We start from the raw sequence: 66,778 nt of genomic DNA, 5'->3' as shown, positions 1-66,778 counted from the left end.
AAACGTGGTTTTAATGTAGGTATGTAAAATATGATCTTGACACCTCATGAAGCCTTAATCACCGTCAATTATTCTCTTTGCTTAACTTTTCATTTCATTCACTAAGTCTAAGGGAAAAAAAAGAAAAGAGAGAGACCGAAGCTTTATGAGAGAACCGTAAAAATCCTCTAATTTTTCGGCTTCGATTTTTTTGCGATTCGTAACTCTAATAAAAAATTTAATTCGGTAAAAGTGTTCATATCTTTCTCTTTTACGTATTGGCGTTATTTTTGATTGGTGAAAGTTGACGGTGATGTAGTTCTCCTACTCCTTGAGTTCGGCCAACTGGAATTCTAAGAGGCACGGACGATTCCGGACATTTTTTTCTTTGGCAGTTCGGTCACGGTTAAATTGGTATTTGATAAGTGAATTGATGTCGTGATTGCTTGTCGATTGAATTTATATTGATATTTGTGATAAGTTTGAGGTTAGGAGGGTTTAAGTGCAGCCAGGAACTGAGTTATTCTAATGAATTTGATTTCTGGATTAGTTGGGATAATTTGAAAATGTTGAAATTTGTCTGGTTTGGAAAATTCAATCGATTGTGTATCAATTCCAATCGATTGAAGTTTGGAAAACTTAAATTTCAATCGATTGAATTTCTAACAAACACAATTTTTCCAATCTAATACGTATGTAACGGATCAATGATAAAATTATGATTGATTAAAATTGCAAAATATTTATTACGATTAATAGAAGATCTAATTTGTTATTATTTTAATTTTTTATTATTAATAAATATGATAGATGAATGATAAAAAAATAATTTATAAAATAAAAAATAAATTTTATAATTAAATAATATATAAAGGATTAAAACTATTTAGCAGGTTATTAAAAAACTTAAAAAATATGTTCTGTTATGGGACCATTGAATGGTCCAAACGTTTTGGACTATCGAATCTTTTGCCAAGTTAGTTCACAATCAAAATTTATTTTTACTTTCTCAAAATAGTTTAAACCAAAAACACAACTACAATCAGGTCTAATATCATTTTTAATAATTAATCATAACAAACACAATTAACCAACTTATTCTATATATCACCATCACGTGATATTGATGTAACATATGAAATATGTCGGTTTACTATGAACAAAGATTATCTTTAACCAGCCAAAAAGGAATAGCTCAAATAGCATAGTCTCTCCATACTCAATTAAGAGGTTGCGAGTTTGAGTCTCCATATCTTCGGTAAAAAAAAATTATCTTTAACCACATTCTCTCTATACGCGTGTCTCACAACCCTTTTGACAACACAAATATATAAGTATAGAAGAATTTTTCTTTCTACACTATAGAACTCACCTATATAAATACAAGAACACTTTTCTATCTCTTTTTTTCTTATACTGCAATATATATAATATTATTATATAAATTATCTCTATTATATTGAGATAATAATATTAATAAATATTGATAATAAAATTTTTTATTTAGATTTTTTATTTTATATTTATTTATTCTACAACAGCCACGGGTATTCGTTGCTTGTTTCAATAAGGTTAGTTTTTTCTCTTTTTGGCTGTGAATATTCCAATCCTTCCTACTTCTCATTGGTCAATGTCATCGCCCGCGTAAGAGAAATGAAGATTCTTCCCTCTCTTTGAAGTATTCAATTCTCAGATTGGGAAGACTGATTACTCTCTAGTTAGTTTAGGGATTTTATTTTTATTTTTCTGATTCCACCATCAACCATGGATATCCAGAAGAAGAGGGTACAGTTACTCGTCTTCGTCGTTGGCATCATCGCTCTAAGCATAACAGGTACTTAGTAATTCGATTTCTGTTGTTCTCATTGCTGATTTAGCTTTTACTATTTAGAGCAACTCTTATTAATCTTGAATTCATGCTAATCATGAAAGGGAATAATAGTAGGTGATTGAGATTCAAACTTTTACACTCATTGAACCCCGACTTTAATTAGTTTTCTTTTTATGTCTAATTTAGAAATCTAAATTCGTTGGCGAATTGGACCCATTTTGCCAGATTTGTGTTTGCACTACATGTGGGAATTGGAATTCTCAAGAGAATTGAAATCCATGCTTGTATTTTGTTCCGGAAAAAAATAGAAGAAGGAGAACAGTTCACTTCTTGCTTGTTACTAATTACAATCACACTATAAGGGTGAGACTTAGAGATCCTAGGTTCAAATCCACCATTGGGGGTAGAGACTAGACACTATGGTGCCAGTTTTAATAGGATTAACAAGGAAGGAGCAGCTTAGGCTTCCCCAAAGAAGATAAATCCAATTGAGAGGAAAATTTTTTATTTCTAGATTCTAGTGTTAGTTATAACTTATAATTATGTCTTTCTTAATTTCTTTCTTATCGAAACTGGCTTGATCTGCCATGAGGGTAAAAGCTTTTCCAATTTTGAATGCTAGTTAGTGAGTTTGTTTGTTTATTTTGTTTTGTTGTGCCTTTTTTCCCCCACTTGAAAGACTTGAATATCTGATCTTATTATGGGAAACAAATGCCAGCTACCTGAGTCAATTAAGCATTGTTTCGAATACTGGACCAAATATCTGGTTCTTCTAAAAGCTTAAGGTTATATTTTTTTTTAATTCAAAAATGTTTTTAGTCCCAAAAAATTGGTCATTCTTATTTTCATCCTCCAAAAATTTTTCTTTGATAGTCTTGCATTGTCATTTATTTTTGATTGAATACCTCTAATTAGTAAGTTCCCTCTCTGTTTATAGAGGCGTGGTATCTGGCATACACTATCTTCTTATGCTCATACAAGTGTGTTTCTTTCAGCTGAAAAATGCAGGCAGCTTGTTGGTGAGGAGGGGTCATCCCAAAGTGGGAAGTTCACAATCTTAAATTGCTTCGACATGGGCTCCGGAACTTTAGCATGTGCTGTTAAGGAAGGCGTGAAGCTCTATTTTTACAATCTTAGATCTGCTCATGTTGAAAGAGCAAGGCAACTTGCAATTGAGTCTTCCCTTGCTGATGCGGTGTCTCAGGGGATGTCACCGGCAGACTCTGCAAAACATGCACAAAAAGAGGGTAAGAAGGCAGCAAAACTGGTCTCTCGTCAAGCCAAACGCATTATAGGCCCTGTCATCTCTTCTGGATGGGACTTCTTTGAAGCTGTGTATTATGGTGGTACAGTCACGGAGGGTTTCCTTAGGGGCACTGGTACATTGTTTGGTGCCTACGGGGGAGGGTTCCTTGGCGAGGAAAGGCTTGGTAGATTCGGCTATCTTGTTGGAAGTCACTTGGGGAGTTGGATTGGTGGTAGGATAGGACTCATGGTATATGATGTGATCAATGGAGTGCAGTTCTTGTTGAATTTTGTTCAAACGGGAGAAATTGACGTTTCTGAAAAATCTGGAAAAGTCGATTCATTCTTCGAGGAAACTCCCGCTTATGATGACAGCTCTGAAAGTTCAAGTGTTTATGAATCATCTCCCAGCGAACAATCTAACCCATATGAATCTGAGTACCAGAGCTATGAAAAATATGAAGATTCTGAACTCTGATGATTTTTTGGGAGCTCTTTTATATATTTATAATGGCTCAAACCATGGTTTGATGATATCGATTTTTTTCTTCTTCAATGTATCTCATTCAGTATAGTGTACAAATATTGCTAGAACTAGAAGTATCTTTCCACATATCATATATACTCATTTCATTGTTGTCACGTGGAGTTAGAATCATGTCATAAACCATAACAGAATAAGAGAGATGTGGATGTAATTCTCTGTAATGGGATTTCTAGTTATACCACTTGCTTCTATGGTGAACATTCCTCCTTTGAAAACTTTCATCATAACTTGTATAGCAGTGCAACATTTCTTAAGAACTGTGCCCAGGTGAGGTATAAAGGTTTAAAACCGTTAGCAAGGCAAGGCTAGGCTACTTCCCACTACTGTTCTTGTTTGAGAACAATGGAAATCTCGTATTATGTATGGTCATTTCTGGGGTAACTTAACACCGAAACCCTCACATTTTCTAGGAGCTTGCACTATCTTCCATTTGACCAGTGGGGAGATTCGCGTGATTACTTAATGTAATCCTCAACATCCCGATTTTTTCATTGTAGTCCTCCAGATAGAGTTTCGAGTATTCATAGTGGTCCCTGTACATATTTTTGGTGATGAGTCATCACCGGAGCGCTTACGTGGCATCGTTTTGCCACGCTGTAGCTGAGCTGGCTCATTTCCCACTATACCCACATTGGTTTAATTGAACGATCTTTTCTTTCTCTTTTGATGTAGAATCTTCAGCAGCACCAGCAATTGGTGTAGTTTTTGGGTCAATTATATATGTAAGATTGAGAACCGAAAGAAGAAACATCATCTTGTCCTTCCAATGGTTGAAGTTTGTTCCATCAAAGCGATCCAACTTGACAAAACTTTTGATTCATGACCTTGAACGCGGTGTTTTGATTTTGTGCCATCTTCAAGAAATATCTCTCTAAAATTGTTGGGTATATGAAGATGGGTTCAAGGCACGATTAGATCATTTTTTAGAGAGATATTTGTCCCCACACTTAGTTGTTATAGGGTTGATGACATACTCTCCCAAGATATAATGAAACCTAAGAATTTTTTAATTAGCAATAGTAAGAATTATGGATAAGGACTTATTTATACATATTGCACGTAATAATTATAATTTGTTATGTACACAAATGGTTGTGTCTTTTTTATTACCAATAGATGTAATATTTTAAACATACACAATTATTAAAAGGTTGTGTCCCTTTAGCCAAATGGTACTAAACGGTTAGTAACCATTTATTAATATTAATAAATCAAATTTGTAAATACCTTTCAAAGATTATTCCAAACTTGCTGATATTTCTACGAAAATAAGAAACACCACTTAAAAGGGACATGAAATTAAGAATTAATTAATTACATGTAGTAGAGAGGAAAAATGGAAATTCAAGATATCTCAAACTCTGAAGATAAATCCCTCACCAGGAATAAACTGTCCAGCCAGAATTTATATACATATATTGACTTTAGTTAATTTTTAAAGTTGTTCTAAATCATTCACATTCATGCTGTCCGGATCGAGCAGAAATGCTTAAATAACACTGGGAGCTAAGCATGTTTGTGCATCGTACCATTGAAAATAATGAGGAAGCCAGAATTAGACCGAATAAAACATATCAGTCATTTGTAGCAGCAATGGGTGGTCATCGTAAACTATATTTTATTGAAAAAGATATGAAGAATTACATTACAAGGGAATTCGAAATGTTTCTAAACAAGATGATGCCAAAGAATTTGAGAAGTACTTATTAAGAACGAAAGAGAAGAATCAAAATTTCTTTTATGAGCTTAATCTTGAAGTTGATCACTCTATCAAAAATGCATTTTGGGCTAATGCAAGAAGTATGGCTGCGTATGAGTATTTTGAAGATGTTATTTCATTTGATACGACTTACAAAACAAACAGGTAATTTTTTCTATTCTGGTTTCGGTTCTTTGTAATATAGTATTCGGTTCATACGCGCAACTAGTTTCGGTTCATGACGAATTTTTTTTCTGGTGTCTATTACAAGTACAATTTGGTTTTTGGTTCTTTTGTTGGTGTGAATCACCATGGTCAGTCAAACACTTCTTGGATGTGTTTTGATAAAAAAATGAAGATATTCAGTCATTCAAATATTTATTTGAATGTTGGTTTCGTAGCATGGGAAAAAAGGCACCAAAAGGGATTCTTACCAATCAATGTATAACGATGCAAAGGGCTACTGAGACTTATATGCCAACAACAATTCACAGATGGTATATTTGGCATATTATAAAGAAAATTCCACATAAATTAAATGGTTACAAGAGACATAAAGAAATTGAACAAGAGATGAGTCATGTTGTTTGGAACTCGTTTACAAAAGATGTATTTGACATAAATTGAAATGATTTTGTCATGAAGTATGGTGTTGGAGGCAATAAGTTACTTTCAGTTAACCGTGGTTTCATTCTAATTAATTGATGTTATTTTTTTTTTGTGAAAACGGGTATAAATTTTAGTTCATTTTGTGTCTGATTTTTTAATTTTGTCCCATTTTGCAGAGCTCTTTGAAGATTGTCATTTATGAATTTCAGTTTATCTTGATCACCACTTTTAGGCTTGGATGAGAAGCACACAAAGGAGCGAGAGCATGCATGCTTTTTTTAATAAGTTTATTATACGCAATAGCTCCTTGATTCAATTTGTGAAGCAATATGATAATTGCCTAGGAAGCAGAGAGTAAAGAGAGAGAGAATTTGATGCTACAAATTTTTATACTGTCATACAGTGTGCAACAAAATCATCAATAGAAGCTCAATTTCAGCATGTTTATACTCATGAGAAGTTCAGGGAAGTTCAAGCACAATTTAAAGGAAAGGTGAATTGCATTACAAGATCAATGCAGTCTGCTCTAGGTTTTACAGCATATGAAGTTGTAGAACAGGTTTCTAACTCAATATTCAACAAGTTTGTTGTTATATACGATGTGATATCATGTAAAGTAAAATGTCAGTGCTTATTGTTTAAGTCAAGGGTATATTGTGCCATCATTCTTTGAGTGTCTTAAGTTTTGAGCGAGTAGATAAAGTGGTATCGAAATATATATTGCAACACTGGAGTAAGAACGTAAAGAGGAGGCGCATACATATCAAGAGCAACCAAGACGAGCATTTATTGGAGCCAAGAAGTAAGAAATTTGTTGATTTGGTATTTTGCTAGCATAATATTTGTGAATTTCTGTCAGAATATGAGGAGTTGACTGGAATTCTGCCCCGCGCTTTGGATAATGTCATGGCTAAGATAGAAGAATATCAAGCAAAAAGTAAAGGTAAATGTTCGTTATGATCTCATGAAGATGCTACATTGAATGATGTTAACGACCTTCAAAATCCCCCACGTGTTAGAACAAGAGGATGTCCCAAGAATAGATTAGGATCGAATATGGAAAAAAAAGATCGCAAATGCATCAAAGAAAAAGAAAAAAGCAACTCTAAGTGAGGTAACATTGATTTGCCTTTGATTAGGCAAAAATATGTTTGTGCATGTTAGTACATTTGCTAATATATAATTTACTTCTTTTGCAGTTGAACCTTTTAGATGGTGGATCAATGATCCAGTCAAGCTCTAGCCTTTATCATGCACAGGATATGAATTATCCTGGAGAGGATATGTCACACTATGATAGAAGTTTCGATGTTTAGTAAAATAAATTCCAGTTCATTTATGATTTACTCATATAATGTTTTTTTCTTTGATGAAAATGAGGGTTAATTTCTGATTTGTGTTATGTTTTATTGAATAGTCACTTTTTGATTTTTCAAAATAGTTTCTGCAATTGTGTTGTGGTAAGCAGTTTAGGTATTTATTAGAATATTTTTGGTTTATTTGTGTCTAAATTTCGGTTCGTTTGTGTTTTTGCCGCTGATGAGGTTTGATAAATACATTCAATCTATTTAGTATGAACCTAGATTCATTCAAATTAATCTGATCTCAATACAGCCCAAATATTTTCAACAAATAAATCAAAAGAAATTTAAGAAAAGATTTTCAAACATATATATTAACATTTACAAAGAGTCAAAGTGTTTGCCTCTTTACAATTCCTTACAAAATAGTGTTCAAGAATGTCAATAGAAATTCATTACAATTTAGAAGATTGAACCTATTTACTTTTTATATCCCAGATGATAATCTACAAAAAAAACTTGAGAGGGCAGCAAAAGGCTTTGAGATTCTTATGACTTCAGATCCCTCAATGACTTTGTCTGTCAATTTATTTATCTTATCCAAAAGAATGGTTGGACCATATTCATGCCTAAAACTATCAATTTGCTCTTACAATTGAAAGAAATTTATTAATATGTATTAATTTACAAGTAGATGATCAACTATGTTTAATGATACTTACCTGTTTTCAATTTTTACATGTGTATTTTTCCTTTTTGATTCTTTTGGAATTCATTGTTTGCAGTCATTTCATGACGTATATTTCGCAATCCCAACTAATAAAGAAATAAGAAAGTAAAATATGATTAATAGGACAGACACATAAAAACATAGTAAACATATTAAATAACACAACTATAGCAAAAAATACTAAGAAGATTGATACTGTGTTTGTTGACCACTGATCGAAATATATGGTGCATTAACACCCTCTTCGTTGTCTACCAAAGATTTTGTCCCAGCATAGACCCTCATTTGGGATACTATCAAGCTCTGAAAAGGATAGAAATTCAAATATAGAAAGCACAACAAAACCAGCAAAAAAACAAAAAGTGCACTCTAATTCAGTAATAATTGCACCAAAACAAGCACACAAACAATGCTCAATTAGGCACAAAAAGTGATTGATATGATTTAATTAGAGCAGAAGCACTAGAAACAAGAGATTTCATAAGAAAAAAATATGTATTATGTAAATAACTTACAACAAATTTATTCAAAGCTCTTCTTTCAACAGACACATCTTTTTTGATAGGGTCAAGTACATGAAAAATCTTCTTTTGAACATCAGCAATCCACAACCACCAATGGCCTCTATGACAAATTGGTGCAAACAACTGAAGTTTAGGCAAATAATAGAATATTTTAGTTTAAATGATACCAAATGACAGACTTATTTAAGAAGTTTTAGAAATCATAACTTACAAATGGATAGGATGCAAGTTTTTTTTTTATTATCCAGAAAAGGTAGGTAGTCCTTAAATTCATTTATCTAGAAGGCCTTCTTAGTGTTTAGATCAATGTACTCGTACTTATGCTTTGACAACATGGAATTTTGAAAAATGAACCGAAATAAGTTTCTTGTATCATACCATACATAATCAAAATGAACTGAAACTAATGATAGCTTACCACAATATCTGTTGGGAGCAATATATTTATTCATCAAATCTATGACAATTTTTGTTGTTTAGAAGCATACACAGTGCGGAGACCACCTATAGGACCAAAATTTATTAGATATGGGAATATAACTTTTTAGGAAAATCATTAATGTTAATGTAATAACAGAAGAATTTATCGTATTTTTTATGTGTTCTATGGGTCTTAGAGACAAGAAGTGGCATCTACTCCCCTCTAAATGAGCTTTATGGTCCAAGAGGAATATGGTATCGAACTCATTGCTTGACCCATTTTAGTTAGTCGTGATATGCGTCATTCACTGATAACATTTTTTTCTCAACTCCTCTGTTATTTTTTTCTTTTACTGGAGTTTTGTACTTTTCAAGGGTGCTCAAACTCGACTCCAGATTTGTTTCTTTTGTATATTGCAATGTTGCTGCCACTCTAGCATCCATCACTATCTCTACCAAACTTTTAATTTGTGTTATTATTTGTGCAGAGTTCAGTGGACTTATGCCAAGGTCAAATGAAGGTGCACCAAAGTCATCTTCCAAATGCTGAGGATGGGGAGGATTACAAGATGACAGAGAAAAATTTTCAAAAATAATAAAAAAGTATTATGATATAACATCAAAACTAATAAAAAGATTTTCAATAGAACTTATTTATTACCAGGAGCTTCTTGCTTTGATTTTCTTGCTGAAGTTTCTGTGGAGGCTTGCTGTTGAGGTTGTGGAGGACAGCTGGATTACATAGTAAAGTGTTTTAAAATAAACCAAAATTATTATGATATAGCATCAAAACTAGTAAAAAGAATTTTAAGTAGAACTTACTCATTAACAAAAGCTTCTTGCTCTGATTTTCTTGCCAAAATTTCTGCAGGAGCTTGCTGTTGAGTTTGTGGAGGACAACTGGATTACACAGTAAAGTGTTTCAAAAATGAACCAAAATTATTATGATATAGCAACAGAAATAATAAAAAGGATTTTAAGTAGAACTTACTCATTAACAGAAACTTCTTGCTCTAATTTCCTTGCCAAAATTTCTGCGGGAGCTTGCTGTTGAGGTTGTGGAGGGCAGTTGGATTACACAATAAAGTGTTTCAAAATGAACTGAAATTATTATGATATATCATTAAAACTAATAAAAAGAATTTTAAGTAGAACTTATTCATTAACAGAAGCTTCTTCTGTTTGAGTTTCTGAAGGGACAAAGGTAAAGGTTGTAACACCCTACCACACAGAGCTTTACGCTTAAGTCGTATAACAGAGGTAGTGAGGTATTACAACCTCTAGTATAAAATATGCATGCATATAGTAGCAGAAAGAGAACAATAAACTAGGAGCCTTGAAGAACAGGTGAAATAAAAGTCGCGAAATAAAAGCGCATCGCTTTGAAAACGAGTTAACTTGCGTGCTAAGAAAGCTATAGCTATCATGCATAAGATAACAAAGTAGGAATAGAGGGCCAAAGATACAAAATAAAATAGCTCCTAACTCAGCCTGCAAAGTCAAAGTTGGTCGGAGAATATTTACACATATATACATATCCAAAACCCAAATTTACACAAACAAAACCCTGTCTCTCCACAAGCCTCTAAGAGGATCAAAAGGAACAAGTCATGCGGAGAGAAAGCTAAGTACATATATATACATAACTATACTACAAAAAGTAACCTGATAACCACTTCGCTTCAGAAGCCCAAACACCTAACGAGGTGCCTCTCGACCTGCATCTGAAAAATAACAACATAGTATGGGGTGAAAGGGGTTCTTAGCATGGTAAAGATGCCACGGATATAAGATATAAGGTCCTAGGAATGCCAGAGGCAATCCTAGAATGCCGACACTCAGATTACAAAGCTTAAAGTATTAAACAGAAACTATAAAAGGTGGTTTTCATAGAGTATCTAAGCCTAACTTAACTTAATCTTGAATCTAAGTCTTACCGCCTTTCCTCCATACCTCCATCTTTGACAACATATCACAGACAAATAAGCAGATAAAGGCAAGCACAAGAAGGTTACAAGTACTGAAGGTAACAAATATACATTTAACCTAGCAAGTATATTTAGGCACACCCAGTTAATGCACAAACAAATAATTCAAGTAATATGCACATGATGCATGCCTGACCTACGGCTGATGAGTATCATCTATTGGTTATCAAGCCAACCCGACAAGTCTGGTTTTCAAAACCCTTGGACTGTCCCTCATCGCGCATCCCCAAGAGTCTATGCATAGCTTTTTCTCATATATAAATATCAATTGCTCAATGGGGGTACCATTCCCAGGAATTTATACGTGCCCGGTCACCCTTTCAACTTGGTACACGTGGTAGCAAGCCACGGTATTTTACCTAGGGAATCTCGTATCTCAGATCATTTGAATACTTAAGCCAAATATTACACATAATCTTTTATAGCATTAGACATTCAGTTTGTTACCTTATTAGCTTTACTTCACCTCCAAGTTATCCTGTTTTTCTAACTTCATCTAATTACCAGGCTTATACTATTATTTATGACTGGAAGAGTTAAAATAGAGGTTTAGAAGTTTAAAATTAGGTTTAAAACTCAAAAAATTATATTTGCTGGAATACGTGTATGCGTGGCTCACGCGTACGCGTGTGATAAACCCATATTTTATGATATATATTGTGCTCAATTTAAGTGATTTATTCAACCCTGCACCCACTTATTCATGTAAATTGCATGGTTTTACTTTCCCTTCCTTATTATGTGATATGTGTGAAATACATGTTTCCTATGCTTTGAAATTATTTATTTTAATTATCCTTTATTACCATTCGATGCCGTAATTTGTGTGTTGAGTAGTTTCAGATCTTCTAAGGCAGGAATGACTTAAAGGATGGAAAAGAAAACATACAAAAATGGAAGGAAAGCACAAAATGGAGTTTTTGAAGAAACTGGCAGCGACGCGAACGCATGGACGACGCTGTCGCATGCCCAGCGCGAAAAGGCAGCGACGCGAACGCGTGACTGACGCGGACGCGCGCCATGAGTAGAACACAGATGACGCGTACGCGTGACCGAAGCAAACGCGTGACAAGGAAAACTCCAGATGACCCGACCGCGTGACCCACGCGGATGCGTGACAGACGCCACGCACCAGAAATTATAGAAAATGCTCCCAGCGATTTCTGAAACCCTTTTTGGCCCAGATCCAAGTCCAGAAAGCACAGATTAGAGGTTATAAAGTGGGAGGAATGCATCCATTCAAAAAGATGTATCCAATTATTCAATTTTTCATGATTTAAATGTAGTTTTTAGAGAGAGGTTCTCTCCTCTCTCTCTTAGGACTAGAAATTAGGATTTTTCTCGCCTTCATGATTGTCTCTTTTTATCAGGTTCAATGTTCCTTTTTAATTATTTTCTCAATTTAATTCATGAACTCTTCCATGTTACATATGATTCTCTTAATTAATGTTATTTGAGGTATTTCAGTTTATGATTGCTTTCTTTTATTTATGTTACTGTTACTTCCAATCTGAAGACATTTTTATTCGAGTAAGTTTACTTTTTCCCTTTTGGCCTTGGTTAAGTAATTGGTAACTCATGAGTTATCAAACTTAACGTGATTGATAATTGTTGTCTTTGTTAATTGAATTGAACTTCAATAACTCCAGTCCTTTCTTAGGAATTGACTAGGACCTGAGGATCAAACTAATTGGTCCACTTGACCTTCCTTTGCTTTAGTAAAGGCTAACTAAGTGGGATTAAAACTCAATTCTCATCACTATTGATAAGGATAACTAGGATAGGACTTCCAAATTCTCATACTTTGCCAAGAGTTTATTTTATAGTTATTTATTTATTTTTCTTGTTGTTTAATTTACCTGTCCTTTACTTTCAAAACCCCCAATTTACAAGACTCACAACCAATAATAAGTCATACCTCCCTGCAATTCCTTGAGAAGACGACCCGAGGTTTGAATACTTCGGTTTATAAATTTTATTGGGCTTGTTACTTGTGACAACCAAAATGTTTGTAAGAAAGGTTGATTGCTTGGTTTAGAAACTATACTTGCAACGAGAATTTATTCTGAATTCTAAACCGTCAATCTTCCGCTCTTCAGCATGGGAGTATAAAAAGTAGCTCGCGCGCGTATCCCCTTATCATGCGTCCGCGTGGACATGCATGCTGGCCCATTACGCGTACGCATAGGACTATTCGCGTACGCATATAAGGAGGTCAGTCAAAAATTCCATGCCACGCATACGCGTGGGTGTATATTTTCCCAAAAATCTGATTAAGTTAGAAAGTTGCATAATTTTCCTATTCCAAACCAAAACATCCGACATGCATAACTTAATCATTTTAAATCGTTTTTCACCGTTCTTCGAATGGTATAAACTTCACGAACCCAACTTTTTATCAAAATAAGTTTGAAACCATTCGGGAGTCCGGAGGCTAAGTTATAGCTCGCCGAAATCCAGGCAAAAACCAATTTTCATTAAACTTCAAAAACCTCAATTTTCATTAAACCAATTTCAATATCCACTTCCATTGCATATATTCAGCACAAACACAATTATAACATCTCCAAATAACTCTACTATCCACTTATCACGTCACAAATTCATCAAACTCCAATTTTTACCAATCCTCACCCTAAATTCCATATTTCCATCAACAAAATCACCACTATTTTGCCACAGATACATATACAATTATTACCACCAACTTACCAACAATATTACCAACACATACATGATTTATACTACCAATCAATGTTATTAATGCTAAGAATCCAACATACATAATCATTCCAACCTATTCTATGGTCCTCTAACCTAAGTTTTCACAGAACATTATATATTAAATACGTAAAACCTAAACCATACCTTAGCCGATTTTCACGTATTGATCAAAGCAAAACACAAAAGACACACATACAACTTACTTATCCAAAATCACGCCTTGGCACCAATCCAAAGCCTCCAATGTCCACAATTTCAAGTTCCAATTACATACACACCACCTAATACAAATATACAACACATATACACCCAAACTCAATATCCAATGCACAAATTCAGAAATTAGATAGAGTTATAGTATCCTCACCTTTCTCAAGTTTCGTATAAGCAAGAGTGAACGTTTTTCTCAAGCTAATTGGATCCTAATACATCAAAAAGCAAAGAAATTCAACACCACTACATAATTTTCGAAAATTGGGGGAAGGAGAAGCTGAGAGTAATAAAGTCGCTTACCTATAAAATTATTCTGATAGAATCGTAGAGCTCGACGCAGTGGTCGTATGGCCGCAAACGGTGCGGCGATCAGAGCTCGGATGGAAGAGATACGATAATTTGAAGTAACGTAAGGGTTAGGGAATTTGGTTTTCTTCTCTCCCCTGTTTGTACTTTTAGCAAGCTCTTTGCTGAAGTGGGGAGAAAGAAGAGCCTCGGTTCATTTAAGTGTTGGGCTGGTTGGGCCCACGGGCCCAGTTTAGGCCCGATTCAATCGGTCCGACCCATTCGATCCAATCTTGGGTTGAATTCTTTGAAATTAGTGTCTAAATTCTCGTTTTGATGAGCTCTATCCTAATTTAATATAATATTCACATTTCTAATTTTCTTTATTAAAATTTAATTTATTGATTAATTATTTACTAATTTAACGGGGTTTACATCCTACCCACCTAACAAAGAATTTTGCCCTCAAAATTCAAATTTAGTTACCTGAAAAGAGGTGTGGGTAGTCATTCCGCATATCTGATTCGAGTTCCCAAGTATGTTCCTCAATACCAGCTCGACTCCAAGCTAATTTTATCAGTGATACTTTCTTCCCGCGTAATCATTTAACGCTAGTGTCATCAATCCTAACCGAGATTACTGTAAGTGTCAGATCTTCTCTCACTTAAACCAATTCCGGTTCCAGAACATGACTTGCGACCGGAGTATACTTCTGAAGCTGTGATACATGAAACACGTCGTGCAGGTTCAAAAGATGCGACGGTAACGCAATCCTATAAGCAACCGGCCCAATTCTTTTCAGGATCTCAAACGGTCCAATATAACAGGGATTCAGTTTCGTTGTTTTAATGGCTCTTCCCACTCCGGTGGTTGGAGTAACCTTTAGAAACACATGCTCTCCTTCTTCAAATTCCAAAGGCTTTCGTCTTTGATCCGCATAACTCTTCTTACAGCTTTGGGCTATAAGCATTCGGTTTCGGATTTTCTTTATCTGTTCAGTAGTTTCAGCTATCATCTCAGGCCCTAACAAACTTCTTTCTCCAGCTCCATACCAACATAGTGGATATTGACATTTTCTGCCATATAGAGCCTCATACAGAGCCATTCCGAAGCTCGCATGGTAGCTATTGTTATAAGCAAACTCCACTAGTGGCATATACCAATCCCTGCTCACCGGCTGGTCCAAAACACAAGCCCTTAGCATATCCTCCAAGGTCTGGATAGTTCTCTCTGATTGACCATCTATTTGAGGGTGATATGCAATACTCAAACTCGACTAAGTCCTAAATGCACGATGAAAGGCTCTCCAGAACCTTGATGTGAAATGAGGATCTCTGTCGGATATAATGGTGGAAGGCACACCGTGAAATCTTACGATCTCTTTGATGTACATTCGATCCAATTCTTCCATTGTGCAACTTATCCGGATGGGGAGAAAGTGAGCTGATTTTGTTAGTCGGTCCACAATCACCCAAATAGCGTCATAACCAATCCGAGTCCTAGGTAAACCCATCACAAAATCCATTGCGATACTTTCCCATTTCCATTGTGGAATCTCTAAAGGCAGAAGGGTTCCTGACGGTCTCTGATGCTCAATTTTAACTTTCTGACATGTTAAACATTTGGATACATGCAACGCCACATCATTCTTTATTCCTGGCCACCAGAACTTCATTTTTAGATCTTGATACATTTTGGTGCTTCCCGGTGGATTGAAAACCCACTCTTATGAGCTTCTTTTAAGATACTCTATCATAAATCTCCGACATCTGGCACAATAATTCAATCATTGAACCTCCATAAGCTGTTCTTATCTTCTGACACTCTCAACCGCTTTCCTTGCTCAATTGCCAGCAATACTTTGCGTAACGCTTCATCATCTTGATGAGCCTTCAGAAGTTCTGATTTAAAATCACTTGAAATTTGAAACTGACTCAAACACAGAACACCAGATTCCTCTCTAGCCCCAACTTCAGACCTTCGAACGCCTTTAACAATTCTTCCTCTCGTAACATCATCCATGCAGCACATAGAGACTTCCGACTTAAAGTGTCCGCCACAACATTTGCTTTTCCAGGGTGATAGTTTAAGTCAAAGTCATAGTCCTTCAGAAGTTCCATCCACCTCCTCTGACGCATATTCAACTCTTTCTGCTCAAAGAGATACTTCAAACTCTTATGGTATGAGAAAATGTGAAACTTAACACCATAGAGATAATGTCTCCAGATTTTCAGAGCAAACACAATGACAGTAAGTTCTAAGTCGTGAGTCGGATAGTTCATCTCATGCGGCCTTAATTGCCGTGAGGCATATGCTACGACATTTTGGTGCTGCATCAGAACGCACCCCAAACCCTTTAATGATGCATCGTAGTACACTTCAAACGGTTCATTTGGCTCAGGCAATACCAGTATGGGAGCAGTGGTCAACCTTTGCTTTAGTGCCAGAAAACTCTCCTCACATTTCGGAGTCAAGACAAAAGGCACATCCTTCCTAGTTAGCTTGGTTAAAGGTAAGGCGAGTTGTGAAAATCTCTTAATAAACCTCTGATAGTAACTTGCCAAACCTAAGAAACTCCTGATCTCAGTCACAGAGTTGGTCGCTCCCAATTCATCACTGCTTCTACCTTAGAAGGATCCACAACTATTCCTTGCTTGCTCACTACGTGATCAAAAAACTTCACCTTACTCTTCCAGAACTCGCATTTAGATAACTTAGCAAATAACTTCTTGTCTTTCAAAATTTGCAGCACAGTTCACAAGTGATCAGCATGCTCTTCTTCAGTCTTAGAGTAAACAAGGATATCATCAATAAAGACAATAACAAACTTGTCCAGGTACGGCCGGAAAATCCTCTTCATATAATCCATGAATACTGCCCGGAGCATTGGTTAACCCGAAAGACATCACCGTATACTCATAATGACTATCATGTGTTTTAAAAGTAGTTTTCGGAATATCTTCACCTTTAACCCTTATCTGATGATACCCGGATCATAAATCAATCTTAGAGAACACACCGGCACCTTGTAACTGATCCATTAGGTAATCGATTCTAGGTAAAGAATATTTATTCTTCATAGTAACCTTATTCAGTTGCCAATAGTCAACACATAAGTGCATACCTCAGTCCTTCTTCTTTACCAGTAACACTAGCGCTCCCCACGGAGAAACACTTGGGCGGATAAAGCATTTTCCCAATAGATCCTCCAACTGAGTCTTTAATTTGACCATTTTAAAGGTGACATTCTATAAGGAGTACTCGAAATCGAACCGGCTCCAGGCACCAACTCAATTGTGAATTCAACCTCTCGGTTAGGTGGGAATTCCTCAATATCGTCCAGGAACACCTCAGGAAATTCACTAACAACTGGAATATGTTCTAAGTTTTGAGCATCACCCGAAACACCCGCAGTTAATAACATGATACCCTGGCATTCAGTCCCAGAACAATTTACTATCATAGAGTTCAAATTGTAACTATTCACCACAACTGACGCTTCCAACCCTTCTGGCATAAAATGTACTGACTTTTCAGAACAATCAAGCAAAACATGATTCTTGGATAACCAATCCAGTCGCAAGATGATATCAAGACCAGTCATCGGCAGACAAATCAAATCATGCACAAATTCACGTTGTTGTACTCGAACAAAACTTGTGGACATCCTAACCTAGTCACCATAGCTTCATGGGTAGCATTATAGACCTTTAAATCATAACCCAAGACCACTATTTTCAGCCCTAATTCATCAGCCTTTTCAAATGCAATAAATGAATGTGTTGCTCCTGAATCAAATAAGGCATTTAAAACTTTACCAGCTATTTCATAATTACCTCTAATCAATGTTTTTTTATCCCTCAGCACTTGCTGCAGATGTGGTATAAACTCTCCCCGGCACCTACCAGACTCATATTTCTTCTTTTCTGGACAATTACTGGCCAAGTGCCCAAACTGTCCACAGAAATAGCATACTCCAATTCCAAACCTGCATGGAACTCCTGGATGATACTTCCCACATCTTTGACAGTTCAAATTCTACTGTGGCTGCTTTCCATACCTTCTCCCTTGATTAGCATTAAAATTTGGCCTTCTGAAATTGCCCTGGCCCAAATTCTGCTGTGGAACAAAACCCCCACGTTTAAAGTTTCTGCCCCTTGGCGTAAAATTCATCCCTGGAGTTCTCTGAAAAGGCACCCTTAGACTTTTCTTCTCTGCTGCCGCCTTCCTTACACATTCCTCAGCCACCCTACTCTTATTCACCAATTCAAAAAAAATTTTGATCTCCATTGGTGCAACAAAACTCAGAATATCACTTCGAAGAACTCCCTCATACTTAATACATTTTCACTCAGCAAATTCTTCAGGCACACCTTGACAGATACAAGAAAATTGACATAACTCCTCAAACTTGCTGGTGTATTCAGTAACAGTCATTTGGCTTTGCTTTAATTGCATCAATTCAAGTTCCTTGGCATTTCTAACTGAATTAGAAAAGTATTTCTTATAGAACTCTGTTCGGAAGATCTCCCAAGGAATCACAGCACCATCTGGCTACAGGATACATCATGTTCCCTGCCACCAATACTGAGCCTTGCCTTGCAGCTGATAAGTTCCAAACTCAACCCATTGCTTTTCAGGGACATGTTGAGCCTACAATGCACGTTCCATAGCCTGAATCCAATTGTCTACATCAGTGGGATTTGAGGTTCCCCTGAAGGTCGGAGGGTGAACTTTCAGAAATGTAGCAAGTGTCATAGGGCCTTCTTCATCATTATTATTCCCGTGGTTAACATGGTTTATTTGATTACCCAGTGCCGCTGTTGCCTGAATAATTGCAGCCATATTTCCCAGGGAAGCCATAAAGTCTATTGGGTCATTCCCTGCCAGGCCAGGATTAACAGTGCCTATTTTACCTCTACCTCGCCCGCGACCGCATCCGCAAGTCGACATCTGGTCCCTATACAAACCAAACAAGTGATATTAAGTTGATCAATCTAATATTGCAGGTCTAATGCTTTAAGTTCCAAATGCATGCTCACAAATGTTTATGCCATATATATCAGTCAAATATCCTAATAGCACATAGACACATATACAGAGAATGCACAAAAGCAGAGTCAGTCCATCTCTCAGACTCTATAGGAACGAACTGCTCTAATACCATAATGTAACACCCTACCACACAGACCTTTACACTTAAGTCGTATAACAGAGGTGGTGAGGTATTACAACCTCTAATATAAAATATACATGCATATAATAGCAGAAAGAGAACAATAAACTAGGAGCCTTGAAGAACAGGTGAAATAAAAGCCGTGAAACAAAAGCGCATCACTCTGAAAATGAGTTAACTTGCGTGCTAAGAAAGCTATAGCTATCATGTATAAGATAACAAAAGTAGGAATAGAGGGCCAAAGATACAAAATAACAAGCTCCTAACTCAGCTCGCAAAGTCAAAGCTGGCCAGAGAATATTTACACATATATACATATCCAAAACCCAAATTTACATAAACAAAACCATATCTCTCTATAAGCCTCTAAGAGGGTCAAAAGGAATAAGTCATGTGGAGAGAAAGCTAAGTACATATATATACATAACTATACAACAAAAAGTAACTCGATAACCACTTCGCTTCAAAAGCCCAGACGCCTAACGAGGTGCCTCTCGACCTGCATCTAAAAAACAACAACATAGTATGGGGGTGAGAACCAGGGGTTCTCAGCATGGTAAAGGTGCCGCGCATATAAGATATATGGTCCTGGAAATGCCAGAGGCAATCCTAGAATGCCGACACTCAGATTACAAAGCCTAAAGTATTAAACAGAAACCATAAAAGGTGGATTTCTAAGAGTATCTAAGTCTAACTTAATCTTGAATATAAGTCTTACCACCTTTCCTCCATACCTCCATCTCCGACAACATATCACAGACAAATAAGCAGATAAAGGCAAGCACAAGAAGGTTACAAGTACTGCAGGTAACGAATATACTTAACATAGCAAGTACATTTAGGCACACCCAGTTAATGCATAAACAAGTAATTCAAGTAATATGCACATGATGCATGCCTAACCTATGGCTGATGAGTCTAATCTGTCGGTTATCAAGCTAACCTGACATGTCCGATTTGCTAAACCCTTAGACTGTCCCTCGTCGCGCATCCCCAAGAGTCTATGCATAGCTTTTTCTCATATATAAATATCAATTGCTCAATGGGGTACCATTCCCAGGAATTTATACGTGCCCGGTCACCCTTACGATATAGGGTCAACAGAGTATCAAGTTTCGACCTGATACACATGGTGGCAAGGCATGGTATTTTACCTAGGGAATCTCGTATCTCAGATCATTTAAATGCTTAAGCCAAATATTATACATAATCTTTTATAGCATTACACATTCAGTTTGTCACCTTATCAGCTTTACTTCACCTCCAAGTTATCCCCTTTTCTAAACTTCATCTAATTTTCAGGCTTATTACTATCATTTATGGCTGGAAGAGTGAAAATAGAGAAGTTTAAAATTAGGTTTAAAACTCAGAAAATTATATTTGCTGGAATAGGGGCCATGCATATGCGTGGCTCACGTGTACGCGTGGGAGTATAAAAAGGCAGCTCGCGCGCGCATCTTCTTATCATGCGTACGCATATAAGGAGGTCAGTCAAAAACTCCATGGCACGCGTACGCGTGGGCGTACGTTTTCCCAAAAATCTGATTAAGTTAGAAAGCTGCAGAATTTTCCTATTCCAAACCAAAACTTTCGACGTGCATAACTTAATCATTTTAAATCATTTTTTATCCGTTCTTTGAACGGAATAGACTTCACGAACCCAACTTTTTATCAAAATAAGTTTGAAACCATTCGGGAGTCCGGAGGCCAAGTTATAGCTCGCCGCAATCTAGCCAAAAACCAATTTTCATTAAACTTCAAAAACCTCAATTTTCATTAAACCAATTTCAATATCCATTTTTATTATATATATTCACCACAAACACAATTATAACATCTCCAAATAACTCTACTATCCACTTATCACCTCACAAATTCATCAAACTCCATTTTTTACCAATCCTTACCCTAAATTCCATATTTTCATCAACAAAATCACCACTATTTTGCCACACATACATATACAATCATTATCACCAACTTACCAACAATATTACCAACACATACATGATTTATACTACCAATCAATGTTAATAATGCTAAGCATCCAACATACATAATCATTCCAACCTATCCTATGGTCCTCTAGCCTAAGTTTTCGCAAAATATTATATATTAAATACATGAAATCTAAACCATACCTCGATTTCCACATATTAATCAAATCAAAACACCAAAGACACACATACAGCTTACTTATCCAAAATTACCAAGCCTTGGCACCAATCCAAAGCCTCCAATGTTCACAATTTCAAGTTCCAATTACATACACACCACCTAATACAAATATACAACACATATACACCCAAACTCAATATCCAATGCACAAATTCAAAAATTAGATAGAGTTATGATATCCTCACCTTACCCAAGTTTCGTATAAGCAAGAGTGAACATTTTTCTCAAGCTAATTGGATCCTAATACATCAAAAAGCAAAGAAATTCAACACCACTACATAATTTTAAAAAATTAGGGAAAGGAGAGGTTGAGAGTAATAAAGTGTCTTACATATGAAATTGTTCTTGTAGAATCGTGGAGCTCGACGCGGTGGTCGCGTGGCCGCAAATGGTGCAGCGATCGGAGCTCGGATGAAGGAGATACGATAATTTGAAGTAACATAAGGGTTAGGGAATTTGGTTTTCTTCGCTCCCTTGTTTGTGCTTTCAGCGAGCTCTTTGCTGAAGTGGGGAGAAAGAAGAGTCTCAGTTCATTTAAGTGTTGGGTCGATTGGGCCCACTACAGTGGCATGTGATTCAATTGCACTAATCTTGGTATAATATAACCCAGATGAAAGTGAGGGAAACTTTTTTAATATAACCTTTTTATTTGAGTCTTGAGTTGTGATACATAAGTACTCATGACTTCCCTCATTCATAGTCTCAATATGATATCCATTTCGGCGAATATCTTCAAAACTCAACAAGTTTCTTAGAGACTTGGTAGACAATAGTGCATTATTTATTATGAATTTTGTTCTTCCAGGAAACAAAATTATAGCTCTTCCGGAGCCTTCTATCACATTGCCTGAGCTAATAATAGTATTAACATATTCTTCTTTTGGCACAAGATGGGTAAAATATATACCACTTTTGAGAATGGTGTGTGAACTTGCACTATTCGCAAGGCATACATCTTCATTATATATCCTTGCCATTTTCTTCAAAGACAAATAATAATAATAAAATGAGTAGTATGCACAGTTAAATTGAATTCTTGACTGGAATTATTTTTCTAAGAAACACTACACATAATGTCATATACTAAAATTTTATTTTAAAAAGTTGACACATTTAATGATTTCAAAATTCATAAACATTAATATTTCATTATACATCATATTTGAAACTTAAATATATAGAAAATAAAACTTAACAATAAGTTCTTTACATTATTTATTTACATGGATATTTAACAATTTCACATAATAAACTATTTTGTCATTGATCAAATGACCAATATTTCCTTCAGGATCCTCAAAGAAATCAGATACATCATAATGAGTGGTGGAATTTTCAGCATCATTTGAAACAAAATTCGTTTCCTTTCTTTTGTCGTCCTTTTTCAAAGATGCTTGATAAAGATCGACCAGTAGGACAGGTACGTGACCAATGGCCTTTTCCACTACAACGGAAACACTTATCCTCTGTTGATTTATTTTGCCCAATATTGCTTTCTTTATCCCACTTCTGGTGAGATCCTCTCTTCTGAAACATAATTCATTTTCCTGCCATAATTTTTTTGTTGCCAAAACCTTGCCATTTACCTCTTCTGGGATAATGATTTGCCGCATTTACTTCAGGAAATGGAGCGGCACTAAATGGGCGTGCTTTCTGATTCTTTAAGAGCAACTCATTGTTGCGTTCAGCAACAAGAAGGCAAGAAATTAACACAGAAGATTTTTTAAATCCTTTTTCTTGATACTGCTGCTGCAGGAGCACATTCGAGGCATGGAAGGTCGAGAAAGTTTTCTCTAACATATCATTATCAGATATCTTTTCCCCACATAATTTCATTCGTGAGGTGATTCGAAACATTGCAGAATTATATTCAATTATGGATTTAAAATCCTGTAGACGCAAGTGCGTCCATTCATATCGGGCTTGAGGAAGTATCACCGTCTTTTGATGATTGTACCTTTCTTCAAGGTCTTTCCACAGATCTGCAGGATCTTTTAATGTGAGATATTCATTTTTCAATCCTTTGTCAAGATGACAACAAAGGAAAATCATGGCTTTGGCTTTATCCTTCTGGGATGTATTATTTTCAGCCTTAATGGTATCTCCAAGATCCATTAAATCAAGATGGATTTCAGCATCTAATATCCATGATAAATAATTGTTTCCAGATATATCAAAAGCATTAAATTCAAGATGAGAGATGTAAAACCCAGTTAATTAATGACTAATTAACCCATAAATTAAAATATATTCTAGAAAATGAGAAAATGATATTTTTATGGTTTAATGTGATAGAGAAATTTAAAACGAGAATTTTGACACTAATTTTTAAGACATCGGCCCAAGATTGGGCCGAACGGGCCAAACCGGGCCAACCGTACCCATATTGGGCCCAAAGGCCCAGCCAAGCCTCTCTTAATTAAGAGAACTCAGCTCTATCTTTCCACTCAAATACCACACACACGTTGAAAGGGAGGGGGAAATGTGAAACCCTTGCCCAAATTTCACTCCAAACTTCCATTGATCATAACTTTTGATCCGGAGCTCCGATTGACATACCGTTTGTGGCCACGCAACTGCGGTGTTGAGCTTGACAAAGCCCATAAGGTTGTGCAAGAGGTAAGCCACGTTTCACTTCTGTTCTTCCAGCCTTGATTTTCTAATTTCATGGGCAAAAATGTTGAAATTGTGAGCTCTTTTGTGTTATAGGATCTAATTAACTTGAAGGGAAGGCTTAGCCATGCCTCCTTGATCCTTGGGTAAGGTGAGATTCTCAACCCTAAGCTAAAGACTTGGAATTTTGTGATTTAGTGATTGAGTTATTGTGTTTGGGTGTGATATTGTGGCTTAGGCCTTGTATATATGTGTATTGGAGCTTGATTAGTGGTTTTGGAAAGCTTAGAAATGAGCTTTGTGCTTGGAAATCTATGTAGTAGGGTGTTACATTATGGTATCAGAACAGTTCGTTCTTGTAGAGCCTGAGGGATGGACTGACTATGCTTCTGTGCATTCTCTGTGTCTGTGTTTATGTGCTATTAGGATATCTAACTGATATAACTGGCATAAACGTTCATGAGCATGCATTTGGGACTTTGAGCACTAGACTTCCGATATTAAGACTGATCAACTTGATATCGATTGTTTGGTGTGTATAGGAACCAGATGGCGCCTCGTGGAAGTGGTCGAGGCCGTGGGAGAGGACGTGCCGGCACTCAAGGGCCGGAAACCAACCAGAATAACCTGGTGGACTTCATGGCCGCATTACAGAACATGGCTGTTGCTATGCAGGCCACTGCTGAGGCACTCGGACAGCAGATGAACAACCATAATAATGAGGGAAATAGTGGAAACGGGACTCAAGGTCCGATGACGTTGGCGACCGTCTTAAAGGTCAATCTACCAAAGTTCAAGGGAACCACCAATCCGACTAAAGCTGACACTTGGTTTCAAGCCATAGAGCGAGCACTGCAGGCGCAGTTGGTGCCGGAATAGCAGTATGTCGAGTTTGCTACTTATCTACTCACTGGAGAAGCATCACATTGGTGGTAGGGAGCCCAACGTCTCCTGCACCAGGGTGATGACCCTATCAACTGGGATGCCTTCCAGGTGGAATTCTACAAGAAGTACTTTCCAAATTTTGGCCAGACGGCAAAAAAGCTTGAGTTACTGTAGCTGAAGCATGGTGCTATATCTGTATCTGAGTATACAGACAAGTTTGAGGAGCTGTTCAGGTTTTTCCGTATGTGTCAAGGAGCTCCAAGATACTTCGAGGAGTGGAAATGGATCAAGTATGAAGGAGGGCTCCGAAGCGACATCTACAGTTCAGTAGGGCCTATGGAGATCAGGACTTTCTCGGAGTTGGTAAACAAGAGCAGAGTTGTTGAAGAATGCGTGAAGAAGGCAGTTGCAAAGAGAGGAAGCTATAGGGGACCATTCACACTGAACCGAGGGAAGAGTTTTACTCCTAGAGGGCCGCCTTTCAAGTGGGGAGGCTTTGTACCACAGAGGACTTGATGAGCGGATAATTTATACCCTTTTTGGCATTGTTTTTACATAGTTTTTATTATATTTTTATTAGTTTTTATGAAAAAATAATATTTCTGGACTTTACTATGAGTTTGTGTGTTTTTCTGTAATTTATGGTATTTTCTGGCTAAAATTGAGGGACCTGAGCAAAAATCTGATTCAGAGGCTGAGAAAGGACTGCAGATGCTGTTGGATTCTGACCCTCCTGCACTCAAAGTAGATTTTCTGGAGCTACAGAAGCCCAATTGGCGCTTTCTCAATTGCGTTGAAAAGTAGACATCTTGGGATTTCCATCAATATATAATAGTCCATACTTTTTTCGAGATTTAATGGCCCAAACTGGCCTCTAAACGCCCACCAGAAACCCTTTTTTGGAGTAAAACGCCAGAACTGGCACCAGAACTGGAGTTAAACGCCCAAACTAGCATCCATGCTGGAGTTTAACTCCATGAATAGCCTATGCATGTAAAAGCTTCAATTTTCAGCCCAAGCACACACCAAGTGGGCCCCGGAAGTGGATTTCTGTACTATCTGCACTTAGTTACTTATTTTCTGTAATCCCTAGTAACTAGTTTAGTATAAATAGCACTTTTACTATTGTATCTTTTATCATCTTTGGAACCCTCTTTTCACTTTTATGTTACATTGGGAGGCTGGCCATTCGGCCATGCCTAGACTTTTTTCTCTTATGTATTTTCTACGGTGGAGTTTCTACACCTCATAGATTAAGGTGTGGAGCTATGCTGTTCTTCATGAATTAATGCAAGTACTATTATTTCTCTTTCAATTCACGCGTACTTCTTCTCTAAGATATACTCTCATACTTAATTCAGTTAAGTCAGAATGAAGGGGTGACCCGTGACAATCACCCACTATCTTCGTTACTCGCTTAGCCAAGATCCGCGTGCCTGACAACCACAAGCAATCTACATGATGTTCAACGTAGTCATTGGACGATAGCCAGAGTATATTCTCTTGGGTCTCTAATCCATGGATCGAGTCCGTGTGATTAGGATCTACGTGGTATAGGCTAGAACCAATTGGCAGCATTCTTGAGATCCGGAAAGTCTAAACCTTGTCTGTGGTATTCCGAGTAGGATATGGGAAGGGATGACTGTGACGAGCTTCAAACTCGCAAATGTTGGGCGCAGTGACAGTGTGCAAAAGGACAAGGGTCCTATTCCAACGCTAGCGGAAACCGACAGATGATTAGGCGTGCGGTAGCTGTACTTGGTATTTTTCATCCGAGACGAGAAATCCGACAGTTGATTAGCCGTGCAGAAACTGTACCTGGTATTTTTAATCCGAGAGGATCATACAGCTTGCCATGGAAGGGAGCACGCATAGTTGGAAGAAGATAATAGTAAAGCAGAGGTTCAAAAACAACAAAGCATCTCCACATGCTTATCTAAAATTCCCACCAATGAATTATATAAGTATCTTTATTTTATTTTATGTTTTATTTATCTTTTAATTATCAAAACCTCATAACCATTTGAATCCGCCTGACTAAGATTTACAAGATGACCATAGCTTGCTTCAAGCCGACAATCTCCGTGGGATCAACCCTTACTCACATAAGGTATTACTTGGACGACCCAGTGCACTTGCTGGTTAGTTGTGCGGAGTTGTGAAAAGTGTGATCACAATTTTCGTGCACCAAGTTTTTGGCACCGTTGCCGGGGATTGTTCGAGTTTGGACAATTGACGGTTCATCTTGTTGCTTAGATTGGGTAATTTTATTTTATGTTTAAGCTTTTTATTTTTATTTTCGAAAAAAATAAAAAAATGTATTTTCGAAAATCATCATTCAAAAATTTTTAAGAATGAATTCTAGAGCTTCTTGAGATATGTTGAAGCCTGGCTGGCTGTTAAGCCATGTCTAATCTTTTGGACCGAGGTTTCCACTTTCCATTGTAGAAAGGACATGTTTGTAATTGTTATGCTAAAGCTTGGCTGGCCATTTGGCCATGTCTAATTCTTTTGGACCGAAGCTTTAGACTAACATTGCATGAATCCTAAAATTCTTATTAAAAATTTTTTTATTTTCTTTTGCCAAAATAATTTTCGAATAAAATACAAAAAAATTAATAAAATCATAAAACCAAAAAAAAATTTTGTGTTTCTTATTTGAGTCTTGTGTCAAATTTTAAGTTTGGTGTCAATTGCATGTTTTTAATTTTTTCTTAAAATTTTTGAAAATTCATCATATGTTCTTTCTTGATCTTCAAGTTGTTCTTTATGATTTTCTTTCTTTAATCTTGTGATTTTCTTGTTTTGTGTTTTTTTGTTGTTTTTCATATGCATTTTCGAATTGTTAGTGTCCCTAGTACAAAATTTTTAAGTTTGGTGTCTTGCATGTCTTTCTTTTCTTAAAAATTTTTAAAAATATGTTCTTGATGTTCATCATGATCTTCAAAATGTTCTTGCTGTTCATCTTGACATTCAAAGTGTTCATGCATGCATTATTTATTTTGATCTTAAATTTTTATGTTTTATGTCATTTTGTTATTTTTCTCTCTCTTCATTAATTCAAAAAAAAATAAAAAATAATATCTTTCCCTTATTTTACTCATAAATTTTGAAATTTTGGGTTGACTTAGTAAAAAAATTTTAAAATTTAGTTGTTCCTTGTTAGTCAAGTCAAAATTTTAATTTAAAAACTTTATCTTTTCAAATCTTTTTCATTTCTCTTCTTAATATTTTCGAATTTCTTAAATGAATTTTCAAAATCTTTTTCTTATTTTTATTTCATATTTTCGAAAACTTTACTAACAATTAATGTTTTGATTCAAAAATTTCAAGTTTGTTACTTTCCTGTTAAGAAAGGTTCAATCTTTAAATTCTAGAATCATATCTTTTAGTTTCTTGTTAGTCAAGTCATCAACTTTAATTTTCAAAATCAAATATTTTTAAATTTCTTTTCAAATCTTTTTCAAAATAAATTTCAATCATATCTTTTTAAAATTTTAATTTCAAAATCTTTTTCTAAATTCTTATCTTTTCAAAATTTATTTTCAAATCTTTTTCAATTAACCACTTGACTTGTTTGTTTTAATTTTAAAAGTTTACTATTTCTTATCTTTTTCAAAACCACCTAACTACTTTTTCACTTCTCATTTTCGAAAACAACTAACCACTTTTTCAAAATTCTTTTTAATTAACTAATTATTTTAAATTCTAATTTTATTCTATTTCTTTTCTTAAAATTCGAATTCTAACTTATAATTAAAATAAAAACAAAAACATTTTTCTTTTCTTTTAATTAAAATTCGAATACACTCTCTCTTTCATCTTTTTCTATTTATTTATTTATTTACTAACACTTCTCTTCTACTCATAATTCGAACCCCCTCCTTCTCTCTGTGTTCGAATTCATCTCATTCTCTCTCCCTCATTCTTCTATTCTTCTATTCTTATACTCACATAAAGGAATCTCTATACTGTGATATAGAGGATTCCTTTTCTTTTCTATTCTCTTCTTTTTCATATGAGCAGAAACAGGGATAAAGACATTCTTGTTGAAGTTGATCCTGAACCTGAAAGGACTCTAAAGAGGAAGCTAAGAGAAGCTAAAGCACAACACTCCGGAGAGGACCTTACAGAAATTTTCGAAAAAGAAGTAGACATGGTAGCCGAACCCAATAACAATGGTGAAGATGCAAGGAAGATGGTTGGTGACTTTACTGCACCAACTTCTGACTTCTATGGAAGAAGCATCTCAATTCCTGCAATTGGAGCAAACAACTTTGAGCTTAAGCCTCAATTAGTTTCTCTAATGCAGCAGAATTGCAAGTTTCATGGACTTTCATTGGAAGATCCTCATCAGTTCTTAGCTGAATTCTTACAAATCTGTGACACTGTTAAGACCAATGGGGTTAATCCTGAGGTCTACAGACTTATGCTTTTCCCCTTTGCTGTAAGAGACAGAGCTAGGATATGGTTGGACTCACAACCTAAAGAAAGCCTGAACTCTTGGGAAAAGTTGGTCAATGCTTTCTTGGCCAAATTCTTTCCACCTCATAAGTTGAGCAAGCTTAGAGTGGAAGTCCAAACCTTCAGACAGAAGGAAGGTGAATCCCTCTATGAAGCTTGGGAAAGATACAAGCAATTGATCAGAAGGTGTCCTTCTGACATGCTTTCAAAATGGAGCATCTTATGTATATTCTATGATGGTTTGTCTGAATTGTCCAAGATGTCATTGGACCACTCTGCTGGTGGATCTCTTCATCTGAAGAAAATGCCTGCAGAAGCCCAGGAACTTATTGAAATGGTTGCAAATAACTAGTTAATGTATACTTCTGAAAGAAATCTTGTGAACAATGGGATGACTCAGAAGAAAAGAGTTCTTGAGATTGATACTCTGAATGCAATATTGGCTCAGAATAAAATATTAACTCAGCAAGTCAATATGATTTCTCAGAATCTGACTGGAATGCAAGCTGCATCCGGCAGTACTAAAAAAGCCTCCTCTGAAGAAGAAGCTTATGACCTTGAGAATCCTGCAATGGAAGAGGTGAATTACATGGGAGAATCCTATGAAAACACCTATAATCCTTCATGGAGAAATCATCCAAATTTCTCATGGAAGGATCAACAGAAGCCTCAACAAGGCTTCAATAATAATAATGGTGGGAGAAATAGGTTTGGCAATAGCAAGCCTTTTCCATCATCTTCTGAGCCACAGACAGAGAATTCTAAGCAGAGCCTCTCTGACTTAGCAACCATAGTCTCTGATCTATCTAAGACCACTCTCAGTTTCATGACCGAAACAAGGTACTCCATCAAAAATTTGAAGGCACAAGTGGGTCAGCTGAGTAAAAGAGTTACTGAAATCCCTCCTAGTACTCTCCCAAGCAATACAGAAGAGAATCCAAAGAGAGAGTGCAAGGCCATAACTATATCCAAATTGGCCGAACCTGGAGAGAGTAAAGAGGCAGTGATTTCCAGTGAGGAAGACCTCAATGGACGTCCACTGACTACTAAGGAGTTCCCTAATGAGGAACCAAAAGAATCTGAGGCTCATACAGAGACCATAGAGATTCAACTGAACTTACTGTTGCCATTCATGAGCTCTGATGAGTATTCTTCCTCTGAAGATGATGAAGATATTGTTGAAGAGCAAGTTGCTCAATATCTAGGACCAATCATGAAGCTGAATGCCAAGTTATTTGGTAATGAGACTTGGGAGGATGAACCTCCATTGCTCATCAATGAACTGAATGCCTTGGTTCAACTGAATTTACCTCAGAAGAAACCGGATCCCGAAAAGTTCTTAATACCTTGTACCATAGGCACCAAGATCTTTAAGAAGGCTCTGTGTAACATGGGGTCAGGAATAAACCTCATGCCGCTCTCTGTAATGGAGAAACTAGGGATCTTTGAGGTACAAGCTGTAAGAATCTCATTAGAGATGGCAGACAAATCAATGAAACAGGCTTATGGACTTGTAGAGGATGTCTTAGTGAAGGTTGAAGGCCTTTACATCCCTGCTGACTTCATAATCCTAGACACTAGGAAGGATGAGGATGAATCTATCATCCTTGGAAGGCCCTTCCTAGCCACAACAAGGGCTGTGATAGATGTGGACAGAGGAGAGTTAGTCCTTCAATTGAATGAGGACTACCTTGTGTTTAAGGCTCAAGGATCTTCTTCTGTAACCATGGAGAAGAAGCATGAAAAGCTTCTCTCAATACATAGTCAAGCAGAGCCCCCACACTCAACTTCTAAGTTTGGTGTTGGGAGGCCACCATTAAGCTCTGAGTCTCTGTGAAGCTCTCTAAGAGCTCACTGTCAAGCTATTGACATTAAAGAAGCATTTATTGGGAGGCAACCCAATGTTATTTAATTATATTTTTTTTATAGACATTTGTTTTCCATTGCCATGTTATGTTTTCTTTAGGTTGATGATCATGTGGAGTCATAAAAACAGCTGCAAAATTAAAGCGAAATCAAAAACAGCATCAAAAACAGCACACCCTAGAGGACAGGCTTACTGGCGTTTAAACGCCAGTAAGGATAGTAGAATGGGTGTTTAACGCCCAACGCCAGAATGGGCAGCATTCTGGGCGTTTAATGCCAGAAATGGCAGCATCCTGGGCGTTCAGAAAAACGCCCAGTAAAGAAGGATTCCTGGCATTTAACGCCAGCCAGGGTATCTGGCTGGGCGTTAAATGCCCAAAGAGGCAGTCAAGTGGGCGTTAAACGCCAGAATGGATAGCATCCTGGGCATTTAATGCCAGGATGACACAAGGGAGGTAATTTTGTTTCCAATTCGATTTTTTTCAATTTTTCATGTTTTAATTCATAATTTTTTGCATCAAACATATTTTAAACGTTCATCTTTCAATTTCTATTTTCAAATATTAATAATCTTTCCAATTCTTTTCAATTTTTTTTTCAATTCTTTTCAATTCCTTCCAAAACAAAACTTACATATCTTTTCAAATTATTTTCAACTCTTTTTAATTTTTCTTGCATACAGTAATAAGTTTTCAAAATTAATTGCATCATTCTTCTTTTACTCCCTTCTATCTTATTTTGCTTGAGGATGAGCAAACCTTTTAAGTTTGGTGTGAAAAAAGCTATGCTTTCTGTTTTTCAATAACTATTAATGGCACCTAAGGCCAGAGAAACCTCTAGGAAGAGGAAAGGGAAGGCAGTTGCTTCCAACTCTGAGTCATGGAAGATGGAGAGATTCATCTCAAAAGCCCATCACTAGAAAGAGGATGGAGCAAACAAGAGAGCCTACTCATGGACCTCAACAAGAGCACTCCATTATCCTCCATGAAATCAGAGAGGACCAAAGAGCCATGAGAGAGGAGAAACAAACGCAAGGAAGAGATATTGAGGAGTTCAAGCACTCCATAGGATCTTCAAGAGGAAGAACTAGCCGCCCTCACTAAGGTGGACCCGTTCTTTAATCTCCTTATTTATTTTCTTTTCTATTTTCAGTTTTTATGCTTTATGTTTTGACTATGTTTGTGTCTTCATTACATGATCATCAGTCTTTAGTGTCTATGTCTTAAAGTTATGAATGTTCCATGAATCTTTCACCTTTCTTAAATGAAAAACGTTTTCTGAAAAAGAAAAAAAAGTACATGAATTTCGAATTCTATCTTGAAAATAGTTTAATTATTTTGATGTGGTGGCAATACTTTTTGTTTTCTGAATGAATGCTTGAACAGTGCATATTTTTTATAGTGAAGTTTATGAATGTTAAAATTGCTGGCTCTTAAAAGAATAATGAAAAAAGAGAAATATTATTGATAATCTAAAAAATCATAAAATTGACTCTTGAAGCAAGAAAAAGCAGTGAAAAACACAAAGCTTGCGAAAAAAAAAGGCGACAAATAAAGAAAAAAGAAAGAAAAAGAAAAAGCAAGCAGAAAAAGCCAATAACCCTTTAAACTAAAAGGCAAGGGTAAAAAGGATCCAAGGCTTTGAGCATTAATGGATAGGAGGGTCCAAAGGAATAAAATCCTAACCTAAGCAGTTAAACCAAGCTGTCCCTAACCATGTGCTTGTGGCGTGAAGGTGTCAAGTGAAAATCTTGAGATTGAGCGGTTAAAGTCGTGGTCCAAAGCAAAAAGAGTGTGCTTAAGAGCTCTGGGCACCTCTAACTGGGGACTCTAGCAAAGCTAAGTCACAATCTGAAAAGGTTCACCCAGTTATGTGTCTGTGGCATTTATGTATCCGGTGGTAATACTAGAAAATAAAATGCTTAGGGTCACGACCAAGACTCATAAAGTAGCTGTGTTCAAGAATCAACATACTGAACTAGGAGAATCAATAACACTATCTGAATTCTGAGTTCCTATGGATGCCAATCATTCTGAACTTCAAAGGATAAAGTGAGATGCCAAAACTGTTCAGAAGCAAAAAGCTACTAGCCCCGCTCATCTAATTGAAACTAATCTTATTGATAATTTTGGAATTTATTGTATTTTCTCTTCCTTTTTATCCTATTTTGTTTTTATTTGCTTGAGAACAAGCAACAATTTAAGTTTGGTGTTGTGATGTGCGAATAATTTATACCCTTTTTGGCATTGTTTTTACATAGTTTTTAGTATTTTTTTAGTTACTTTTTATTATATTTTTATTAGTTTTTATGCAAAAATCACATTTCTGGACTTTACTATGAGTTTTTGTGTTTTCCTGTAATTTCAGGTATTTTCTGGCTGAAATTGGGGGACCTGAGCAAAAATCTGATTCAGAGTCTGAGAAAGGACTGCAGATGCTGTTGGATTCTGACCCTCCTGCATTCGAAGTGGATTTTCTGGAGCTACAAAAGCCCAATTGGAGCGCTCTCAATTGCATTGGAAAGTACATATCTTGGGCTTTCCAGAAATATATAATAGTCCATACTTTGTCCGAGATTTGATGGCCCAAACTGGCGTCTAAACGTTCACCAGAAACCCTTTCTAGAGTAAAATGCCAAAACTGGCACTCAAGTTGGCGTTTAACTCCAAGAATGGCCTATGCACGTAAAAGCTTCAATGCTCAGCCCAAGTAAACACCAAGTGGGCCTCGGAAGTGGATTTCTACACTATCTGCACTTAGTTACTTATTTTCTGTAATCCCTAGTAACTAGTTTAGTATAAATAGCACTTTTACTATTGTATCTTTTATCATCTTTGGAACCCTCTTTTCACTTTTATGTTACATTGGGAGGCTGGCCATTCGGCCATGCCTAGACCTTTTTCTCTTATGTATTTTCTACGGTGGAGTTTCTACACAGTGGAGCTCTGCTATTCTTCATGAATTAATGCAAGTACTATTGTTTCTCTTTCAATTCACGCCTACTTCTTCTCCAAGATATACTCTCGTACTTAATTCAGTTAAGTCAGAATGAAGGGGTAACCAGTGATAATCACCCACTATCTTTGTTACTCGCTTAGCCAAGATCCACGTGTCTGACAACCACAAGCGGTCTACATGATGTTCAACGTAGTCATTGGACGACAACCGGAGTATATTCTCTTGGGTCTCTAATCCACGGACCGAGTTCGTGTGATTAGAATCTCCGTGGTATAGGCTAGAACCAATTGGCAACATTCCAGAGATCCGAAAAGTCTAAACGTTGTCTGTGGTATTCCGAGTAGGATCTGGAAAGGGATGACTGTGACGAGCTTCAAACTCACGAATGTTGGGCGCAGTGACAGTGTGCAAAAGGATAGAGAGATCCTATTCCGGCGCTAGTGAGAACCGACAGATGATTAGCCATGCGGTAGCTGTACCTGGTATTTTTCATCCGAGACGATAAATCTGACAGTTGATTAGCCGTGCAGAAACCGTACCTGGTATTTTTCATTCGAGAGGATCATACAGCTTGCCATGGAAGGGAGCACGCATGGTTGGAAGAAGATAATAGGAAAGCAGAGGTTCAGAAGCAACAAAGCATCTCCACACGCTTATCTGAAATTTCCACCAATGAATTATATAAGTATCTTTATTTTATTTTATGTTTTATTTATCTTTTAATTATCAAAACCTCATAACCATTTGAATCCGCCTGACTAAGATTTACAGGATGACCATAGCTTGCTTCAAGCCGACAATCTCCGTGGGATCGACCCTTACTCACGTAAGGTATTACTTGGACGACCCAGTGCACTTGCTGGTTAGTTGTGCAGAGTTGTGAAAAGTGTGATCACAAGTTCGTGCACCAGGACTCAAGGCCAGAATAACTTCAGAAGGCCTGACAACAACAATGTCCCGAGAAGAAGGTTTGGGAAGCAGCCTCTGAATGAGCAGGCTTGTGTTAGATGTGGGAGTTACCATCCTGGTGTTCCGTGCAAGGCTGGATGGGGATTGTGTTACTCATGTGGTAAGCTAGGGCATAAGCCTCCAACTGTCCAGAGAAGCAGAGACAGGATGCTAGGAGAGCACAGCAGCCTAGTCGGGTGTTTACTACTTCAGCTGTGGGTGCCGAGGGGTCCGAGACACTTATCCGAGGTAAATGTGAAATGGTTGGTCAAACTTTAAATGCCTCATTTGATTCTGGAGCATCACATTCAGTCATTGCATTTGAGAAGGCTAGTGAGGTAGAATTGAAGATTGTTTTAATTTATGACGTAAAGGTGTATAATGCCACCCATGAAGCCATGGTAACTATGTTAGGATGTCCGCAAGTTTCATTTAGGGTCAAGCAACGTGATTTTGTCCATGATTTAATCTGCTTGCCGATGACCGGTCTTGATCTTATCTTGGGGTTGGACTGGTTGTCTAAGAATCGTGTCTTGTTGAATTGTTTTGAGAAATTGTTGCATTTCATGCCAAAAGGGTAAGAAGGGCCGGTCGTGGTGAATGGCTATTATTTGAACTATGTGGTAGTAAATTGTTCGGGGGCAGGAATGTCAAGGTGTTATGCTATTAGCTGCAAGTGTGTTGGGTGAGGAACAAAGCTTAGAGCAAATCTCAATTGTTTGTGAATTTCCTGAGGTATTTCCTGATGACATTGAGGAATTCTCTCCTAGCCGAGAGGTTGAATTTGTAATTGAGTTGGTACCTGGAACGGGGCCAATCTCGATTGCCCCATATCGAATGTCGCCTTTAGAAATGGTCAAACACAAGACTCAGTTGGAAGACTTAATAAGCAAGCGCTTTATCTGCCCTAGTGTTTCTCCGTGTGGAGCACCGGTGTTGTTGGTGAAGAAGAAAGACGGTGGATTACAGACAACTGAACAAGGTCACAATAAAGAATAAGTACCCATTGCCAAGAATTGACGATCTCATGGATCAGTTACAAGGAGCCGGGGTTTTCTCCAAGATTGATTTATGATCTGGTTATCACCAGATAAGGGTGAGAGATGAGGACATCCCTAAGACCGCTTTCAAGACTCGTTATGGTCATTACAAGTACTCTGTAATGTCTTTTGGGTTGACAAATGCTCCTGCAGTGTTTATGGATTATATGAATAGAATCTTCCATCTGTTTCTGGATAAATTCGTTGTTGTCTTCATTGATGACATACTGATTTATTCTAAGACCGAAGGAGAGCATGTAGAACATTTGAGGACCATGATGTAGATACTAAAGGAAAGGAAACTCTACACAAAACTGTCTAAATGTGAATTCTGGAAGGACGAGGTGAAGTTTCTTGGCCATGTGGTGAGTAAACAGGGGACAACAGTAGATCCTTCTAAGGTAGAAGCAATGATGGATTGGGGGCGACCGACCTCAGTTACTGAAATAAGGAGTTTTCTGAGCTTAGCTGGCTACTATCGGAGATTCATCAAAGGCTTCTCGCAGATAGCTTTGCCATTGACAAAGTTAACCCGCAACGACGCGCCGTTTGCTTGGACTTCTAAGTGAGGAGAGTTTCTGAGTGTTGAAGCAAAAGCTGACTACCGCGCCTGTGTTGGTGTTACCTGAGCCGAATGAACCATTTGAGGTGTATTGTGATGCCTCACTAAAGGGTCTGGGGTGCGTGCTGATGCAGCACTGGAATGTGGTGGCTTATGCCTCACGACAATTGAGACTTCACGAAGTTAATTACCCAACGCATGACCTGGAACTTGCTGCGGTTGTATTTGCACTAAAGGTGTGGAGGCATTAACTTTATGGGGTTAAATTCCGAGTTTTCTCTGATCATAAGAGCTTGAAATACCTCTTTGATCAGAAAGAGCTTAATATGCGACAGAGGAGGTGGATGGAGTTACTGAAGGACTACGACTTTGAGTTGAATTACCCTGGGAAAAGCGAATGTTGTGGCGGATGCACTAAGTCAGAAATCGCTGTATGCTGCTTGGATGATGATTCGAGAAAAGGAGTTGCTCAAGGCATTCGAGAGTTTGAAGATCGGTGTTCAGGAAGAGTCTGGAACTCTGTGTTTGAGTCCATTACAGATCTCAAGTGATTTTAAATCTGAACTCCTGAAGGCTCATCAAAATGATGACGTGTTACCTAAGGTGTTACCAGCTATTGAGCAAGGGAAGCAGTGGAGAGTATCATGGGATCAAGATGGGCTATGGAGATTCAAGGGTAGGATCATTGTGCCCGATGTTGGGACTTTGCGATAAGATATCTTGAAGGAAGCACACAAAAGCGGATTTTCTATTCACCCTGGGAATACTAAGATGCACAATGATCTGAAGGCTATGTTCTGGTGACCTGGTATGAAGAATGATGTGGCAGAGTATGTCTCAAAGTGTTTAACTTGTCAAAAAGTGAAGATTGAACATCAGAGACCTTCCGAGACGTTGCAACCTTTGGAGATTCCGCATTGGTAGTGGGAGAGCATTGCGATGGATTTTGTATCGGGATTACCAAGAACTAGAGCCGGTTTTGATGCTGTATGGGTAATTGTGGACTGGCTGACGAAATCGGCTCACTTTCTACCCATTCAGATGAACTATACTCTTGAGGAGTTATCGCGCCTGTATATAAAGGAGATTATGAGACTTCATGGTGTGCCTACTGCCATAATTTCTGACAGAGACCCCCGTTTCACTTCAAGGTTCTGGGGTGCATTTCATAAAGCCTTCAGAACCCATTTGAGCTTGAGTACAGCTTACCATCCTCAAACAGATGGTCAATCTGAGAGGTTGATCCAAACCCTAGAGGACATGTTGAGGGCTTGTGTTTTGGACCAGCTGACAAGCTGGGATCGGTATATGCCGCTGGTGGAGTTTGCATACAATAATAACTACCATAAGAGCATCAGAATGGCTCCGTATGAGGCTTTGTATGGGAGGAAATGCCAATCTTCTCTATGCTGGTATGAAACTGGGGAGAAAAGTCTATTGGGACCTGAGATAATAGCTGAAACTACTGAACAAGTTAAGAAAATCAGAGATAGGATGCTCACTGCTCAGAGCCGTCAGAAGAGTTACGCCGATCAGAGGCGGAAGCCCTTAGAGTTTGAGGAAGGAGACCATGCTTTCCTGAAGGTTACTCCAACAACAGGAGTATGTAGAGCGATTAAGACGAAGAAGCTGAATCCCTGATACATCGGTCCGTTCCAGATTCTCGAGAGAGTTGGACCGGTGGCGTGTCGGATGGCTCTACCGCCTCACCTTTCGAACCTGCACGACGTATTTCACGTGTTGCAGCTTTGGAAGTATACTCTTGATGCTAACCATGAGTTAAAACCGGAATCGGTTCAGTTAAAGGAAGACTTGACTCTGCCAGTGACTCCGGTCAGGATTGATGACATATGTATTAAGAAGTTGCGTGGAAAAGAGGTTTCATTAGTGAAAGTGACATGGAGTCGAGCCGGTGTTGAGGAGCACACCTGGGAACTTGAATCGGAAATGCGAGCAGACTACCCACACCTATTCTCAGGTAACTGAAATCGAATTTTGTGGGCAAAATTCCCAATTAGGTGGGTAGAATGTAAAACCCGATTAATTAATGACTAATTAACCTATAAATTAAAATATATTCTAGAAAATGAGAAAATGAGGTTTTATGGTTTAATGTGATAGAGAAATTTAAAACGAGAATTTTGACACTAATTTTCAAAAAATCGGTCCAAAATTGGGCCGAACGAGCCAAACCGAACCAACCGGACCCATATTGGGCCCAAGGGCCCAGCCAAGCCTCTCTTAATTAAGAGAGCTCAGCTCTGTCTTTCCACTCAAACACCACACACACGTTGAAAGGGAGGGGGAAATGTGAAACCCTTGCCCAAATTTCACTCCAAACTTTCATTGATCATAACTTTTGATCCGGAGCTCCGATTGATGCACCGTTTACGGCCACGCGACCGCGGCATCGAGCTTTACAAAGCCCATAAGGTTGTGCAAGAGGTAAGCCACGTTTCACCTCCGTTCTTCCAACCTTGATTTTCGAATTTCATGGACAAAAATGTTGAAATTTTGAGCTCTTTTGTGTTATAGGATCTAATTGACTTGAAGGGAAGGCTTAGTCTTGCCTCATTGGTCCTTGGGTAAGGTGAGATTCTTAATCCTAAGCTAAAGACTTGGAATTTTGTGATTTAGTGATTGAGGTATTGTGTTTGGGTGTGATATTGTGGCTTAGGCCTTGTATATATGTGTATTGGAGTTTGATTGTTGGTTTTGGAAAGCTTGGAAATGAGCTTTGTGCTTGGAAATCTGTGTGGTAAGGTGTTACAAGAGAGTTTTGACATAATGAAAATTTGTTTGACTCAAGTCTTCTTAAAAATTTGATCAGAGTCTCGTGCTGATAACGTGTTGTGAAATAACTAAATAAATAAATAAGGAAGAGGTAACAAATATAAAATATGGAAATATAATTAGATAACTCTAGTAGTAATATACACTAGAATTACTATATCAATAGATAAAATTAATATATTTAATAATATTATAATAAAGTATATAAGAGAGAGAATAGAACAAAAGAGAGAGAGTGAAGAATGTTTGATATTCTTATTGTTGTGTAAAATGCATTTGATGATGCCTTCTATTTATACAGGTAAGGTACTTCTATTTTCAACTCTCATTTATTTAAATTCATCCTTAAAAGTGATTCCTTCATTAATAACCGCCCAAGTCATAAATGGACATCCATGTATTTAATCTTATCATAACAAATATTAATTTTTTTAAATTTTCATAAGTTCAATGTATTGAGAAAATCATTTTTTTACTCTCTAATATTAAGTTACTTTTTAGGCAAATTATTTCTTAATTTTTTAAAATTTGATTGTCACTTGAGTGATTTATCATTTTTTTTAGGAGTATAAAATACTTTAAATTGTTTGATAACTATTCAGTAATATTTGTTTTATACTTTTTATTCTCTTCTTGAAGTATCTTGTGGTAACAAATTAATACATAGGAATAATTAATCTTCCTCCAAAATGAATATAAAAATTTCTAAATACCTTTCTTAAGAAATCAAAATTCTAAAAAATAAAATAAAATATAAGAATTGATGCCACTTTTTATTTTCAAAATATACATATTGAAATACAGGTTTATGAAGGGATACAGTAATTTATGATGATATGATATTTATAAGAGTAAAACAATTCTCACCTCCTAAGTTAACTTTGAATGTCAAATTAAATACACTCAATTCTAATAAATTTTAATAAAAATATACTTTTATAGTCTTATTTTTAAAATAATATATATTTGAATTTGTTAATCTTTTAAATATTAAGAAGACAATTAAAGGATAAATTAAAACTTAGTAATAATTACTTTTTTCAAATTACTAAACCTAAAGATCTTTTTGGGTGGAAGCAACATACGTGCCAACTGCCAAGAACTAACACCAAATATGCAAGTGATCTTCTCTTTGTCGTCTCTCTAAGTAAGTCGATCACTCAAAGTTTTTTATCATAAAATATTTGAGTGTGAACAATTTTAATTATAAAACATGAAAATTAATTTGATATACATAAAAAATCGTCAGGTTTAAAAAATCAAAGAAAAAATGTACGATTTAACTACCAAAAGAACTAGCTCAGTTTTTAATAAATATCAAGTTAATATATTTTTTATTGTTAAAATTATTAATACTCTAATATTTTATAATTAGAAATAATAGTTCATTCATGCTAAAAACCTAAGAAAGATGAGGAGGAGATCCGAAAACAAGTTATCAATATCTGGATGTCGGGTTTATCAACTTCTCTCTCCAAGATGATCGTGGTGCCCAAAAAAAAAATCGAGTGGCTAGACCATGGGAGATACCCGGTTTGGCAACTACTCCACTATGATGCACTGTTATATTTAATTATTGAGGATTGAAATATGAGTTAAATCTCAATTTGACTCTAAAATTTGATCCAATACTCAATTTAACTCCTACAATTTCATTGGCTTCAATTACAACTTCCAAATTAGTTAGTGGATCCCAATTATCCCTACAATGATCTCTATCACCAGAATGCTTATTCGGCACATTTACCTGACATGTTGAACTCCACCTTCCTACTGTGAAGTGAGTGTATTGGGTAACGATTAAATGATATAGAGATGAAATTCAAATACTCAATCTAGCCCTTACAATTGAAATAAAATCTTAAACAAAGCCCCAAATGTCCCAAATTGATAATTCATCGTCGTGGTTGTAGGGATGATTGAGAACAGTAGTCAAAGTTTAGGAAACTCTACTAGATCACGTTCACATGAAATCTAGACGAGGACCACCAACTATAGTAGAGTATGAAAGCTCTACCCATTGTGGTGCACTGTTATTTAATTAGTGAGGATTGAAATCCCTTTAAAAACAAACAACTAGGGTGCTGACAACTTTCTGTAGCAAGTCTATTTTAAAAATTAAACAGACACAATTTTGAGGAAGCAAGATTTAAGAAAAATATTCCATGACTAAAATAAATAGGCAAATAAAACAAATAAGATATAATCCATGACTTAAAAAAAACAATGTGACATCATTTGCTTTGCTAAAATCATGACAAGATATCACAAGACAACTCTTCAACCTTCAAATTATGCTAATTTGCTATTTGATCTTCCCAGTAATGCCTTACAAACAGTAATTGTAATTTGTAAAGATTTATTTGGATCCTGCTTGCAAGTTACAACAGCAATCACTGTTAGTATTTCTCTAATTCCATTTACCAATTAAGAACTTGAATCACATCATATCATGGATACCTGCTGAATCCAGCAGAACTGCTTTGATTTCCTCAGGAAGCACATCTTGCCCTTCTCTGCATTGCTGTTAAGAAACAAGAAAGACAACAGTTACAAACCGTCAAACTTCACATACCACAAACCAATAATTAGTGTTCATTGCAAGCCTTTTCAACAATCCAGGTTGGTACATGGATTAATTGACACTATTAGTATTAGACACAATATGCATTACACCTCAATAAAATTAGGTCCAAGCATCATATAACATAAAGGTTAAAAAAATAAGAAAGTGAAGCTTGGCAATGGATAAAGAAGCGTACCTCAGCTTTAAAGATGTCTAAAGCAAAACCATTGAAGCAGCTAATAACAGCTTGGTGAACATCTAATCCGAGGTTATCCAGAGCCTGCATTGTAGAGACCAGAAGACCTGGTCGGCGGCTACAAAACATGTGAATATTGATAGCTTTACCGTCCCTTACCTTAACTTCCACCTAAAATTATTAGAAACACTTGAGAGTTAAAATAGTTTCTTCAATTTCCAGGACCATAAAATTTGCATATCAAATATAGTGGGTATTTCAATACCCACACGGCCACATCTGCCCTGAACATTAAAGATTTGCTCCCTTACCTGTCTCATTACTCGTAGATATTCTATTTATTGCCACAAATCTATATTACTTGGCCTATTTTTTATGACATTGTCTGAAATATAATCTATAGCCTATGAAAATAAAATACAAAGTGCTAAAAAAGATTATATAAATTCTAGATATAATTAAATGCATCACATTACTAGTTGAAAGCAATCTTAAAAAAGTTTAAATTTATCAAATTAAATCTGATAATATATCTCAAACATTCATTTGTGTATGTTTGGAGCTGATATAAGATGGGTGACCATTACCTGTATCCGTCCTATTTCAAACAATTATCATCACATTTTCTCTGTACCCGTCCCAAAATCCAAGTAACGGTTGAAAAATCCATCACCTTTAAAATGGAAAAGGTCGGATAAAGTCGAATGCTCAAATCGTCATCCCTAGGCATTTTGCTTTATTTTGGAGTGCTCAAATAATAATTTTTAGGCTATTTTCTTTTAGAGTCCTTGTTTGGACAATCTAGGAGCTAGTAAACTTTGCAATGAGGTTTAGTGTTCAACAAATTACGTGCAATCGTGTACCACATTAGGAAATACTTATCCTATTACTTTGTATTGAAAATAGAGTTTTAAGACAGACATATATTTGCAAGTCCATGTTAGCAGAGAGTAAGTATTGAAATTTATATAATGAGCTCACAATAGTTTTGAGCTTTTGGCAATCTAATTTCATGATTATGCAAAATTCAGCTATTGAATAATTTTGGCAGGTCGGTTACCACAACATGCAAACATTATCAAGCAACATTAATTTGTAATAGATAAAAGGCCAATTCTATGGTGCCTTTTGTTTGGTGTCTAATTTTTATCTAAATTACTTTTTATAGTAACTTTTAAATATTTAAAATTTTCAAACATTTATACTTTTAAATTTAAAATTAATTATTTAACCTATTTTAGCAATTAGGCAATATCTTTTAGGCACCATAGCAAACACCTCGATAAAATATAGGTAACCAACTCTATATGCAATCAACTTTTCAAAAAACTTATTTTAAAATTGAAAATAAAAAAGTATAAGAGATCAACTATGAACTCCCTTTTAATTCTACATTTGAAATTTGAAATTTGAGGAATTTAGTTTTGTCACCCTAAGCCACAAACCACTTCGTATACTCACCTTCTGTCCTCTCTCTCACGCTTCTCCTCCTGTCAATCTCCTCCCGCACTTTGCGCCGTTATCGTATCTCCATTGTGCCACCATCAGACATCCTTCCTGGCATGCAGCTCTCCCCTCGCCGCCTCTCTACCGCGTGTCCTCCATCGCAGTTGTTACGCGTCACACCTTGTCCTTGCACCAGTCAGCCTCAGTAGCCATGTCATCATCCATCGCAAGAGAGCTCCCGATGGAAGGCAACTAGCAGGCAGCAACGTCCACGCCTTTTCCATCCATGCTCGTACCGTCAAGCATGTCGTCGCCTCGCCATCCACACAGCGCCGTCGAAGATGTTGTCGCCGTCCTCCTTTTCGTTGTTCCTCCCTCGCGTCGCCATCTTCCTTCACACCGCACCCTCATTCTCACGTCCTCCCACACATCGTCGTCCTCCATCGCATTGCACCTTTCACCGCCGCCCGTCTTCTTCTTCTTTTGATGTGATTTGAATTTTTTTTATGTGATTTTTGGAATTTTTTTCATGTAATTTGAATGCTTTTTAATATAATTTGGATGTTTTTGGTAGTTTGTGGATTTTTTTTTTTGTCCATTAGTAGGAAATGTATTGGACTTTATGATGTGAATGTTTTTTCAATGTGATTTGGATGTTTTTTTCCATATAATTTGAATTTTTTTTTTCATGGGCCTTGAAGTGCTGTTCAAATAAGAGTTGGCTAAAGTTAGTTGCACCTTTTGTTGGTTATCTAACGGAATTGTTTAAACATTTCAAAAAAGCTAGGTTTGCACTCAAAACACTTGCACCTTCCCATTCCAACTCCTCATGCCGTGATGTTTCCCTCCAACTCCTCTCGCCGCGACACCACGCCCTCCCCCTTCCAACTCGTATCGCCCCGCCGCTACGCCCTAGCCATCCAACTCCTCTTGACATGACGCCGCACCATCCCCCTTCAACTCCCCTCGTGGCATCGCCACGCCCTCCGCATCTAGCTCCTCTCCCATCTCGCCATCCCCCTCTAACTCCCTCGCCGTGATACCTTCCATTCCTTTGGCGCCTCCGTTCTCTCATCCATGTCTCTTCTTCAAAGCCGCTTCCATGCTCTTTTTTTTTTTAGATTTTGGATGACTCTTTTTAGTAGTTTTGGATGTTTCATTTTTCTAAATTTTCGGATGTTCTTTTTTATAGGTCTTAGATGTTTCTTCTTTTTAGATTTTGGATGATTTTTTAAATAATTTTAAAGGTTTCTTTTTCTTAGTTTTCGGATGTTTCTTTTTCTTATGTTTAGAATATTTCGTTTTGTTATCTGATACCTCTAAAATTTAAACATCTGAATTTCAGGTATAAGAAACATCTGAAATTATGTCTTTTTTTAATAGTTTCCTTTTATTTTTTTGTATGGCGACGAACGGCAGATGAGCGACGGACGGTAATGGCCATCGCGACCAGTTATGATGTGACACGCTAGCAGAGACAGTTGGAAGTGATACTAAATGCCATGGCTAAAGGACGTAGGAGAGAAGGTAAAGAGTTTTGTGGTTGCTTTTTTACTATAGTGAAAGTGAGATTATGATTAGGGTTGTGGTTTTTTTTTTTTTTATTGTTGGACTTCTTTTGCAGCCTATATACTAATTGGCTACAATTGGGTGGTACCTTAATTAGTTACCTAGCAAAATTGTTTGCAATAATAAGGTGAACAAAAATTACCTTTGCTGTTTGGTTTCCTGGGATTGGCATCGGACACAGTTCTTCCTTCACCCGGCAAGAAAGGGTTTGCAGTGTGGGTGTCAAAGGTTGAATGCTGGTGGAAGATGATGGCGAACAGCTAGTTGGAGTTGACTCCAGTTCATTTTGAAGATCATTGACCCGCTGCTGTAGCTCCTTCATGTAGTCAATTGCATCTCCAAGTATCGAAACTCTGTCCATCTAATCAACAAATCCAAGTATATTAGCAGGTATTACTCCTAAGTTTCCAACATCATCAAAAGAATGCATTTTTTAACGAGGTTAGTTGGCTATTCAATGGCAACAATCAGTGCATGGTCTTACTACAACTTGTCATCATTATAGTCATGCATTAGATATAGAACTCTTTATGTCTTTCTATCCGATAACAAAAATTATTTATAAGACTTAAAAAAATTTGATGTTAAGGCCGCTCTCCTTTGTTACAACGTAGCTCTGCCATTGCTAACAACTGAAAGTTTTGCTAAGAGATGATATAAAATATGGCACATAAGGATGGCAATATTGATCCGTAAACGTGTGTATCCTGAAGACGGGGATGGAGATGGGATCATGGGAATAATGGAAGGAAAATCACCTTGTGCGGATAGGAATAAAAATACCGTGAAAAATTTTGAACAGGAAAATTTTAAACCAAAGTAGTTTAAAAGAAAAAGAACTAACAATAATGTTCAAATAGAAATAATAGCCAATTTTTTTTAGGGTTATTCACCTGAATACAATAAATGGAGTTTAAAATTAGAGTAATGTTACCTATTTAACAAATATTATTATTTTAGGGTTATTTATTGATTTTAATATGATGAGTTAATAATTATTTTTAAAATTTTATTTCTTAATTTTTGTTTATATTTTATTTTTTATTTTTTATTTTATAATAGTCTATATGTAAAATATGAATTGTGTAAAAGATGTTGAGACCTAAGCATGTACAACCTATCATTGAGCTTCTTCCTTCGCCGCCTCTCCGCCATAAGATTTTTGGACGGCATCCCCTTCTTCTTCTTCTTCTTCTTCCCACTCTCCTCAACCACCACCTCATCAGTTCTCTCATCATCCTCTTCAGAATTCCACATTGAACCCTCATTGCTAGCTTCTTCAACTTCCTGCACCCTCTTCAAATTACTCACTACCAAAGCTTCCAATCCCTTTCCCCTGCCCGAAAACAGAGCGTTTCCAGAGCCACCAACAGCCTCCATTTCAAACGCAGCGGAGGCACCAAATCCAGCACCCAGCGCCACGGGATCATCGTCGGTGGCCCCCGCCGGGAGCAGCCGAGTCGCCGGCGGGATATCAGGCGAGCCAGTTTGAGAAGAATGGTTCCCGGAGAAGAAGAAACCGATGTCAGGTNGGAGTCCATGTTTTGGTGTGTGAGAAAGTTGTCATCATCAGCAGTAGTAGTGAGATTGGGTACGGTATGTTGTTGTGGGAACGGGAAGGGGTTTATGGTAATTGGAGGAGGTTGGAGTATGGATTTGAAGGAAGTGAGAGGGGCATTCATGGAAATTCCAATGTCATTGCTGTGTTCGGTCCAAGAAACAGTGGTGTGAGGAAGAAGCGTGTCGCTCTCCATCGATTGTGTGGTGTTTTAATGTTTTCTGTTTGGCGTATGAGAGGAACATCAACGCTTATATAAGAATGGGGGCAGAAAGGAAGAAGGAAAGAATGAATAGTGTGTATGTGGCTTGACGTGTGGAGTGTGACTGAAGACAATGAACGGCTAAGGAAACAGCTGCCAGTACTCTGGACTAACGTGGTGTATCCATGCAGAGCCAAAATTATTCAAACCCAAATTAATTATTCCTATCTGGTTAAATTAAAGGCCTAACGAGGAAATAATATTTTATAGAAATATTTAATTTTATACATGGTAACTTACATTCATATTATTAATAACAACCACAATAACATTTTATTTTATATTTTTTAATTATCATCCGATTTATTAGATAATGTTAGATGTGATAAATATAAAATTATATATATTAAGTTAAATATAATAATTTTAAATTATTATTTTTTTAGTATTTTTTTAATAAATACACTATAAATACATTGAAATTTCAATTATCCAATATTTTTATTATAAATACCTTAACTAATATTCTTAATATACTTATTAGTACGAACCCTTACTTTTATATTCATTATTTAAATAAAATTATTCAAATAAAAGTAATTAATTAAATAAGAATTTAAAACTCTTTTGACTGATCAGGGCACAGCAGCATCAAAATTTAAATTGAAAACAATACTGCATTATTTTATTTTTATTAGTTATATAGCTTAAATATTTGTTTTTTCTTTGGTCAGTTTTATATGTGATATCTGATATCTCATATAGTCTAACAGTTATCTTTTAGGGCAATTTGAAAAATATAGTATACAAAAATTCATCTCAGCAAACAAAAATAGCTCTAAATATACGTGTTTATATTTTGGTTCAACAGATAGAAGTTAGGTCTAATAACACAAAAAGGTCCATCAATAAAGGTGGGCTTCATGATAAGTCCGACCTTTTTAAAGAGGTCGAACACTGATGTAAGGAGGTCAGGCTCCACTTGCCCAAAACAGGTAACTATCATCACAAATCTCTCTTACTATCTCTACCTTATCTAGAAGATAGATTCCAACAAACTCCCAAGATAAAGGGAATGTTTGATATCAGAAAAGATAGGATTACACCAACAAAAGTGGTTATCTATTCTACTATAAATACGTTGACACCCCTCAAGTATATTCACATTCTAATCTACTAAAAATCTGCCTAAAACCCTTGCTAACTTAAGCATCGGAGTTTCTTGCAGGTACCACCCCTCCCACCTCCTCACGAGGAACTCGGACAGGCGGCACCTCGGCACCAAAGAGGTCGGATGTTGCCACTCAAAGGGACCTGAACCTCACGTTCAGGTCCAAATCAACGTATCAGGTAACCCTCGGAACATTGGCGCCGTTGCCGGGAAACCTGGGATTCTCCCTCTGACAAATGGCGGATCACGAGAGTGAAGACAGCCACACGGCATCTGAATCTGAGCAAGAAGCTCAATCAGAAGACCAAGCCCTCTTGCTTCCACCTCCACCACCACACCAAGGTCCCCACGGGGAAGGGACCTCAGAAAATTCTCAAACAAGAAGGATCCAGTCTGAGGTCCACCATCTTGAGGCTGAGGACCAACCTCATACAATCGAGATCTTGGATCTCGTTCATGGCCAGGGTGATCGACTACAACAGCTCAAACACGAGGCTGAACGACAACGGGAAGTAGAACGGGAGTTGCGAAGAGAAGTAAGACAACGAAAGGAGTTAGAAGATAAGCTACGAAAACTTGAAGCTGATATACAAAGGAGGAATAATCGGGCGAAGCGTGATGAAAGTCCCTTAGGAGGAGAAGATCCGTTCACAGAAGAGATCATGAAGGTTAAAGTTCCTATGAACTTCAAATCACCCGACATGGATCTCTATGATGGGACATCCGACCCAAGCAACCATCTCAGTAACTTCAAAAGCAGAGTGTATTAGGCCGACGACTCTGACGCCACTCGTTGCAAAGCCTTTCCGACTACTTTAACCAAGGCTGCAATGATATGGTTTGATAGTCTGCCCCCCAGGTCGGTCACTAGCTTTGACGACCTGACAAAAAATTTTTTCCAGATTCTCTATCTAAAAGGACAAAACGAAGCATGCCCCGAGCCTGTTGGGAGTAAAGCAAGGGGTCGGAGAAACCCTTCGTGACTATATAAAAGGTTCAACAAAGCTTGCTTGGAAATTCAGAGTCTATCAACCGAAACTATAATTATGGGATTGGTCAATGGCCTTAGAGAAGGACCATTTTCTCAATCAATATCCAAAAGATACCCAACTTCTCTGAACGAAATCTAAGAAATGGCAGAAAAATACATCAACATGGAGAAAAATTCCCAACTCAGGGAACCTCCTTCGCGATCTAACCTACCCTATCTATCTCGGGATAAAGAGAGGGAATCTAAGAAGAAAGAGGAGCAAAAAATAGAGAAACCTCGAAAACATCACAATTATACTCCTCTTAGGGTTTCCTTAGTAGATATCTACAGAGAGATATGCCATACAGAGAAGCTTCCACCTCCTCGTCCGATTAGGCACAAGAAAGTTGGAAGTCGGGATGAATACTGCAAGCACCATAAACTCTATGGTAACTCCATCGATGAATGCTACGACTTGAAAAATGTAGTTGGCCAGAGAAGGTCGACTTGATAGATACCTGACAGACAGGTCAGACGATCCGAGGAAGAGAAGAAGGGATGAATAAGGAGGACGACCAGAATGGCCTCCTCACACCCCCCGAACGACATATACACATGATTAATGGTGGGTTCGCAGGAGGAGAAATATCAAAATCCTCACGAAAAAGGCACCTCAAGGAAGTATATCAAGTTGGGGAGGACAATCAATCGTCCGACTTACCCGCTATTTCCTTCACTAAAGAAGATGCTCAAGGAATATTACCAGGGCACAATGACCCAGTGGTGATAACTATAATCCTAGCAAACGCTAACCTCCACTGAACCTTGGTAGATTAAGGTAGCTCGATGGATATTCTGTTCAAAGAAGTCAATACAATCGAGTTAGGTGGAGTCCGAGTTTGAGAAGAACTACGACCTCAACCTGAGGGCAAAATGGAAGAGATACAAATTGGAGACCACCCCAACAAGACAACGAGTATAGGGACAAACCTAGAGGAAAGTGTAAAGAAACAACTCATTGAATTGTTGAGTAAAAACTCCGACCTCTTTGCTTGGAAAGCCTCTGACATGCCCGGCATTGATCTCGACTTGATGTCCCAAAACTGGCAGTATACCTGCGATCCCAACTTGTTCAGCAGAAGTGCAAAAAACTCGGGTCAGAAAGGGCACAGGTCTTAGAAGAACAAGTTCGAGCCTTACTAGAGGCAGGGTTCATAAGGGAGGTAGATTATCCATTATGGTTAGCTAACGTTGTGTTAGTAAAAAAGTAAAATGGAAAATGGAGGATGTGTGTCGATTACACTGACCTCAATAAAGCTTGCCCGAAGGATCCTTATCCACTCCCCAGCATTGATGCTCTGGTCGACTCTGCCTTAGGCTATAGATACTTGTCCTTTATGGATGCCTACTCGGGATACAATCAGATTTCGATGTACAAACCGGACCAAGAAAAGACCTCGTTCATAACTCCAAAGGCAAACTATTGCTACATAGTAATGCCTTTTGGAATAAAGAATGCAGATGCTATTTACCAGCGATTGATGAATAGTGTTTTCCGCTCACATAGGAGAACTCATGGAAGTATATGTGGATGACATGCTCGTTAAGACCAAAGAGGACGATACACTATTGCCCGACCTCTCGGAAGTATTTTCCACTATAAGGAAGCGTGAAATAAGGTTATATTCCTCAAAATGCACCTTTGCAGTTGAAGTTGGGAAGTTCTTAGGGTTCATGTTGACTCAAAGAGGCATAGAAGCAAACCCTGAAAAATGCCACACTATTATTGACATGAAGAGTCCGACTTGCATCAAAGAAGTCCAATAGTTAAATGGAAGGTTGGCAGCTCTATCCAGATTCATAGCTGGATCAACCTTGTGATCACATTCCCTCTACTCAATCATAAGGAAAGGAAAGCAATTTGAGTGGACCCTAGAGTGCGAACAAGCTTTCCAAGACTTTAAGGAATTCTTGGAGCATCCACCCATCCTTACGCGACCTATCAAAGAGGAAGAACTCGTGCTATATCTGTCAGTAGGAAGTCGAGCCATAGTTTTGGCTTTGGTCCAAGAAGACGAAAAGGGGCAGCAACATATCTATTTCATCAGCAAAGTCCTACAAGGGGCATAACTGAATTATCAAAAAAAATAGGGAAGTTTGCTTATGCCCTTGTCCTTACATTTTGAAGGCTCCGACCTTACTTCCAAGCCCATACCATTACAGTCTGCACAAATCAACCAATGAAAAATATCCAACAAAAAACAGACTTGGCTGGGAGGATTTTACAATGGATGGTGGAACTGTCCGAGTTCGACTTAAGGTACGAAACTCGGATAGCCATCAAATCACAATACCTCGCCGACTTCATCGCCGAATACATTGAAAGTCCCAGAAATCCTACTACATGGAGTCTACACATAGATGGGTCATCAAACAAATCTGAAAGCGAATTTGGTGTTATTCTAGAAAGTGATCAAGGAACGCGAATAGAATTATCCTTAAGGTTTGAGTTCCTTGCTTTCAATAACGAAACAGAGTATTAAGCTCTACTTGCTGGCTAAAGAAGTGGGGGCGGAAAAAGTGATGGTGTTAAGTGATTTACAAGTGATAACTTCACAAATTAATGACATCTATCAAGCTAAAGATTCCACTATGAAGAAGTACCTGGATAAGACCAAGGAGCAATTCACACACTTCTCGGAAAGTGAAGTCCGACATATAACTCGAGAAAACAATGCTCGAGCTGATGCACTTTTAAAATTAGCCAACACCAAGACAGGGGGCAACAATAGAAGCCTCATTCAAGAAACTCTACAATCACCATCAATTGCGAAAGGGGAAGATGTACTGATTATACACAATCAACATTAGGGTAGATGACTCCCATAGTCAACTATCTCAAATTTGACATACTCTTATCATAAAAAAGTATTTTTGTAAAAATTGATAAATAATATTTGTATTTAATAATAATTTGAGCATTTGATACGAATTTTTATAAAAATATTTGAATATTTATTTAAAAGGTACATGCAAAAAAAATATAAAGATGAAATTATTTTATTTTTTTAATCATGTTTATAATTAAAATTTGATCTTTAAAGTCTTTTTAAAAATATATATTTAATATCTAATTATTTTTAAACATATTTAAATCTTTTGTGCTACATTTGTTTACAACCATAAGACATTGGATTTGGTGCCACAACTAGAAAATTTTTCATTCTCAAAACCACTAATTTGATGAAAAAGTTGCGTTTATTGTTTGAAGACTTGCTCAAGAGTTGCATAATTTTAACCTTTTACACGCGCAAGGCGTTGATGTTAATTGGTCTCCTCCTCCCGCGAGCATAGTGAAAATAAATTGCGATGCCAACATTTTTATCGAGAACTGTCTCGTCAGTTTTGGTTCTGTGATTAGGTCCGACGATGACTCTTGGAAGAAAAGTTGCTTTGGTTTCCTTTTTATCTGGAGTATCTTACGTTGTGAGCTTTTTGCTATGTGAAGGGGATTGATTTTTACTTGGGAGTGTAGTTATAAGACTATTGTTATTGAAATTAATTCCATTAATACTTTTTTGCTACTTCAATTTGATTTCCAGCAGACGTAGTCTTATATTGATAGTGATTTACTTGTGAAAGTTAGAGAGTTACTGAGTCTTAATTGGGAGGTTCAATTTAATCTTGTTAGAAGAGAAGGCAATGTCGTAGCTAATCTATTAGCTAAGAAAGAAGCTTGGGATGGTACTGATTTGTTGAATGGTTACAACCTTGGAGGGAGCTACATATAGCTCTCCTCTGTTACTTTTAAAAATTGTGTTGATTGCTATTTTCTCTGGCATTTGTGTCGTGTTTTAATTTCTTCTAAAACACAAAAAAAAAGACATTAAAACGACATAAAAATATAAAATTATGTTCATGTGAGACCTTAGAAGAGAGGCATTGTGTCTTGAAATATTAAATGTGTATTTTGTATTCTTTCTAGTAGAAGAGAGACAACTTATTTTTTTTTATTATCCTTATTAATTTTTTGCAATTATGTTTCTTATGATTATATTTATCTTCTTAAATTTTGTGTATAGAAAAAAACGAACATAAATTGAAAATTTTATAATTTGTTCTTATATTTATTATTTAATTTATTACTAAACAAGTTAGCTACTAAATTAGTCACTTTCCAATTTATATAGAAGTTAAGTTAAAATATAAAGTACATATTGAAAATAAGTTAATCAATAAAAAATGTTATGTGCATGCTAAAATTTAACTATTAAATCAGTATCATTTATTCATGTATAAATATAGTATTTAACTCATTTTTTAATATGTATTTTACGAGTAAATAGTCAAATTCATCTCTAAAAAATTATTCGTTCTCCAAATTAGTCATTAAAAAATTTTTTTAGTCAAATTCATCTTTCAAAAATTTTAAGTTATCACATTAGTCATTCCATCACTTCTGTTACTAATTGTATCAAAATTTGCCGACATAACACGTTAAGTGTTATCACAATGACCATAGCACACACTTGACAGCACTAATTAACTGCTAATATAATAAATTTATGAAATTAGATCAAATCAATCCCAAACTAAGAAAGATCTTGAGGCATTGAAAATCCTCAATTTGAGGTTAATTTGATTTAATTTCATAAACTTATTATATTAGCAGTTAATTAAGACTGTTAGGTGTGCGTTGTGATGTCACTTAATATATTATATCAGTAATTTCTGACTCCATCAACAATAGAAGTAAAGGAAGGACTAATATGACCAACTTAAAATTTTTAAAAAACTTGATTTAAAAAATTTTTTTTGGAGACTAATTTAAAAAATAATACTTTTTAAAAGATAAATTTAATTATTTATTTTATATTTTACATTTTAATATATATTTTATATAAATAATTGATACTAAGCACGATTTCGAGTCGAATCCCAAAATTTAAGAATCTTCAAGACAAATCACATGGAGAAGGGCATAGACTTCAACATTGAAATTTGACTTTGATATTGATTGTTCGAAAAATTGAAAATTGCAGCCAAACTATCGCTTTTTGTTTTTAGTGCTGGGGTTATATAGTGGTGTTTTTTTAAGAAGGTAGAAATTTGGTGTATTTTTGTTGGTGAAAATTGAATTGTAATTAATTTTATGTGAAGTTAATAGTTAAGATTCGTTAAATGATAATTTAATTAAATTTATCAAATTATTTAATTTCATATAAAATTAAGGATTATGTAAGGTAACCAATGATTTTTTTGAACAACATGAACAACAGACTTTAAATTTGGTTATTATTAGATATTAATTACTCATACCACTAATTAAATTTGGATTAATTTATTTTTTTAACCTTATTATTCACATTTTTTCACAATATTTTTGTCTACCTATATTTTTTCTAAAATTAATTGTACCTGAATTTTTACTATTTTTGTTGTATGAATTTTAGATTTGTGGTTTTTTTATTTTATTTTTTGTAAATATACAATTTGGGGAGTTAGCTTTATTTTTTTTATTTTAAAAATTTTTAAATAAACAAAATCTAATCCTCAAATTTATATTTGAGTGTTGAAAAACTTTTGAAACATGTTAATCGAATCTTCTAATTTATTTTGTAGCAGAAAAAAAAATTACTTCATCACAAATCGGAGAGTTCGATTTATGAAATATGAAATCTGACCCTCAAATTTAAAATTTCTCAAATTTAAGAATTCGATTTACCATTTAAAATAAAAAATAAAATTCATATAAAACAATACACTAATTAATTATGATACTAAATTACACAAATTTTTTTCATTTTTAAAAAAATTAGGCCCAAACTATGCCAACACCAATAAAATAAAATAAATCCTCCAAACATGGAATAACAACACAGAACACGCTGCATACAAAGGAACAAGTATGATATGCTATTACAAAACCCAATCTTGATGAAGCTCTTGTTTTTTGTGAAGGCGACGATGCATATAAGTCGGGATTGAGTCGCCAAAACTGAAAGAATGCTGCCTCAAAGAATGGGTTGTATTTTGGTAAGGATGGAGACAGAGTCGAAGGAAGATCAGAAGAGTTGCCACAGATTTTTGGAGATGCTAGCTAGATGGGGGAGAACTGAGAATTATGTCAGTGGCTATGACAATATTTTGAGAGATGCCAGTTGAATAGTTGAATAGGAGTTTATCGCGAGTTGCCGTCGTTCTGGTCACCGGATGTGGCATTGGTGTTGCCGGAATCGCCACTGGTGCTGCCGCTACTTGGTTCCCTCGAATACGGTAAGCGTTTTTGTTTTGAAGAGTCCTTTAATCGCTGCTCTATTATCATACGCTGAAATTTTGCGGCGTTAATTGCTATAAGATTGAGTTTCGGTTGTTGTATGTCGCGATTAGAGTTGTTGTGGTTACTGCGAAAGTGGCTTGGAGCTGAGGTTGCGGTTGTCGGTGATTTCGGGTTGAGAGAGAAGGTTCCCGTGATGCGTTTGGGTTATGGTTTTGTGTATTGAGGTAGGGGCTTTTCTAAAAAGCTATTTTATATCTGGAATTGTTATAAATGGATACTGGTGTGAGAATTATATACTTTTAGTGATTGTACCAATCTTATGTATTGTTTGGCTACTTTGGATGAATATGATTATATGTTTTGATTAGATTATTGTTTGGTTTTGATAAATGAATTGTTGCCGAACCGTTTCTTTAAAATTTTGGAAATGAGTTTAATCGGTTGATAATGATTTGATTTTGAAATGGTTTCCTTGAGATATGAAAATGAGGTGACTGTTGGATTTAGCTTGCTTTTGAACTGATTTTGGATTTTGGACTGTTGAAAAGGATTGTGGAATGGTTTAGTTGGGACCCGAACCGGGTGGCAAAGTCCAAGTTTTAGGGGAGGTGCTGCCGAAATTTCTATAAAAATCCTAGACTTTGTTCGAAAAGTTATTTAGAAAGGGTTGGGATTTGAGAAATTGTATTATTTTATTTGTTAAGAAAATATTTATGTTTTAGAACTTAATTTATTTAAGTAAACTATATGTCTTGAGTTCGATTTATTTATAAATGAATTATTTTACCATTTGGATCACTGAAGGAAAGTATTATGTTCTAATATTGATTTTAATATAAAAAGGACTTTTGCTTTTGGTTAGACTTAAAGATTTTGTTCAGAGGAGCTTTTAGTGATTTTAAAGGAAATTAGACTTTGACTGAATAATTGCGTTTGTGACATTTTGGAAGAAGTCAGAGAATTGATTTTAAGGAGGAACCTGAAAGTGGTTTTAAATTAAATGAATCGATTCCGTTTCAAGTGAATTGACTTTGGATTGGGTTGGGACTTGTGACTCTATATGATCCGGTTTTATAATAAACTCTGTTTTTATTTGCTTAAACCAAGGATCTATGATTTTAAGAATTTCAATAAATTTTTAAGAAATTGAGGTAGGTTGTCCTTCCCTAAAGTCTTGAGACTCGGATGAGAAATTTTATTGTCGAATCCTACATTAGGATGAATGATTTTTGAATCCTTCAAAGGAGATTTTAATTTGGCCTGATTTTGGAATTTTGGAAATATGATGTTGAGGGTAACTTTGTTTTAGAAAAGAGAAAGTTACATTTGAGGGAAAAGTGGCTATGCACCTGAAAAGATTTGTGAAATGGGAATTTTAAAGCCAAAGTTGGAAAGAATTTATTTTCGATTTCAAAGTAAATGGAATTGAGAAAAAGTGATTATGGCTTGAATGATGATTTGATGAGTTTGATGATATTGGTTGGTGGAAGTGCTTCTATGTTATGAGTCAGAATGGCCGTATATGATAATGAATTATGGCTGATTGCGGAATATGTTATGATCCGGATGGCTGAGTATGAATATGAATGATTTTGAGCTGATAAAGTGATTGTTGCACTTCTAATTATCTGAGATACGAGTTTTCCTGGGTGAAAGCAGTGGCTAGCCACCACGTGCTCCAAGTTGAGACTCAATACTCTGCTGACCCTATGTCGTAAGTGTAGCTGGACACTGTGAAAGTTCCGGACGAGCTCGCCCCCGTGAATATACACCAGTGAGGGTGTTGGATGTGAATTATGATTATGATTGTGAATAACTCGAGTTGGGGATGCACGACAGAGGGACAGTCCAATGGTTAGCTACCAGGACTTGTCGGGTTGGCTTTATAACCAAGAGATGATATCATCAGCCACTAGAACAGGCATTCATCATATGCATTTATGTGACATTGTTTGGGTGTGCATATTGTACTTGGTTTGCCTTTGTGATTACTTGTGATTAACTGTTAATTGTTCTACTTGCAGTAACTGTTTGTTTGTGCTTGCATTTTCCTATTTGTGTTTGCGACTGAGACTCTGTTGGACTGTGATGATTGGTTGTTGTTTGGGTTATTTGGGCCTAGGGCCGTGGTTGATCATGAGGTAGGCCGAAGGCCATATTTGGTTGATATTTCTGGTTTGGAAAAGTATGAAGAATTAATCTGGCTCAGCACAGATAACCCTTTTGAAAGGATTTTGAATTTTAATAAATGAACGGTTCCTCTTTCGGAAAAGATTTCAGATTTTTCTTTTATAGTAAACTTTTGCTTTCAAAAGATGCATAAGGCAATTATTAATCACTGTAACGATTTTTATCTCATGTATCCTATTATAGTAATTCTGCAACCCTATAGTGAGAATCCTTTTGAGGATGAGGTTCTCACTCCCCTACAGATCTTCTCTTTTCAGGTTACAGACGACGAAGTTCAGAAGATAGTATTTATTTTTCTGTCAGACGATATTTTTGTATTGTTTTAGTATTTATGTTTTCCCTCACCTTTAATTTTGTAAGTCTTGTAAGAGGAATAGGATTATGATGAGATGTTTGTAAATTAATATATATATATATATATGAAATTCCTGTGAATATTATTGTAATTTATACTGTAAGTGTGAATGTATGTTTATTAAAGATTCGGTTAAAATTTTAAACAGGCTCATATTTTAGTATTAAATATTACAAGAGTCGTCGTAATACTCGAACTAGCTATCAGAGTGGCGCAGTTGGAAGTGTGACATTTTGATAGTTAGGGTGTTACAAATTTGATGTTAGTATTAATAATAAGTTAAAATTTGTTTTAATTATATAATAAAAATAATTAACATAATAATTATTAAGAGAGATAAAGTTATTTTGCAATAAATAATATATTTAATAAATCAATAAAGTTATGTGTACAAAAAAAATCAATTACTAATTAACTATTACGTATCGTTTAATTTATTACTCTTGATTATAAATTTTTATCAATAATATAATGTGCATTCAAAGAAAGTGACGGATAAAATAAATGGATTAGAGGGAATATTCTACGAAATTACTAAGTAAATTTAAATAGCGGGTGTGGCTAAGGGTGTGGCTAAAAAATTTAGCTTAACATCCTAATACATTGAAAAAAAGTTTTGGGTTTATAGAATGTATTTATTTTTATTCAAAAGAGATCCCTAATTATTATGGAAAAAGGGAAGAATTAATTACATTGCAGAATTAGATTTAGTTAAATCTGTAAAAGAAGATATGATTAGTATTGAGTTATAGGATGATAATGATTAATGGTATGTTGTGTGTAAAATAATTGTGTCTGCATGGATAAACCAGATTGTTCACGCAGCACCTCCCTCTCCGTTCATTTTTTGTCACTCACACTTGACACTTGTACATAGATAACAATAACATAACATCTCAGAACTCCGAATTCTCCTCTCTCTCTTCTTTTCTCTGGCAGTTGGTGTTATTGTATAAAGCCTCACTCCTACACACTTTGCTCTTCCTCTTCTTCGTGTTTTTCATCGCATTTTTTAGGCTCTCAATTCTCTTCTTCTACGCTTTCCAAATCTACATCCACCCCAATGCCCAACCCTCCACCTCCAACGGCCTTCGTGCTACCATTTGCCGCCCTAGTACCTCGAAGGCCTTGCTCCCGACCTCAGAAAGCACCTCAAGAATAAGGACAAGCTCGATTTCGACGAGAAGAATGCCCAAATCTTCAGGCTCAGGCTTGACCATGCTGAATTTTGGGTTTGGATCATACCTCTTCATTGCTTTAAGACCTCCATTTTGCTAGTCTTGATGGGTTCTGGAAGGTTCCCTTATTGCATTCATGGGATTCCTTTCATTGGTGTTGCTCATTCCTACTGCTAGAATTGGACGTTCCTTTTGGCTTGGAACTGATAAGATTCGTTGCAATTTGTCCATGATCACTTGTGGATGGTTTGGTTGCACCATCCTTTATGCAAACTAACTGTTTGTTATATTTACTGCTTTAATTGGATTAAGCCTTAGTTGAGATTTTCGTGAACAACTCAAACTTGAACAATAACAATAGTAAGGGTGGCAGTAAAGTTGGCAATGCAGAAAAATTGTTGGGAAACATGGGATTTTCACCTTCTGATGTCAGAAACTTTAGGTGGTGGTACTTGTTTGGGTCTAGTTTTTTGCAGATTGTGGCATTAAGGCCAAGCCTTCAGATGTATCTAAATGAAGCTCTTTTATTTTGGTACCAAAGGCTCCATGCTAGCAAGGTTCCTGACTTGGATTATAGGAGGGCAAAGATGTTCTGCATAATCACTACTTGTGCCTTGTGGTTTCGCAGATCCTTGGCCCACCTGTGCTGGTACTTCTCTTTCTTGGGTTATCTCAGATTGATGTTACTTCTATTGCAAACCTCCCATTATTGAGTGTTGAATTTATTCAGTGGAGTGTTGAATTTATAGCTAAAATTTTGTAGCTTATTTAATGGATTATGATTGATTCTTTAGGTAACTGCAGAATTTCAAATATAACTGAGTTGTTTGTAGCTGTTTATCAAAATTTGGGGATTTAGAGTTAAATATAGTGGGAGGGACCAATGTGGGTATAAATTGAAAATGAGTCAGCTCAGCTAGCTGTTGGAGCCATCTAGCGTGGCAAAAAGATGCCACGTAAGCGCTCCGATGATGACTCATCACCAGAAATATGCCCAGGGACCATTATGAGTACTCAGAGCTCTATCTGGAGAATTACAATGGAAAAATTGGAATCTTGAGGACTACATTAAGTAATCATGCGAATCTCGGGGACTACTATGGGATTTACTCGACCAGTGGGCATGCGATCCTCTCCATTTGGTGTTCACCAAAAGAATCTCTTCTATAGAGAAATTTTTTTGACATCTTATACAGACTTGGATAATACACTTAGAACTATTCAATATTAAGTTAATAATCACCAATTGACCCACTTTGTTCAGGATCTTTGTATGCCACATCTTCAGCTTCTTTTCCACCTTGTCAATGATGGGTTACCACGTTTGTACTATGCTTGGGAACCCAACAACATACTGATGAATGGGTTTTTGACGGTTTAGAGTTTCACAAATAAAATCTCGTCGAAGTATAGTTTCCAAACAAAAAATAATCCTTTCATGCACGCGTCCGCGTGAGGTGCAGCTTGTGTGAGAAGCCCAACGTTCGCGCCATGTTTGCCTAACTCTCTGGAAAATATATGGGGGCTGCGCTTACTCATCGACGCGTACGCGTACAGCGTGCGTACGCGTCCCTGCCCTTCTTTTTTTTTTTAGAAATACGAAAAATAGCTTAAACTCCCCCAAACACTACCTACAACCCAAAACTAACTACACATGCAAAATTACAAAAATATTTTTGGCTTTTGAGGGATTTTCAAATATAAACAAGGAAAGCTTGCACCACAAGCAACTAGCAACAAAATTATTGAAACAACTATATAAAGAGAAAACTACCTACAATGGCAACTCAAATCACTTATTAATCAGATCTAAAAGAGAGTGGAAAGAGTTTACCATGGTGGGGTGTCTCCCACCTAGCACTTTTAGTTTAAGTCCTTAAGTTGGATATTTGATGGGATCCTTGCTATGGTGGCTTATGCTTGAATTCATCATTGAATCCCCACCATTGTTTGCATCTCCAATGACTACCGGGATCCCAAATTAGGCGCATAAAGCCTTCAAGTAAGCTCGAGCAAGTAACAAGACCCCAAGATTGATTGTGGAATTGAATTCCAGGGTCTCAAACCTTGTTTTTGCACCCATTTTGTTGTTGCTTACCATCGTTAGATCCAGGTGACAAGGTTTGTGAATTCTCATTTACGCATCCAAACATTCTCCTAGACCCATGCAATTCGGTTCTACACCAATCATTGCTCTTGAATTTTGAGTATGCAACCATCATGAACTTAGAGTGATGTTTCCAACCACTACACAACTCTTTCCTACTCTTAACTCCATAAAGAGCTCTAAGTTGACCATCATTTTCAATCAAACCATATTCAAGTGAGAAAGTAAAGCTTAGGGATAAGAATTTTACCCACTTGAATGTTGTGTAGGATGTTGACTTAGGAAGAGGTGGTCCCAATGATCTTGCGAGCTCCACTCCTTTGTGCTCTGCCTTGACTATCTCCACCTCTTTGCAAGCTTCTTCAATTTCAACCTTTTCCCCTTGGTATCTCTCTTCTGATTCACTCTCTTCTTCATTGCTCACCAAGGGTATGGGAGGTTGTGCACATTCTTCTATGATTTCAACTTCATGTCCAATGGGAAAGGATTCAATTGTAGATAGAAATTCATCCATGATTGAATCCATCTCTTGATAAACCTCTTCCAAGTCTCCAACTATAATATGCCTTGGAGTTTGCGCACCCTTCTCAACATCAATATCAAGCTTCTGGGAAGAATGCTCTATGATGCTACATTCCCATGGACTTTCAACATCTCCTAAATCTTCAACCACTTCTCCTCTTTCTTCAACAATCATGGCTTCCTCTAATTGCTCCAATACAAAATAACATCCCTCATTTTCCACCGGAATTTCCAATCTCTCCTTCATGCTATGCTCTTCAATGGATTCTTTACATGTGGCCATGGAAGTACCTTGATTGCATGAGTATTGGGAGGCTAAAGTGTTTACTACCTTGGTCAAGGTATCCATGATGCCTAGTGTGCTCCTTTGCATGTCTTGTTGCCCTTGAAGTAGCAAAGTAAGAGAGTCATCCATTGGGGCTTGGGGTGGATAGGAGGGATCATCATTTTGGAGGAATGGTTCATAATAGGGAGGTGGTTCTTCTTGGCAATGGTATGGAGATGGTATGTGTTGAGGTGGTTTTTGAGATCAATTTTATTAGAATTGTGGTCGTTCTATGTGTGGCTCATATGGCTCAAAAGGTGGTTGGTATGGTGAATATAGATTAGGGTCATATGGAGGTATTTGGTGAAAAATGGGCTTGTGAGTATGGTTGAGGGTTATGTTGAGGGTATGGCTCATAGGCATATGGTGGTGGTTCTTGAAAGTCACAAGGAGATTCACCATAGCCATTTGATTGGTGTGCATCATAGAATGGCTCTTGTTCATAGTGTATTGGTGGAGGTTGTTACCATGAGGATTGATCATATGCATATGGCTCCTCCCACCTTTGATTGTCCCATCCTTGATGCACATCCTCATTGTAGTCCTCATTTCCTACAACATAGTTAGAACCAAACTCATAGCCAAAGTGAGAATTCATAGTAGCAAGAGAAAATAAGAAACAAAAGCTAATAAGAAATAATGAAACGAAGTCCTAATACTAGCAAAAACTAACAAGCAATCCAAAAATCAAGCTATTCACAATATTCACATATATACAATAACCAATAACATAACACAATTGCAATTTCCCGGCAACGGCGCCATTTTGATGAGTGGATTTTTGACGATTTAGAATTTTACAAATGAAATCTCGTCGAAGTATAGTTTTCAAACCAACAATAATCCTTTCATGCAAAAATTTTGTTTGTCACAAGTACAAACTCCTAATGAATCTAATAGCCTAAGTATTTAAATCTCGGGTCGTCTCTCAAAGGAATTGCAGGGTAGTGTTCTTGTTATTGGCTATGGACATGTATATTTTGGGGTTTTGGATAAGAAACAAGAAAAGTAAATGATAAAAGAAATCAAATGACAAAAAGGTCTTGGCAAGGTTTGGTGGTCAAGGATCTCTATCCCTATTATTAACCACAATATGACAATTGCAAGGATTAATCTCATTAAGTCATCCTCTAACAAGTAAAGGAAAGTCAAATGAGGTATATCAATCCTAGTCCATAAGTCCTAGCTATTCACTAATTGGATTAATGAGAGCTAGAGTCAATGGCTACTAACTATCAATCACTTGGACATTAGTAACTCAAGAATTCCTAAGTTACCTTCCTAAGCCAAGAACACAAAATTCTACTCTAACATCCTCTCAAGCATTTTTACAAACACTTGGGAGGTGTAAAAGGGAAGCATAATAGATTGACAATAAGTATGAAATCTAACAACAACTTATTGCAAAGAATTAACAACAACAATAAAAAAGAATGCAATTATTATAAATTACCTCAAATTGTATTGAAAAAAAATGAATGTGAACAAGAGTATATCAACAACATCAACAACAAAGTATAGAAGCAAAATAGAAGAAATTACAACAAAAGAATAGATGAACAAGATGTAACACAAGGAATTGAGAACTAAAAGAAGAAGAGAGCATGAATTAAAACCTAGATCTAAGCTTATTAATCTAAACCTAATCCTAATCCTAGAGAGAAGGGAGAGCTTCTCTCTCTAAAACTAGACTAAAGTTAATCCTAATGTGTGAAAATGATGGAATGAATGAATTGATTCCTCCCCCTTCAATCCTTGGTTCTCTTAAGCATTTTGGCACCAAAGTTGGTTTAGATTGGGCCCCACAGCCTCTGTGAATTTGCTGGGCACATTTTTACTTAAAACTCACGTGCCAGCACCGACGCGTACGCGTATAGCACGCGTGCGTGTCCATGGGGTTTTTGCGATCCACGCGTGCGCGTGCGCGTGGATGGTTGCATCCAAATCTTTGGCTTTTTTCCATGTGTTCTCCATTTTGCGTGCTTTCCTCTTCACTCCTTTGATCCATTCCTAGCCTTTTCAATCTGAAATCACTAACAAATACATCAAGGTATCTAGTGGAATCAAAGGAAGATTAAAATTATCAAATTAAGGGTTTAAAAACATGTTTTCACATTTAAGCACAAATTAAGGAAGAATCACAAAACCATGCTATTTCATTGAATAAATGTGAGAAAAGGTTAATAAATACTCTAATTCAACACAAGATAAACCCTAAAAACAGGATTTATCACATACCCAGATATTTCGATTGGGAGTCTCCCCATCTTACACTTCGATGCTCCTATCCTAACATAGACTTATCATAATTTATGGATAGATCCGCCATCAAATCAAAGTAGTCTAGTAACCACCTTTAGTTCTTGATGGTTCCCTCATCAAAAGGATAGAAAGCTCATCCTATGCTTTACCTGATAGCTCCTCATAGCTCTTGATAATCTTGTTAACACTTTCACAATAATGGAGGGATTTGAGTCATTTTGGTCCCGAATTTTGACAACTGAGAGGTATACTGTTTAGAGAATACATTTACGGCTAGTTGAGCAAATGACCACTTTGATATTTGAAACTGAAAGATTCTTATTTTGACAAAATGGATACCAATAATATTTATTTTTGACAAAATAAACCCTCAAATATCAGTTTTATTTGACAAAAGACCTAAATGTCTACAATGATGAGTTAATGATTAGTCTATTTTGTCAAATAGAGCTGATACTTAGGGCCATTAAGGGTTCATTTTGTCGAAAACAAGATTTTGAGGTCTATTTTATCAAAATCAAAATCTTTCGAATGCCAAAATGACTATTCACTCGAAGTAAAACATTAATAAACTATAAGTGATCATGAATATATAAAAAATACAGTAGTTTAAACTCAAAAATATTAAACTTTAATTTGATTGGTATTATTGTAGTTCTCTAAAAATTGTGGAACTTTTGAATTTCGTAACAATTATTTCTTTTTTAAAGATACAACAATATGGTTTGACGGCTAATGTTAATACACTTTCAAAACAACGGATTGTGTCATAAATAAACGGCGATTCGTTTTGTAAAAATCAAAATCTTTCGAGTATCAAAATAGTTGTTTAGAATAGTCATTTTGACAGTTGAAAATTGCTGATTTTGACATAACAGATTCCAACTTTTGTTTTAATAAAATAACCCTCAAATACCAAGATCTGTTTGACAAAATGGACATCACTATAGACGTTTATTCCATTTTGTCAAACAAAGCTAATATTTGGAAGTTTGTTCTGTCAAAAATAAAGATTAGGATCTATTTTGTCAAAATCAAAATCTTTCGAATAAAATGGTTATTTACTCTTTTATTTGACTTCGGTACCAACCATTAATCTTAATTGTTAGAATGAACACCCAGCCTGATGACCTTTGACTATTATCTCGAAGTACAAAGCTTCCCGTAAAAAAATAAAAAAAGCTCAATTTAGTCCCTGTTGTTTAACATTGTGACACAACGTGATCTCTCTATCATTTTTATTGTTAATTCAAAAATTGCTTAGCTAGCACATTTTGATAATGACCTGGCACATTGACTATCATGTTGTCATTATCGAATTGATGAAATATCTATTTGTCCTTATTCATTCAAAAAAAAAATGATTTAGTTTTGACATCAAATTAGTGAGGGATTTAATTGTTAAAAACAAATAAATTTTTGACCAATTTGACAATAATAATATGACATTTTTTTTTTGTTACCCACGGTATTCCTCAACTCGACAGGCCAATGACTAATTCATCGCGGATCGGAGCTCCATTTAAGGATCTGTCACTCGCCAATGAATTACTGCATGCACAAAGCGGGATTATAATAATATGACACTTAATGTGCTAACTTATCACCTAAACGTATCAGCTAAATAATTTTTATTACGAATTAATGGTAAAAATAACAGAAAGATCACGTTGTCTCACAGCGTTAAGAATAGAAGGCAAATTGAACTTTTTTTTGTCACATGGCGTTTTATTCTTCAAGATAATAGACAAGTTCGACTAATTGTTTATTCTAATTAATAAAATAGAAAAAATAAAAAATAAAATAATATGACAACTAGATCTATGGGAGTTTTTACAAAGGACAAATAAGAGTACAAAAAATTTAACAGAACAATTAAGTTTATTAAAATTACTAATGCTAGACATATTATATCTTCGATAGTCTTTTGTAAAACTTGTCAAGCCCATGTTTATGTCTCTTAAGGTAATTGATGTGGTGTGTGGTGTGTGGTGTCTGCCTGACATATGGACATATATGTCCATCAGATATTAATAGAAGATTAATAAAAGGATCATTTAAGGAGATTTTTTTTTTAAATTATTGGATTGAAGTTGGAATTTTTTTCCTAAAAACGGCTGATTAATTTAGATATGTCATGCGTATGTGTTATGTATTGATATGGATGATGGGGTGCTATATATAGATGTGGGATAGTTTTTTGCTGAAACATGGTACAAAAAATCAGACCATCTAAATTTTGTTAAAAAAAAATAATTCTGTTAAAAAAAAATTGAGTTACCAAATCAGATGGTCCAAGTTGT

The 66,778-nt window shown here is 36.3% G+C and overlaps 2 protein-coding genes, 1 long non-coding RNA gene and 1 pseudogene across 5 annotated transcripts; 3 read left to right on the top strand and 1 right to left on the bottom strand.

The window, feature by feature from the left end:
* On the top strand, positions 1,530–3,823 carry LOC107619249. Its single transcript, XM_016321506.2, has 2 exons — positions 1,530–1,813; positions 2,806–3,823. The coding sequence occupies exons 1-2, from the start codon at positions 1,744–1,746 to the stop codon at positions 3,531–3,533; spliced, it is 798 nt and encodes a 265-aa protein (XP_016176992.1). The 5' UTR covers positions 1,530–1,743; the 3' UTR covers positions 3,534–3,823.
* On the top strand, positions 36,131–46,994 carry LOC110266401. Its single transcript, XR_002353738.1, has 4 exons — positions 36,131–36,141; positions 38,532–38,539; positions 45,314–45,320; positions 46,849–46,994. It is a non-coding gene; the product is annotated as an uncharacterized LOC110266401 (long non-coding RNA).
* LOC107619432 (transcription factor ICE1) lies at positions 41,793–46,886 on the bottom strand. Of its 3 annotated transcripts, XM_021110980.1 has the most exons (6): positions 46,455–46,886; positions 45,498–45,726; positions 42,341–42,511; positions 42,039–42,102; positions 41,937–41,948; positions 41,793–41,906 (listed from the first exon to the last, which is right to left on the bottom strand). In XM_021110980.1, exons 2-5 carry the CDS (start codon positions 45,714–45,716, stop codon positions 41,938–41,940), a joined length of 465 nt encoding a protein of 154 aa, XP_020966639.1. In that variant the 5' UTR covers positions 45,717–45,726; positions 46,455–46,886; the 3' UTR covers positions 41,793–41,906; position 41,937. The 3 variants fall into 3 exon arrangements, 2 of the variants coding, with proteins under 2 accessions (XP_020966639.1, XP_016177209.1); XR_002353737.1 differs by having other exon boundaries at positions 41,937–42,102; XM_016321723.2 differs by having other exon boundaries at positions 41,858–42,102.
* LOC107615346 lies at positions 51,544–60,022 on the top strand (annotated as a pseudogene).

This window comes from Arachis ipaensis, chromosome B09, assembly GCF_000816755.2.
Source record: "Arachis ipaensis cultivar K30076 chromosome B09, Araip1.1, whole genome shotgun sequence".
Taxonomy (NCBI): Eukaryota; Viridiplantae; Streptophyta; class Magnoliopsida; order Fabales; family Fabaceae; genus Arachis; species Arachis ipaensis.
This window is presented reverse-complemented; position numbering and strand designations above follow the sequence as displayed.

Coding starts and splice junctions, on each gene's coding strand:
- LOC107619249 (XM_016321506.2), top strand. CDS start 1,744: ATGGATATCCAGAAGAAGAGGGTACAGTTACTCGTCTTCGTCGTTGGC. Junction 1,814..2,805: donor CATCGCTCTAAGCATAACAG/GTACTTAGTAAT, acceptor TGTTTCTTTCAG/CTGAAAAATGCAGGCAGCTT.
- LOC107619432 (XM_016321723.2), bottom strand. CDS start 45,716: ATGGACAGAGTTTCGATACTTGGAGATGCAATTGACTACATGAAGGAG. Junction 42,512..45,497: donor CAGGAAACCAAACAGCAAAG/GTAATTTTTGTT, acceptor TAATAATTTTAG/GTGGAAGTTAAGGTAAGGGA. Junction 42,103..42,340: donor TAGACATCTTTAAAGCTGAG/GTACGCTTCTTT, acceptor GTTTCTTAACAG/CAATGCAGAGAAGGGCAAGA.